The sequence below is a fragment of the Macaca thibetana genome, chromosome 13, assembly GCF_024542745.1.
Source record: "Macaca thibetana thibetana isolate TM-01 chromosome 13, ASM2454274v1, whole genome shotgun sequence".
In the NCBI taxonomy this organism is placed as follows: Eukaryota; Metazoa; Chordata; class Mammalia; order Primates; family Cercopithecidae; genus Macaca; species Macaca thibetana.
Genome location: NC_065590.1, coordinates 6,135,166 through 6,188,167, shown reverse-complemented (window position 1 = coordinate 6,188,167; position 53,002 = coordinate 6,135,166). Strand labels below are relative to the sequence as shown.

Here is a 53,002-nt window from a genome sequence, read left to right as displayed (position 1 = left end):
AGAGTCCACTAAAACATGATGAGAACTAATAAATTCAGTAGAGTTGCAGGACATGAAATCAACATACAAAAATCAGTAACATTTTTATACCCAAATAGCAAACTGTCTGATAAAGGAATCAAGAAAACAATCCCATTTACAACAGCTACAAAAGAAATAAAATTCTTAGCAATAATTTAGCCAAGCAGGTGAAAAATCTCCACACTTAAAACTATAAAACATTGATTTAAAAAATTGAAGACCACTAAAAATATTGGAAAGGTGTTCGATGTTCATGGATTAGAATTAATACTGGTAAAGTGGAGAAAATATCTGAATAGCTATGTCTCAAAAAAAGATATACAAATGGCCAACAGGTATATAAAAAAATGTTCAATATCACTAATTATTAGGAAAATGTAGGTCAAAACTACAAAGAGATATAAACTCACCTCAATTAAAATGGCAATTATCAAAGAGATAAAAAAATAAATGCTGGTACAAAAGTGGAGAAAGGGAAACTCTTATTTACTATTGGTAGGAATGTAAATTAGTACACCATTATGGAAAGCAGTATTAAGATTCCTCAAATAATTGAAAAATAGAACTACCGTATAATTCAGCAATCCCACTGCTGAGTATATATCCCCCCAGTGAAATGAAATCAGTGTGTTAAACAGATATCTGCACTCTCATGTTTATTGCAACAGTATTTGCAATGGCCAAGATATGGAATCAATCTAAGTGTCTATCAGTGAATGAATGCATAAAGAAAATGAAGTACGTATACACAATAAAATATTATTTATCCAATTAACAAAAAGAAATCCTGTCATTTGCCACATGTATAAACCTGGAGGACATTATGTTAAGTGAAATAAGCCAGGCACAGAAAGATGAATACCACATTATCTCAGTCATACATGGAATCTAAAGAAGTTGATCACATAGAAGTAGAGAGTTAGGATAGTGGTTACCACAGGCTGGGAAGCAGAGGGATAGGGAGAAATTGGTTAATAGATACAAAAGTACAGTTAGGAGGGGTAAATTTTGGGGTTCCATTGCACGTAGGATGACTATAGTTAATATGATGGTATTATATATTTTAAAATAGCTAGAACAGAGGGTTTTAAATGTCCTGATCACAAAGACATGATAAATGTATGACGTGATGGATATGCTAAATACCCTGATTTCAGTTTTAATAATGTATACATGTATCAAAATATCACAGTGTACCCCATAAATATGTACAATTATTATGTGTCAATTTAAAACACATTGACCAATGGAACGGAATAGATGGTCCAGAACTAGGTCTAATAGGATATGGAAATTGAATAGACATTAAATGGGTATCTTACATTAGTGGATAAAAAAATGACCATTTTAAGAGGTGATGTTGTGATAAGTACACAGACATATGAAAACAATGCAATGGATCAATTTCTCAGACTAAACACCATAATAAATTCCAAATGGATTGAAGATTTAAAGTGAAAACTGAGTCCATATCAGTATTGAAAGAATGGATTAATTCTTTTAAAATCTGGGAATGAATAAATACCGAAACCAAAAAAAAAAAAAAAACTGGAAAACAATTGCAATTTACATCATAAAGTCTTAATATGTCTAACATGTAAAAACCTTCCCACAATGGCAATGAAAGAGATCAAAATCTCTATAGAGAAATGGGCCAAAGCTAAGGGACAAGCACTCCTAGACATTGATGGTAAGAATACAAAATGTTACAACCCCTAAAAGATGAATTGGGCAATATGGAGCAAAAGTACATATGTATTACCCTTTGACCCAGCAATCCTATGTCTAATATCCCAAAAATATTCTAGGGAAAAAGCATGAAATATGCATGCATAAGACTTCTTTGTAACATAAATTGTAAGAGCAGAAGACTGGAAATATTTGGGACTGGTTGAATAAAGCATGGTACAGCCACACAATGGTATACCATGTATCTGTATAAAAAAGTATCTCTCAGAAATAGTTCCATGTACAACTATAGAGTGATCTGTAGAATATATTATCAAGTGGCAAAATCAAGGGGAGACATTGTATATAATATCTGCCATTTATCTGTGAGAGGTGACAAGAAAAAAATGCATGAATATTTACTTATATAAAAATGTAGAAGGATAAACCAATACCATTTTGAAAAACATTTTCGCCCTATTATAAAACAAAATAAAATTTTGAAAATCAATTCCTAAAAATCAAAACAAAACAAATAAATATGTTTAACTAACAAAAACACAATAAGAGGAATAATTTCAAATAACTTTAGAATACAATGATGACTCATTATTATAGTGAAATATTCTCAAGGGATAAAATGGTACAAAAATGTTTTCAGCTGTTTTTAGAAACAAAATATTAATGGATGTGTTGGTATAATAATTCTTTGAAATATATGCATATTGGATGTATGTACACTGTGGGATAAAGCAAATTAACAATTATGTTGATGCCATTGGGAATTGGAATTTTCTGCATGGCAGTGTTTCCAATGTAAAATTGATGAGGCTAAGTAAAACCTGTGGTCCTAAATTTAAATTGGACTTTTCAGTATTAACTTAGAATTCATTTAATGGATGTATATGTATTTCCTTGTTATATCTACTTAGAAAGCCTAGAAACATTGAGTTAAGAGTGTGCAACTGTTAGACCCAAATTGTGGTTTCTAAAAACAATTTCTCACTGAAAGGAACCATGGCTCCTTAGAGAAATGGCTTTGTCTGGGACTAAGAACAGAACAAGTGTGGAACACCATCCCATATCAGAAAATCACAACAACAAAATTAGGAAATGATCATACTACAGTAGAGTCAAAAGAACTTAGGAATCAACTTGAAGATGGCCAAAGACAGACAATTTTAGTGTTAGAAAATGATTGTTAATTTTGTTAAATGTTGGCAATTGTGATTTTGAAGATAAGCATCTATTTACTGGAGATGCACGCACAAGTATTCAAGAGTAATGTAATCACGATGCAAGAAACCTATAACAAAAACATCCAGTATGAAAAAAAGATAGGGATAAATTAAATATGGGAAAATGTTAACAGTCTTTGAGTGTGGATTGTAGATATATGAATATTTGTTGCATATTTCCTTCTACTTCGTATGTTTCAAATGTTTCATAATAAACATTTTAAAATGTAACGTTAAAGCAGCCAAGTGCTCTCTTTTTGCCTCTTCACTTAATATAAGCTTGAATTCTCTCTTGGCCATACTTTTTCTAAGTTTCACAATTTGAGCGTAATAATATGATAACACTGAAAATCAAGAGAAACAACTTGAAAAGTCAGTAACTGGTTTGCAACTCACTGCAGAAAACAAATGCAACTTTAACATCACACCTTGCTTTTGATTTTTAAAAAAATCAACTTGGTTATCACCATTACTCATCAGGCTTAGCTCAAGTGACTTTGGTAATTTCAAAAATACATGACTAAAGAATGAAAATGTAAGGGTATTGGCTATTTTCTACCTTGGTTTGTGAGTTTCTAAAGATGAATTTTTAAAAGTGGTTTGATTCAAAAATATCATTATAGAAAGTGTGTGATCTACTTACATGCTTACTTCCAAGAGGACAGCCCTCAAATAAATGCTTAATTTCATGTATATTTGTTAAAAAGTGCCAGTTATGGGTCATATCTTAGTAAAACCTTCATTCATCTTTTAACTTCATTCTGTACACAGTGCACATGATCATTGAATAGAAATAAACAAAGTAACAGAATCTTGAAAGTTTTAAAGTTAATTCTTGTGCTACACATATTTCTAAAGAGCCATTTGTCCATTCATTCATTTTCACAGGCTGTTTGAGATAATTATTCTAAAGTCAATTTCGTTATAGAGGGCATTGTTTCTAAGGCATGTTTTGGAGTTTATATTTGTCTATATTAAGTCTGGTTGCAAGTGGTAATAAAACCCAGTATAAGTGGCCTTAGTCTATTTCTTTCCAAGGTCACCCTATGACCAAGATGGCTTCTACTCAGGCCCATGTGCAAGTAACCACAGCCAAATGGTCTTCTAGAGAAAACTCTAAGTCTAAGGCACTGACTTACTGACCTCTGTGCTTTGCTATTGTCTCATCTCTCATCTTAATAGTGTTCACTTGGAGAATATCTAAAGCAAAAGGCTTGGATCAGAAGGTGGAACCCGCAGTGCCATTTCTGCTGATGTTTGAACGGCAGTGCCCAGCCTCACCTCCTGCTAAGACTACTACTCAAAGCTGTTGCTCCTGGCGTTTGCAGTTAGGTGCACAGAAGCAACTGGCCTTCTCAACCAACAATTCCACATTAGAGAGCTTTTAGTCAACTTAGACTTCAGCCTGTCCAGTTCTGGAGCCGGCAGCTGCAGCAGGAGCTTCCTGGTTGCACAGATTTCTTTCTGGTTGTGGCAAGATCAACAGCTCTATTTGGCAGCCCAGGTTTTTTGTATGACTTTGGAAGACATCCCTGGAAGAGGAGCCTAGAGTCCGTTTCTTCATCTCTCTAAATAATTCTGTAATGATTTCTGTTTAAACTGGCTAGAGAAAATTATATTCATTGTATCTAAACCATGACCTCCTGAGAAGTATTCTGTTTTGTTAAGTTAAATGTTAAGTAAGGCCTTAACATACAACATGGATAAAAGCAGTGTGGCTCTAGTTGTGGTATGTGGAGGGTGTGGGAGCAGTGAGGTGAAGGGGAAGATCCAGGAGCCCAGCTCCCATGTTCCCCAATTTTCCATTCCACCATCTAGGATGGTCCCTGGGTCACAACCCCGAGACTCCCAAGCCACTATTTGAAAGTCAGTTAACACGTTCACTATTAATGATCAAGCACACACATCAAGTTGTAGCAATCATGTAAATGAGGTATGGCATTCTCCGGGTGTGTCTGTGCACCCGCGAGTTATATGCTAGAAGGAGATAAAAATTTTCAAAAGCCTCACACAGAAATCTAGGTGTTGGTCTTAAGCTCCCAGCCTGGACTGTGATCACTATCAGCATGGCATGCAGGTGGGGCTGGAAGGCCCTGAGGCCTGCCCATGAGTTTCCTGTTAGGTCTGTGGCTCGGTCACTCTTTGAAGATTGTATTGCTTAAGGTCGCACTGCTCAGAGCAGCGTCTGCTCAGACAGATGGCTTCTGCTAGCCCTGGGTCCTCTCCCTCACAGCTGAACTTCAGACCAAGGTGACAGGTTAATTCCTCTGAGCATTTCCAGCTATGATTCACCTTGGTTTGAGGAACTGATTTTGCTAATGTCCTCTCTTTGGACAACTGCCTCCTTTCTGCGCCTCGCTGAGAGCCCCAGCAAACCCAACTGGCCTGTCATTTGCCTCAACACAGGCCGGGCTCCTAGTAGATGCCGGGGGTTCCAACTCTCTGTATCTCAGCAGAGGATGCAGTGGGCGGATGTCCTCCATCGTGTGTACTCTTTCACTCTGCACTGAACTTGAATGCCTATTTTTTAATGGCTTATAAGGAATCCTGAACATTCCTCTCACTCTCTTTTCCTCCTTGGAGCCAGTCCTAGGCAGCCTGCTTCTTCTCTGCAGGCCCCTGCCCTAGGCCCGCTTAGTTTAAATTTTTGGCCCCAGAAAAGTGCCTGCAGCCTCCAAGATGCTCATCTCCAAGAGGAGGCCGTACGCTGTCCTGTGCCAACCTGGTCAGGCCGCTCGTGTGCGACTGTGGCCAAGTCCCTGGAGTTACCATGCCTCAAGTTTCTGGGTTTGGAAAATGTGGGGCCTAAGGCTTCTCTCTGCTTTGAGAGGATACAGCTCTAATGAGTAAATCCTTTTAGGACATGACAGACATGTAGGAGGTGCTTCTTCGCATGCCCTAGAGAGGTAGTTGTGCTGTTTCTCTGAAATAGATTTCACAGTTTAAGGGCATCTGAACCATGGAAAAGAAAGCTGTTTTATTCCTGAAAAGTTATTTGTTGGTCCTGGTTGGGGATGTTTAAACTAGAATTTAAAAATATGCCCATTAATTACCTGACATGTGAAGACCCTGTGTTTAGTATTGAGTGGCTTGTGAGAAACAGAAGGGAATTATTTCGCTCCCGGATGGAAGGTGTGAAACAAGAATGTAGGTGCAAGGCAATTTGACATTTAAAAAGAGAGAGGTGCACGAGTACCTTTTGAATGGCCCATATTCTATTTAAACAGGTAGCAGTCCACATTGAGAACGAGGAATTGGAATCTTAAAGTAAGTGAAAAAGACGTCATGACATTTCAAAAATAAAGGCATTAGACTAATGGTTCATTAATGTATTTCAACGTATTTTATGCATTTTAAAGCACACATCTAATGTATACATTTAACACATTTAACTTGAAATGCATTTAATACAAAATCTATTTCAAGTATTTTAAAGCGAGTATAATAAAAGAGAAAAGCAAAATCATTCTATGTATCAGAGACTATGCAATAGCAATGAAATCTATTTTGATTACATATGTTCACTAATATGTTTTCACACATAAAATATGAGCTATTAATTAAATTATTTTACCCTTTCTAGCCATCCAGTTGGTGCACAAAATTGTAAGCACTACAAACATGAAATCACATCCTTACACAATCTCACTCTCCTTTGGTTTTCAGTAGTATCTGCTACATCTGTTTGAAACAGTCTCTGCTTTAAAGTTTTGTAGAACATTCATGTTGCTCCCATGTGTTCTCATCAGCCTTCCAAACTCCCGGTTTCAGTGACTTGGTGATTTTCTTGAATAGCTATTACTTTTGAGATCATCAAGAAGGCTCCCAGTGCTGGGGTCTGTTTAGGGAGTAAGACATGCGTCTTCCAACATCAAAAGAGGCAGATGTTCAATGGAGAGAGATCTTTTGCTCTGGATAAGCTTCCAATATGCTTCTCTATGTGTGCAAACCTCCTCAAATCAAAACTGCCTTCCTCCCTAGGTCTGCTTCCCTTCCCTGCTCTGTAGCTTCCATTAGTCCACCGCTAAATAATTGATCTAAGTAATCATTACTAATGATAATAAAAATAGTCATGGCAACACTGAGAGAGTGCTGAGTTTGTGCCAGGAACCACTGCAAGTTCTTTACTTATATTTATTCACTTAGTTACCCCTGGGAGGTAGGTACAATTATTATAAATTCTAATTTCACAGATGAGGAAACTGAGGCACTGAGAGGTTGGATGAGGTTCCAGAGGCCACAGAAGTAAGTAGCAAACTCAGAACTGGAGCTCAGGATGGGCTGCACAACCCATCTCTTAACTGCCACACCATGCTGCCTTCATGCTAAGGGCATTTTTAATATGTAATTTTTAAAAACCAAGCAAGTAACTATCAGTTTTTTTGCTATTCAATGGCTAATGCAACCTGGCAAACATTTTGATACAAACATTCACACAAAATCAACCAATGTTTCAGACCATCAAAAGTGAAAGGCCCAGATAATTAACTAAATTAGAATTTGTGTGTCTTGTGAAAGATAAAAATCTATTCTGGGGTCCTTTTAAGAAGTTCCCATAAATAGATCCACATGAGCTTTCGAGAACCGTTGGCTGCAACTGTGGCCAGGATACATTAAATATGTCCTGAGGCTGAGGCCCTGCAGACTCTGAAGGCAGCCCTGCCAGCCCCTCCTCCCACATCCCATGCACAACCTGATCCATGATGTTAGGGAGTGAAAGCAGCATTTCAGTTACTCCTCACCCACTGGTGCCTAGAAAATGCCTCTTCATGAACTTAAAATCCCCTCATTCAAATTAAACATTGGCATTAAAACTCTTCAAGATGCGCCCTTTTTGTAGGGCACAGGTTATTTTGCATCACGCCCGGCTTCACACTTGCTGAATATGGGATTGCGTAAGAGCAGCTGCATCCAGTTATGAAAGAGGGAGAAAAAGAAGAACTCCATTTCTTTTGAATTCCAGGTCTTCTGAGAGCACGTGACCACAGCCCACAGCGCAATCTTCAGTCTTATTCCCACCAACCTAATGACTAGTTCATCTTCAAATTGTGAACAGGATTTTTACAGAGTTAAATATTTTGAGTCACAGCCTTTGTTATGAACAGGTTCATACGCTCAGTCCCCAGAGTATCTTGAGTTCTATTTGCCATTCAGTGTTTCTGAAGATTAAGACTCTGAAAGAACAGGCAAGACTTCCGATTCGTCTCTACCTGGCTTGGCTGTTTTTGCAGGCATTAAGTAAAGAAGATTCTTCCAGAACCTTGAGTTATAAGAAAGAGACTTATCGGCCTTCCATTTCAGAACTCTGTGAGATTTCAAAAGCTTTAGTGATTGGGGCAAGAATGTGAAGTCAGTAACAGGTGTAAATTCAATTAAGATTATTTTAATTTTTCTTTCCACCAATGCTTCATGAAGTCCACTTTCAAGTTCATACCTGACCTCATTAGACATATAACTTTTACTTAGGACAATGATTAGTCTTCTGCTTTTCTCTATCAGTGAGTGGATTTCATCAACAACAGCTGAAAAATGCAAGATAACCCATATTAATTTAAGATAAGTGAAAGGGGAAACATGAGATAAAAGTCATTTTGCACAGTCCTATTTTATATGAACTCCTAACCTCACTAATAAGTTTGTCTTTAAGACAAACCATTTGTTCTCAATTTTATATGCTTATTAAAAACTCTCTAGGTAACAATAATAATGAATATCTACTTAGCACTTATTCTGTACCATACCTTATTTTAAATGATTTTTTATATTAACTAATTTAATCATCATAATAGCCTACAGAGAAGATATTGTTATCACCGCCATTTAACAGACAAGGAAGCCAGAGCACAGAGTGGTTGAGTAACCTGCCCAGAGTCACACAGCTAATAAGTGGCAGACTCAGAATCTGAACCCAAGTGGAATATATTTCATATTATACTATCCTGCTTCTCCTCAAGCATAAAAGAGCATGCTAAAATCAGAATTTAAAGATTAAAAGACAAAAAGGCACAACAAAACAAAACCATCCATTATTTTAGACCAGGGGTCGGCAAACTTTTTCTGCAAAGGGCCAGGTAGTAAACACGTTAGGCTTTGCAGGTCACACTGTCTTTGTCACAACTACTCAATTCTGTTGTCACTCAAACGCAGACTCAGGTAACAGGTAAACCAATGTGTGTGGCTGTGTTTCAATAAGCATTGCAGGTGTGATGGAACCTGTGGCTGGTAAATTGTCAACCCTTGTTCTAGATCTCTCACTGTTCTCAAATAGAGGTTTAACCAAACCTAATTACAACTGAATATTTGATCATTATTTTTATTTATGAATTAAGAATAAACCTATTTTCAAAAAAGACCTCTAGAAAATAACAAAAATATAGTAAAATAGATACATGGCCCAGAATAAATGCTTTCTAAGTAACAATATGCCGTCTTAGATGCAAAGAACTGTTACCCAAAAATACCACAATGTATGCATCTGATAATCTGGCATATTTTTTGACAAGTTGTTTATTACTAAACAGTAGTGTAAGTTGGCAATATTTTCCTTTATAAATTGGAATATGGTCGGGGGGGGAATGTAACTATTTCTTTCTCACTGCTACATCTTTGATGTCCAGTTCAGCACTTGGCACAGGAATAGTATCCAATAAATATTAGATTAATAAATTAATGATGGTAATAATAAAACATTTGTTGTTTTTTAAGCATCAGTATCCAGAATAATTTGACACCAGATTTTAAATGTTTGTTCTGGAAGACTTCAGAGAAAACCTAAAAATGTTACTCATTTAAAAAAAAATTTAACCGTAATTTGCTTCAATATATGCACTATGGCCATTTGTATTCCTATGTTAATAAAGAAAACATTGAATTTCATAGCTATGATCTGACGGGAATCACTGCTTTCCTTTTATTTTTTTTCCTTTACAGTTTTCACATTTTCTACTTAAATTTCGTCACCAATGTCAACACAATATAAATCGTGCATTTTCTAGTAATAATTAACCTGTGTTTATTTCTAGTAAGAGTTACTAGTGAGGATTAACTAGTCCACACATCACATGTGAAATTTGGAACTGCTGCTGTGGTACAGATAGTCTTACCGTGGGTCATTTCTAAATAAATGCTTCATGATAACGCCAGCTCTGGACCCGGTTCTGAAAAGGAAATGCCCTCTCCCTTTCCCCAACGTTTCAGAGAACCATGAAGCACAAAGAACACAACCCAAGAGAAGAGACTATTGGAAGCTCGGTAGTTTGTTTTCTCACTATCAATTGTTGACTCACCTGGTTATTTCTGGCTTAAAGGACCTTATTCATTTGTTTTTAAGGAAATGGGATAGCCATCTGGGAGCTAGCTCAATCCTTTTTAAAAAAGAAACTATCTCGAATATTTTTCTGTCTGGCATTCCGTCTTACCTCCTCCAGGCACTACATCCCTTTCAAATATGCATAACTTATACCCAAAATGTTTCTCCAACACCCTGGGCAAAATCTCCACAGCAAAGGTGTGCTCCTCTCCATTTTCAGGTCGGCATTCTTTTAAGTAAGACACAAAAGCGTCGTATGTTTTTCCATCTAGGAGGTAAGATTGACTCTTTTAATTCATGTGTAAATAAAATGTTGTTTAAGTACAAATTTAAGTGACTGTCATAAGTAATTAGTATAGATTCATTGAAAAAGAAAAATTACATATAAAGTTGTTTATATTTAAACCTCCCATGCTAACCAAGAAACCCATTAGCCAATGTGTTTTTAAGCATCTACTTTAAGATCCCACTGCTTAACACCATAGAAGAATAGAGAGACATATGAGCCATAGATGTGGGCATTAAAGGAACTTAAGTCTTTAAGTTCCTTAGAAGGCCAAGAGTCCAAAGGTGCCCTCATTCCAGGAGTGGAAAAAAAATCTCACCCTGGTTTACTCATATCACTTAATTCTACCACCATCACAATTTCTACGCTCAAAGAGACCCCCAAGAAGGTGAAGAGAGAAGCAGAGCAGTTTACACCAGAATGTGGGGAAAAACAATAGAGGAAAATAAAATAATATGCTATTGGAAAACATGCTATTATATTTTTAAATATTATAAAATATAGATGTCAAAAGGAAAACTTCTGATCTATTGATGATTTTCACTGATGATAACATCTGCTCCTATTTAATTTCTGACAATGGAGTAGTACTCAGATGGCTAACAGAACAAATTCAGGAGGAAATGTCTCCTAAATAACAAAGACCATGCTCCTAACTGGGTAATTAAAACATGATACCACTCTCTCTTCTAGCTTCATCCAATCTATTTTAAAAGCAAAGCAGATGCATGCAACAACTTGGAAAAAGTTACAAACAACAGATTAGCAGAAGAAAAATAGCATAACAACAACAACAACAACAACAAAAAACTAACAAAACTCACAGACAAAATAACCTGGTCAGAGAATAAAGAGTGATCCTGATGGACATGCTTTCTGAAAGGAGGAAATTTTGAGTCGGGTCCTAAAAAATGCAATGGATTCTAATTGAGATCTGTAGAGAAAAAAGGAAAACAGTGGGGGAATGGTCTACCTTTATCCCATGACAATTGTTTTGATGGCAGACAGGTAAGATTTATGCATGGTATATTATTGGGATTAATGAATTTGCTACTGAGTTAAATGCTACATATGATTGCATCCCTTATTAAAATCTAATAGGATAAAACCATTCTAGATCTACGTCTCTTATGGTGCCATCATTTATGCTCAACAGCCCAGCCTGACATCCTCCATAGCACTCATGGTCACCAATCAACACTTTCCGCTTCTGGCAAATCTTCTTCAGTTCTACCTACAGCATTCTGTTCAGCAGTTTGGGTTAGAACCTATTGTTCATTTAAAGCAATTGCTTTGCAGAGTTGCATGCATTGAAAGAGGAAAAATGTTGGTAAAAATTTCAGGCTTACATAAATATCAAAGGTATGAAATGTTGGTAAAAATAAAAACCAGTTATTAATCAGTAAGTAGGTCCCCCACATACTTTTCTTAAACTGCTATCAAATATAACTACCTACTAGTTAAGTAAGAGGTAGTGCTTCCACTAGGATTGTTACCGTGTCAGTGACAAAACAGACACCAATGTGTAAGACAATTAAATGAGCACACTTTTTTAAAAGGCATAATTTTCTTATGATGTAATGGATTGCAATAAACTGGGAAGACAATTTCATCAAATATGGGTTTATATTATATGCAATATAGCTTTGCTCTTACCTATGAAAAATTAGCTTTTCAAATGTTAATTGCTTTCAAATTCCTTATTTTAAGCAATTCTTTTAATATAAATCTGCTAATTTTATTAAAATTTATTTTAAATCCAGGTAGTAAAAGGTTTAGTGGATTTGAGAACTGACAAAGTAAAGTGTACAAAAAAAGGAATTTGAAAGCTAATGGTAATTTTTTTATTCTCTATGTTCAAACATAAATGAAAATTATAAAGGAAATTATAATTCAAATGGATATTTGGGACTTCAAGGAGTAAGTTAAACAAATGTTCCTCAAACTATGCTTGGTGAATGACCATGTTTTAATTTAAATTTGCCTTCTTCTGTCGTTGTTGATTGATTAGTTTCATTTCCAATCCTTCACAAACCAATACTGAACACTTTCTTAGATATTGCAGCAGTATTAAATTGTGAAAAAAGTTTTTATTTTCATAATTATATCTCCATTTCTGTCTTTTTCATGGACTGCATTTGTTCGTGGACTATAATTTAATGGAAGTTATTTAGAGCATGTCTCTAAATGTCTCTGTGCACTGCCATATTGACAGTTAAGAAGTGTGAATTAAACAAATTACCTGAAAATCATGTCAAACACAACTGGAGAAGAAGAAAAGAAATCTTAGCTCCAGAAAGTCAGAAAGAGAGGAGCTCGTCAATGTCTATTTGAAGACAAACACTGGTGTATGCAAACAGAGACCATTCAGAAAATATCAAATACAGATTTCCCCATTTGTTGTGGCACCATCTCTCCCCATAGCAAAATCATACGTGCACAGGCAGGCTCAAAGCTAAATTCACTAACCTTGCTAACTTTATATTGTTCAACTTAAAGTTCTAAATGTAAAAACTAAACCTATAAAAATCTCAGAGGAACTATATAATTTCTGTATAACTTGAGGTTAGGAAGGCTGTTTTACTTATGACCCCAAATCCAGAAAGCATAAAAGATATATTTGAGTATGTTTTCCAAAAAGTCTTTTATATAGCACACCACTATAAGCAAAGTCAAAAGACAAATTACAGCCTGGAAATACTTGCATTTCATATTATAGATAATAGGCTAAACTCCCTAAAATATAAATAGCTCCTAGAAATAAATATGCAAAATAAAGCCATCACCTCATGGAACAATAGTCAAAAGATATGAATGGGTATGTTGAAAAAGGAAATACAACTGAGCCTTATGCAAATGAAAAGTTGCTGATACTCTTGCATAGTAAGGGAAATGCAAATTAAAATGTCACTTAGATACAACTTTTCACCTATCAGATTGGCACAACTCCAAATGGTTGTGGGTAAGGTTATGGGAAAAAAGTTGCTGTCATCCTCTGAAGGCAGTAGGGAGGGTGAATTGACAGTATCTAGCAAAATAATGGCCGTGTCTCCATCTTGTATTCTAGAAACTCTATTTTGGAGAATTTTTCTTTCAGACATACTGCATACATATGAAACGATGAATGTATAAAGCTGTCCATTGCAGCATTTTTGTAATAACAAAAGATTGGAAACAAGCCAAATGTCCATCAAAAGGAGACTAAATAAACAGTTGTAGCTCTACACAAATAAAATACTGTGAGGCCCTAAAAAATGAGGGACTTCTGTATAAAGTTACATGCAGGTGTGTCTAAGGTATAAGAGAGCAAAGTTGAAAAGGGTGTGCATATCAAGCCAAGATTTGTTCTCTTTAAAAGGAGGAGTGTAATAAGAATCTATATTTATATTTGATCAGATGCGCCATCAATGAGGGTTGGGAATCATAGATCCAGGACTAGGCTGGAAGGGGGGCTTCTGAAGTATAATTTAATAGACATTTTGGGTTTTGAACTGTGTGAAGGTTTTTTTCCTGCAAACACGCATACGCAAAAACAAAATCAAGTGCAATGAATTAGACTGACTTCCTTTAAATTAGTAATTATCTGGAAACTTGAGGACTTCCAGTCACCTTTACATATAAGGAAACTGAGGGATGGAGCCAGCAGGTCGACATAGTCGCAGATAAAAACTGGCAGATCTAGGAGATCAGAACCCAGATCATTTGGCTTCTAGCTTGGGGTTCTTTTTATTTTTATTTTTATTTTTATTTTTTTTGAGACAGAGTCTTGCTTTGTCGACCACGCTGGAGTGCAGTGGCACCACCTTGGCTCACTCCAAACTCCACCTCCCAGGTTCACACCATTCTCCTGCCTCAGCCTCCCGAGTAGCTGGGACTACAGGTGCCTGCCACCACGTCTGGCTAATGTTTTTGTATTTTTAGTAGAGATGGGGTTTCACTGAGATAACCAGGATGGTCTCGATCTCCTGACCTTGTGATCAGCCCGCCTCGGCCTCTCAAAGTGCTGGGATTACAGGCTTGAGCCACTGCACCTGGCCAGCTCGGGGTTCTTACACATCCATTATGTAAGCCTCCTTTGCCAGGCTGAAATAATAAGCGATAGGACAATTCGATCCAACTTAAAGCAACTTTATTGAGTGTATGTACTACAAAGATACCTAGGTGATGCATGCACAAGGACACACAGATATACAGTTCCTGGGCCCGAGCATCTCCCAGGGCATTTAGGAGGCTATGACATACATACACAAGACAATCAGAACAATTTTGGGCAACACATAAGTAAGCACAAGAAAAGAAGACACAAACAACATTCATAATGGATGGTACAGGCAGAACAATATTTCCCATAGAAAACCTCTCCCACAGATTAATTCTACAGTATCATCACAATAATGAAGATTAACGTCTATTTATTTGATTTCTTAAAGAAGACATAAGGTAAGAAACCCCAGCATTATATGTGTTACCTGTTAATGTTTCATCTCTTCTCATTAAATGTCTATAAAATAGAACCAGGTCGACTCTATAAATGACGCACACAGTCACTAGGCACACTACTGCCACCAAGATCAAAACAGCTATGATCATTCCTCTTGTGAAGATGTGGCCTGGGATATCAGCCATGTCTGCTAGAAAAGAAAGAGAAAAAGGAAAAGGAAATAATCAAAAAATCTTACCAGTGTTGTGCATCATCACATGCTTGTCCATTTTTACTGTTAACACAAATGCAGTAGTTACCAACCCAAGTGCTGACACATTCACTGAGTGACTCCACATTCCTGCCTTTAGTCTGGCGTAGTGATATTTCTACTCAAATTTTTAAAGAATAAAAATGTGTACAAGGATATGTAGAGACCTGAAGTGAAAACATTACACAGTAATGTATCCTATCCATACCTGTGGAAATCAGATTTCTGGGGTGAAGAGATACTAGGCTGAAGTACATAGGGACTCACAGAAACCTTAGCAAGCGGGTGGAGGTGCATAGTTTTGAGAGAAGAGAGAGAGGGCTGGATTGACATTTGTCTGGGTTAGAAGCCGGGCTCCATCAATTATTTTGTTTTGTAGGAAAAATCAAGAATGCCCCTAAACCTTGGTACCTTAGTCTGAAAAAAGGAGAATCTAACAGTTTCTTCTTCACTTACAAGGCTTCTCCTTTGGGGAAGATTAAATGAAATATTACACACAAAGCAGTTAATACAGCACACAGCTCTTGGAATTTTAGCAAATTCTTTATCTAAAAGTGCCATTTGGAAAAAAATATATTTTCTAGATTGATTCCGTTTATGCTTATTATGGACAATCTAAGATAACAGAGGAATAAAAGAATAAAGTAATTTTTAACAACCAACCACAATGTGGTGAAGGCTGTGTTGACATGGTAGAATATTTCCTTCTGGGTTTTCTTTTTTGTCTCTTAAAGTTTTTACTTAACTGAGATCATATGGTAATCACTCGTTATTTCCAAATATTATATTATGAGCATTTCAGTAGGTCATTAAAATTATAATTCATAATAACCTAATGTTTAGATCGATTGCAATTTTTAGTAAGTAGACATAAAGTTGCAGTACATTTTGTATGTAGAATATAAATGTATACGTGTATATTTATATAAATGTATATGCATGTACATGTGTGCATATACATTTACATGTATGTGTATATATACATGCATATATGTATATACATATACACAAATGCATATACATTTATCCATATTTCTAATTCTTTTCTTAAAATACATTGTAATGGTGGGGGCATCTCTAGGTCAACAAGTATAAACAGACTTAAAACTTTTGCCATCTTGATGCAATTTTTAGAAATTATCTTTCCGTATCTTTCCACTATCTTTAGGATTCAGGTAAGCAGCTAATGTTGCTTAATAGTGAACTCTGAATGATCTGGGGCTCCTGTACCTTTGAAAGAACTGCATAGTTATAACAGTTCCACACATTTTCACAGACACGCACACACTGGCACACAATTCCTCTTGGGATAATGGGGGGTTGTGAGCCCCACTTCCTAAGCCTACATTTGTGAGAGCAGCAGCAGGAGAATTGGCTGGGCAGAAGCGTCTAGGGCAGGGATAGGACAGTCCTGCCCTGTTCTAAGAAGGGAGAGGCGACTGGTGGTGAGCAGGCCTCAGGAAAGCCTGGCCAGGCAACGGTCCAACAAAAACAAGATTTGAGCCCCGCTCCCACGCAAGTGCGTGGACCACAGCGCAGGCAATCACACAGGGGCGGAAAACCACAGGCGACAAGCCCTACAGAAGGTAAGAACACAGATTTCAGATTTAATCAGGTCTGAGTTTCAATACCTTCACCTGCCGTGTGACCCTGGGCACGTTTCTTCACCTCTATAAAGCTTGTCGTTAAGACTGGATGAGATCATGGGAGGAGCTTCACCCAGATCCTGTCATGTAATTAACATGTATGGAATGTGAGCTGTTGTTATGAGTGCACATGGTAGAGGCAGCTCTAAAACATGTGTGCTGGGGGAGCTGCCCCTGGGCACCAGGATAGCCCAGCTGGAGGGGGTTTCCGGACTTTGTGCTCTTCCTGTCCCACTCCTTCCGTTTCTCACAAAGCCAAGGCCCAGTCTGTGTGTGTGGCTCTCTCTGCATGTTTGTGTGTGTCTGTGGGTATCTCTCCCTTACTCTGTCTTTTGTCTCTTTCTGTTTTGCTCTCATTTCTCTGTCTTTGCATCCCTTCGTGTCTCTGCCTCTCTATCTCCCTTTTCTCTGTTCCTCTGTCTCTGTGTCTCTCCCTGTCTCTCTCATTTCTCTGTCTCTCTGAGTCTCTGTCTCTCTTTCTCTCTCTATTTCTGTCTTCATCTCTCTAGAGTTGTCTGTCTCTGTCCCTCCATCTCATGTATCTCTCTTTCTCTTCTCTTGGTGTCCGTCTCTCCCTCTCTCTGTCTGTCTCTGGGTGTGTTAGTCTCCGTCTCTCTCCCTTTCTCTCTCTCTTGCAGATCTTGACCTTTCCCTACATAACCAGGGAGTTGATGGTGGAGCCTGGGAATGAACAGTGAATGAGTAGTGACAACTGGAAATCACAGCTTTCTGGCTTCAGTCACAGCCATTTCTGAGCAGCTACTGGGCTGAAGGCCCTGGGCTGTGCTACTTTGGTGGAGGAGAGGGATGGCGACCCTGGGGCCCTCCATCAGGTGAGCACTGAATAACTCTAAGAGCCGGCGGATCAGGGCTGTCAATGGCCTGCTTGCCAAGTCCACGGGGCAACGAATGAATGAGCACACACAAGGCCCCTGAGCCTGGTGCCCTACTGAGGCAGGCTGGAGCAGCAGTCACACCAAGTATGCACCGGCCTCACCCCACACGGATCTGCAAACTCCCCTCTGGCTGCTCTGGGTGCATGCTGGGTGCAGGGCTTGTCCTGATGGCCTCCCCATGAGCCTTGCTCTCAGCATCTGTATCTCCAAGCCTCAGGCCCCCCGATTTCCACTGGGGTGGAATATGACTGTGAGAGCAAGTGAAAGAGTTCTGTTTTCATTCTCTGCTTGGCACCATGAGACAGAGGGGCCCGGCACAGCTGAACACCAGCTCCGCCACTGAATGCCTGTGACATGAGCCGGGTTCTGGTGTGGAAAATGAGAAAGTGGCCATCTTTCAGATGTCTCTCAGTAGCAGTGGGCTAAGTTTCAAAACTTCCAAAAAGAAATCTTTCTCACCTTTTCTCACCAAGATGAAGCTTTTGGTGTCTGTGCCTCCCGTGCTGGCCACAGTGCAATTATATAAAACGTTTAGATTGTTTTCACCAATATTTTCAATTCTCAATACTTTTGAAGCATGCCATTTGCCTTCTGAAGTCCTGTAAGAGGGGAAAATAGCTTAGCAGTAGGCTTTGTTCATTACCCATAAGAGGAGAATGTATGTGTTTAAAATGCTTGAAGGCAGCTGTGATGTTGCCTGCATTATTTCTTCCCTTTCTGGTCAGTACTTTTAAAGCATGGACTACAGTAAACTTCCCCTCCTCTGTGGGGCATCAGAATGGACAGAAACAGCCCTCCTAAGGCTATTTGGGAATGGTGCTGTCAACTACCTAGAGTTTAAATGGCTGCAAGATCATGATGCTAAGTTGAAAATATGAGAAAATATTCTGTCTCTCAATTATTTTTCTCTGCTTCTCTCTTCCTAACAACTTGAGTTCTTTGCACAGAGTGGTTCCCACTAATTATGACAAGGCTGTAAGTTGTTTAGCATAGATACAGATTTGTATTACATTTGTCCGTGGAATCTAATAAACTGATTTAATTTGTTCAGCATTAAAAAACATAACACTGTTCTCAGGCACCCCCAGGCACATGAGAAGTGCCAGTTAAGCTGTTCCATGAGTGTCAGAAAATGACTTGAGACAGCCACTGGCAGCACGCTCTCTTTCTCTTCCTTAAAGGATTCAAGTTGTCCTGTGGTCGACGCCAGGTAAACACTCATGACATCCACTTCCCTCACCAATGACAGGCTGTGATAGCTACACCAGTCAACACAGCCAGACATGGGCCCCACGTACCCACATTCCTAGCAACAGGTATCTCTAGGACCTGAGACACAGAGCCCCACTGTACCCTCCAACTGCCTCAAGTACATTTTGGAAGGTAATTCTGTTCCTAAGTCACCCATCCAGAAATAACAACCATCTAAAACCAATGACATCCAGAAGTAAAACACAGGAGGCCACTGAGAGGACAAAACAGATGACATCAAAGGTGTGTGCAGCCAACTACAAAGGAAGACCTCCCTGCTTTTGTAGCTTAAGCTGCATTTCTAAGAAATTCATTGTGGTTTTCTATCCCTCTAAAAATTAGGAAGAGAGCATCCAAAGGGAGAAATACAAAACTCAAGTGGAGGTCAGTGGCTGAGGATGAGATATGATGGCAGGAGATCCACAAAGTTCAACTGAATTCAACATGTAGCGGGCATGAATCACATGCCTGCTCCTGGGCAAGAATTCAGGCTTTATGGTATAAAGAGCTTGTAGACAAGTGTCAGCAAGAATGTAGAGCTGCCAACATGGTAACAAAGAATATACCAAAAAAATGTGTAAAAAGCAGAAGAAAAAACTCAACAAGTGCTGCTAAGGTGCTAGACAACTCAGGCTCAGCACTCACTAGACCCTGAGTAGTGTATCAGTATAATAGTGAATAATTATAGTATGACTCAAAGTCATTCAGAAAAGCTTAACTGACTATATGTTCAGTCTTTTTCTTTTTATAAGTCTGACCATTCCTTAATGGAAGAATATAGGCTTATTTAAGCATCAATACGCATGCCATTTGGAACCTTTTTGGCACATTAGAAAAATAAACAACTTAACAAATTTTTCAAAATAAAAAAAGCTTGGCCTAGGCAACTGCCCTTTTCTAAGAAGCTAGGTAAAATCCCCATCCGCATCAGATCCTGACTGACCAAGTGCTGCTTTATAAGGTAATGCTAAATACCCTCAATGTCCTTCTCATGGACCTTGTTTTCCAGCTTAGATCTTGGCAATACATTTCTGCATAATCCATCCACCTAGGGTATGGCCATTATAATTATAAAATATGCCCATTATAATTATAATTATTTTTATAATTATATTTATAATTTATAATTTATAATTATAATTTAAACTAGCCCAAAATACACATCAGCCACCCAGTGTTTTTAATATACAGTTATATATAATATATATGATTGTTATATGGTATATATACATACATACATAATTCTTATTTCTTTCTCTTCATGTATATTAGGATCCGATCCATTTTCTTCCCCGAACATCCAATAAACTACATCCTCTTCATTCAGCAAAGCAGAGCAGTTGAGCCTTACATCTTTTCCTGGTAAAAGTTGGCAACTAAAGTTCTGATTTTTGAAACTCAGTTTCTCAAAAGTTTCAAAACAATATAATGAACGTATGTTAACCTAAAGCAAAACATGGTGCTCCATCCCAGAAACAGAATAAATATGCCTTGTTTTAAATTTAAAAAATATAAAGCTGAAGAAATAGGTAGCAATTACAAGTCATCACCAAAACATGATTTGGCTTCTTTTTAAACATTTATTTTTTAATCAACTATTAAAACTTAGGGTGATCAGTGTACTTTCTTTTCAGTACACAATTTAGTAGGTAGCATCAGGACGATACTCTCACTGAGACTTCTAGATAAACCAAATGGATAAACCACAAGAAATTAAATTAAGCAAACATTAAAGACATCAAAGTGCAGAGAAAATAAAGAGAGATTTTTGAACTAAAAGTGTACTTAGGAAGGATCCTTTTTGCTTTGGTTTGGAATAAACAGAAAGTGTCTCATAGAGACAAGAAAATTCAGTGAAGCTCTCAGCAGCTGCACAGGCTTGCAGAATTACTGCTAAGTGCTCGGACAGCATAAGAGGATGTAAAGGCTGCATGATATCACTTGCAGTCTCATGGTAATCAGGACAGCAAGTCTCATTAGAGAAAAGGCCTGCAACAAACACATGACTGCAGCACCCCCTCCCTAACCAGCTATCAGAGATGAAGACAGATAGGATCTAACATACCTACATCTCAGTTACCCCAGCTCAATTCTGAGTCAACTGAGATACTCATCTCTCAGGCTACCTACTTGTAAGAAAAAAATTACACAAATTGCGTTCACTTTAATTGATACACAAAGATCAACAACAATAAAAAGTTAAGAGACATACAAAGACACAGAAAATGTGCACGATAATCAATAGAAAAGAGAGATAATAGAAGCAGACCTACCGATGCTGAATTTAGCAGATAAAAACTCTAAATAACTGTTTGAAAGAAAACAGAGGAAAAGATAAGCAAGTAGATGGAAATTTGGTCATTTTCAACAAAGTGTAATTTATTTTAAAAAGAATAAATTGAATATTTTTATATCATGCATATATGATATACCAACTGTAACAGTAATTTTAAATATACAAATGGACTAAACACCATATTGACCAGATTTCAAAAAAGATCCAAATACGTGCAGTTTATGAGAGACACTTATGTATACAGCAAAAAAAAAAAAAAAAATGTTAGTAGTAAAAGGATGTAAAAAAAAGACAAATATGCCAATTCCAAGCAAAAGAAAACTGGTGTGACTATTTCATATGGCAGAGCTACACATTGAGAGAGGAAGTGTTATGATAGATAAAGAGAGATATTTCATAATGGTAAATGTGTTAATTCAACAGGCATAAATCTGTGTATGCATATAAGATAGCTCCAAACTATATAAAACAAAAATTGACAGAACTAAAGGAGATAGAGACATATTGACCATAATAGTTGGAGATATTCACGTCTCTTGCAGCAACACATAGAACAAGCAGATAAAAGACTAGTAAGGATATAAATGTTTTGAACAGCACCATTAACGAACTCAACCAAATTGACACTTCAAGAATAGTAAAACCAAAACCTATAGAATATACCTTTGTTTCAAATGCATTTGGAACATTCAGCAAGATATACCATACTGTGGGCCTTAAGTAAGTCACTACAAATTCCAAAAGGTTGAAATGACACTGTGTCAGATTAAAAGTGGCAAGATTCAAAAAATGGCACCCTTTTTTTAGTTTTGTAATGTTAGTCAGCAAATATGAAATGTGTATCTGGTGTCATTCAATAATGTATTGTATTTACCCTTGGAAGACTCTATTATGTCCCCCACTTATAAATGCAGAATATACATATATTGAAATATACCTAATTCCACTGCAACATGGTTAAGCTTTGGTCCAAGAAGAACTGGCACTATATTACTGTGATCTAGAAGTGACAAAAGAAAAGACAAATGTATTAGTGTTGCCTTGAGCTTCTCTAAGAGAAGCATCTATGATAATATGCTCATTTCATGTAACAAAGATTCCAATAGTTACTGGTTTACATTCACTTGACTCCTATTTGCATTAACTAAAGGTCACAGATCATATTGTTTATTGTTTCATTCTCCATCAACTCCATGGTGACGGAGATGTTGAAAGCACCTTGCATCTGGTTTTCTCTCACTCAAATCTGCAGCTTCTGCTCACTTTAACTAAAAGGCAGAGGAAGATGCCCATCCACTGCTGCCTGACTCCCAGACAATCAAACATGCAAGAGTTGGACCATGCAATATCACCGGGAAGAGCCTTTCTGCCCTGTCTCCATTCCCTCCATCTGTCTTCCTCAGCTGGCCAGTGATGGATTTACAGGGTGCAGAGACAAGACAGGTTGAGAAAAGCAAATTCCTCATTCTAGGTGCCCACCGTTCCCTGGCAAGATGCTAAGAGCAGTGTCCCTTCAATATTGTGCCTGGGAGCCTCACCTGGGCCCTGGCCCTGCTGGTAAGTTCACGCCTATAGCCCAAGGTCTGCTTCTGCTCCTGAGTGGCTTCTGACCCTGACTGGAAGTACCACACATAAATTCTGCTCCCTCAGTCCCCATCTGGTGATGCTTGGGAAGTAAGTCATCACCCAGCAGGCTCTTGCCTAAGGCAGCTGGCAACTGCAAACCCTAAGAGCAGCTGTGGTCACAGATTTAAACTGGTGCATAGTTAAGTTATCGTTAGCCCTGATATCCGCATTGGTAACCTTCCTCATGACCAGGACTGTTCTCTGCTAGTAGCCCCGCTGCTTTGGGGCATTCCCAAGCAAGGTCCAGAACATCCCTCTGGGACTTGCAGGTGCTCAGCAAGCAGAATGCCTGGTTGAGTGGAGTACAGTGAGACTCAGGAGCCCTCCTGCAGCTCCCACACCTCCCTGAGCCCTCTCAGAAAGTACAGTGCCAGAGTGAGCAGTGGAGAATGCAGTGGGCAGATACGTGAGCAAGAATAGGAGAATGAAACCAGCACAGTGGACCCCGGGGTTGAGAGTCAGGACTGGGTTCTCCTGGGATTCGGAGTCTCTGGGCAAGCCTGGAATGCTGGTAGACAGGCAGGAGGAGCTGAGATGTATCCAGGGAAAGAACCAACTCTCGGGTCTGACAATAAGAAGCAACATGGGCTTGAATTCAAAGACAAAGGGGCAGGAGGCAACTTCTTTTTTTTTTTTTTGAGACGGAGTCTCGCTCTGCCGCCCAGGCTGGAGTGCAGTGGCCAGATCTCAGCTCACTGCAAGCTCCGCCTCCCGGGTTCTCGCCATTCTCCTGCCTCAGCCTCCCGAGTAGCTGGGACTACAGGCGCCGCCACCTCGCCCGGCTAGTTTTTTGTATTTTTTTTTTAGTAGAAACGGGGTTTCACCGTGTCAGCCAGGATGGTCTCGATCTCCTGACCTCGTGATCCGCCCGTCTCGGCCTCCCAAAGTGCTGGGATTACAGGCTTGAGCCACCGCGCCCGGCCGCAGGAGGCAACTTCTGTGTGAGGGGGAAAACTGCTACTGACTACCTTTCTCTGGATCCATTTTTTCCCCCAGAAACTTACATGGGAGACTTGAGAAGGGGCAGCGTGAAGGACATCTTTAGCAAAGGATGCTGTCTACTAACACTCAAATTATATCATTGGAAACCTAGATCAGCCCTGAGTTTGCACAACTGGTGTAAAGTGAAGGGTGCAGTCCCATGTAGGTCACAGAAGGAAACAACATCGTAGTTCATGCCCTTGACATGACCAGTCTACCTAGGAGGCTATCAGAGTCAACATGGCATAGAGGTCATCAGCAGTAGGAGGAGACACCACCTGATCAGCCAGCGCATGAGACCAGGAAAGTGGCAGATGCCCGGTGGGAATTCAGGTGGCTGTGATTCACGAGCACGAGCTGAAGGCAGTGGTACTCCTGGGCTCCAAAAACAGTGCCCAAAGTACGGCGTTTTGGCAGGCTGAGTACTTTAAACTAAAGCACATTTGAAGACCTCAAAGCAGCCTCAAAACCAAGATCTCTCTGACCTTCTCCTGCCCTCCTGCTTCATGCCCCCATTCTCCCCAAAGCGAGTCCTAGAAACCAGACTCCCTCTTCCCAAAGGCAGATCATAAAAACTAGAATCCTTTTCCCCAAAGTAAGCCGTAGAACCTAGGAGCATGACTCTAACCTTCTCCTGCCTTTCTGTCTAGGAGCTGGCTATAAATTCTTTGGCCTTCTTTGGTCTGACAGTAAGTATTAAGACCCTCTGCTCTCTACCCAGGAAAAAGAAATATCACAGAGAGGTCAAGAAGAATCTGGACAGGTCTTGCCGAGTTTCCCCACGCAGTCTATTAGCATTAGGTCATACCCTCTCGTCCAATCACATTTCTACATGACTGTCCATGTTTCTAGAACCTAAGCATTTAAAAAGAAAAAAATGGTTTTCCTGAGTCTTGGGGTATTCATTTCTTTCCTTTTTTTTTTCTTTTGCGACCGAGTCTCGCTCTGTCACCCAGGCTGGAGTGCATCTGGCACAATGTCGGCTCACTGCAACCTCCACCTCCTGGGTTCAAGCAATTCTCCCTGCCTCAGCCTCCCAAGTAGCTGGGATTACAGGTGCCCGCCACCAAACCCAGCTAATTTTTGTATTTTTAGTAGAGATGGGGTTTCGCCATGTTGGCCAGGCCTGTCTTGAACTCCTGGCCTCAGGTGATCCGCCCCCCTCGGCCTCCAAAAGTTCTAGGATTACAGGCGTGAGCCACCACGCCCGGTCCTGGGGTCTTCCTTTCTGAAGACTCCCATGTCACATAAAACTTTGATTAAATAAATCTGTTTTGCTTGCCCCTTGTTAATCTGTTTTTTGTTATGGGAGCATTGTCATGGGACTTAAGATGGGGAGGAGAGGTGTCACACCTTTCCATCACTACGGCAGTCACTACGTAGCAGCTGAGAGGTCTCCATCTGCGAAGGCAAGGGGACTGTAATAAAGACACAACATGGAGAAGGTGGGAGCTCAGAGCCCCCCCGTCCTCAACACAGGTCAGAACACCTCCTGGCTGTCCTCTCCAACTCCAAGCTCTAATTTCTGTAGACTCGTGGCAAACTTCGCCAAATCCAAATAAAAATAGCCAGGATGGTGAAGTGTCTAGACTTCTTGCTGCATGTGGCATCAAAGGAGTTGTTGCCGTCTCAATGATGCACACAACAGGCATGTAATGAGCACCTTTATGTGCCAAGTGTCAATCGTAGGTATTCAAGATGCAAAGATGAGGAACAGAACTCAGGGCAAACCTTCCCAGAAACTTTTCAAGTTATTGACAGAGGCACATATGTAATACAATTCTGACAGCAATCAGAAAAGCAAACAAGAGACCATGGGGGCATGGAGGAGGAGGGACATTTGAGTGGAGTCCTGAGAGACTCAGTTGACATTCTCCAAGAAGACAAGGAAAATAAGATGGACAATTATGGGAGAAGAACAGCTTGTGCTGCAGGTGAGGTTTGGGAACCCAGCAATGGGAGATGGTCATTACAGCGGAACTCTTGCTGTCCCTGGAGCCATCCTAGAGCTGAACACACACTCACTCAGTCATCTTCAGCCAACCCTATGAGGGATGAACCATTACTGTCCCATTTCACAGTGAGGAGTCTGAGGCAGAGAGGAACTAAGAAATGAACTCACCCAAGGCCACAGCCTCACAGAGCTGTTGTGAGGATTATATGACATGATTCAACTCCAGTACTTGGCACAATCCCTGGCCCATAGCAAGTACCCTTTTAATAATGGATATTCCTACAGCTTCATCAAAGAAGGAAGGAAAGAGCTGCTGATGGGCGGAAAGCAAAGATGGTGGGAGAGAGGGTGCAGGTTCTGAAAGTATCAAAGGAAAAGAGATTTATACGATATTAAAAATACAGGAAAGAAAATTTGGAGAGTTTAGGGTAGATGATTATACATAGAATTTAAGTTTTTGAGTTTAAAAATTCAGTTATGGGTTTCCCCGGTTCTGGACTGTGGCAGGCAGAATAATAGACCCCAAAGTTTCCCACATCCTACTCCCGAGTTCCTGTGAATATGATATGTTACATGGCAAAAGGAACCTCTAGATGTGATTAAATTAAGGATCTTGAGATAGGGGGATCACCCTGGATTATCTAGGTGGGCACAATGTCGTCTCAAGGTCCTCGTCAGAGGGAGACAGAAAGGTCAGAGTCAAAAAGGAGATGGGGTGAGGGAAGCGAATGTGTTTGGCTCTGAAATGAAGTGGCACAAGCCAAGAAATGCAGGTGGCTTCTAGAAGTTGGAGAAAGCAAAGGCAAAGAAATGCATTTTCCAGCTGGGCGTGGTGGCTCACCCCTATAATCTCAGCACTTTGGGAGGCTGAGGCAGGCAGATCATGAGGTCAGGAGATTGAGACCATCCTGGCTAACACGGTGAAACCTCGCCTCTACTAAAAAAACACAAAAATTAGCTGGGCATGGTGGCAGGTGCCTGTAGTCCCAGCTACTCAGGAGGCTGAGGCAGGAGAATGGCGTGAACCCAGGAGGCGGAGCTTGCAGTGAGCAGAAATTGCACCACTGCACTCCAGCCTGGGCGACAGAGCTAGACTCCGCCTCAAAAAAAAAAAAAAAAAAAAAAAAAAGAAGAAGAAAAAGAAACACGTTTTCCCCTACAGCCTCTGGAAGTAAAGTGATTCATTCTGCCAAAATCTTGATTTTACTGAAGACCCTAAACTTGGGGTAATTTGTTACTGTGGCAATACATGGGTGTGTATAGCTATATGCTTGTAGTGAAAAGGAAAGACGTTGCTAAAGCGAAGGCTGCAGCAAATGTGAGCCCACAGATTTTGTTGAGCCACCCACACAAGTGTTACAGTTTCCAGTTTCTCAGGATGATGGGGGGAAAAAAGTCTAGACTGGATAAGTCACCTGTCTTCAAATCAGGAAAGGAGCTGTCATTTTAAGAAGGCGCCAGATTTAATCTGTGAAATTCTTGAAGGCAAATCAAAAGCAGTGGTTGGAAGCTACGAGAAGGGATATTTGGACTCAATGGAAAAAAGAGACTTCAACAATCAGATATTAAAATCTGGACTATACTGCTGTGTGATTTGGTCATTTCCTTGGTAGCTCCCAAGAAGGGACTGGATGATCAATTAACAGCTGTGCCTTATGACAAATATCTTCACTGGGTGAGGTTTAATTAAATACCTTTAATGTCCCATGATACTGTTCTTCCATCACACACAGCCTGGGTCCAGCATCCCTCCCCTCCCACCAACACATCAATGTTCCTTAACTTTCCCAGTCAAGATCCCTTTCCCCAGAGGCCACTGCTTCATGAGGCTCCCCCTCCAAGACGCAGGTCAAAGGGAGCCTCCTGCATCTGTCCTTCCTCCAACTTCCCCCTGCACTCTTGCAGCCTCACAGATAATGCTGTTTCATACGGTGGCATTAGGTTATTACTTCTCCTGATTATAATCAAATCCCTTGAGAATAGCACAGTGCTCACTTCATCTCATATTTCCTTGCTTCCCAGCCTCCCTGTGCTAAGTACAGTTTATTGAGTATAGATATCGTCAATAAATACTTGTGGAGTGAAAATGTAAATTCAACAACAAAAGATTCCACAATTTACTCAAATTCCATATATAAGAGACAGCTGACTCATGTGAGGTTTATTCATATAGATTTTCATTTCCTGCCAAAAAGAAAGGTTTATTTAGCCAAGTAGAGGAGCATCAAAAGGAAGATTTTGACCCTTATATTTGAACTAGTGGTGTGGTCACAACCCCAACTACGTGGACTCTCAATTCCTACACAGTTTTGAAGAATGGAAAAATTCCATTTTACTAAAATACATCTGTTTCTTCCCAATTCTAAGATTTCCCTTACCTTCCACTATTGTTATATTGAAGGTTTTGGTGATGTTAAATAGTTTTCCATTATGATGAAGGAAATGCACGCAGGAGTAATACCCCTGGTCTTCCAACTCGGCATTCTTCTTTATCGTTGGGTTTTTATTGTTCTCCAGCAGCTTTTTACAGTTCTGTTTTTAAGAAAGCAAGTTAAAATACTTTAAGTAAAAACCGAATTGAATTACAATGATCCAAATTTTTGAGTTAAATAACTTTAGAGCAAAAGGAAAACAGAATGGAAAGTAGCAATTCCTGGATACATGTCCCAATGACTTGGTACTGCTTTTACTGAAACAATTAAATGCAGTCCCATTGCTGTTGGTATGATTATCATTATTAATACATGCTGGGAAGCAGCGCATGGGGCAGCATGAGCACTGTAGCTGCTTTCATCAATATTCTTTCATCTCTCTTTCACACACCTGCAGAGAGAGAGAAACAGGGAGAGAGAGACAGAGAGAGAGAGAACACTACAACACAAATCCTTGTTTGAGTCACAACTCTTTCATACATGTTCAGTCCAGTTTTGTGTATTCTGGACTATGCATCCCAGCGATGGGTAGTGGGGTGGGTGGAGAATTACTCAGAGAACCAAGTAGCTAGCAGACCACCCACACCTTTGACACTCTCCACCAGAAGCCAGCGAGCTGATTAGAAATGCATCAACAATATTCAAATCCATAGGTATACTCAAACATTTCTCTCTCACACACACATTTCCATACATGTCACAGGAATTAATACTAACTGTAATAAAGCCACTTTCTTCAATCCAGCACATCTGACACCCAGAGGTAGGTCCCAGAGCCATGCAGGGACCACATGGGAAGGCTGGGGGCTGAATGGCCATCCTTGATGATTGGACACTGTTTCTGCAAACACCAAGCAAGAAGAACCTACTGCCCGCAGACTTCTCCCTCAGAGCTGGCAGCCACTGGGGTTAGACCCATTTTGCACAGAATGTGCCCGTGAAGCACCCACATGTGTACCTCACATCAGTAAATTATTTATGTATAAGTCAAAATTTTATAAAGCCAAACTAATTTTTTCAAGCTACAGAAAAGATCAGAGACTCTTCATTTTTCCTTTCCAATCAATTGTCTACTAAATTGTCTACTCAATTGTCTACTGATTTAGACTCCTTGCTCTCGGGTGAAGTCATGATCAGTCAACAGGCTTAGCATACTCAGCCCTGCGGTCAATTGTTTAGCTAAACATCCTTGGTGCATCAATGCTCTTAATTTAAATATCTGCATTTTGGAATTTTTTTTTTTTTTTTTTTTTTTTTGAGACGGAGTCTCACTCTGTCTCCAAGGCTGGAGTGCAGTGGCTTGATCTCGGTTCACTGCAACCTCTGCCTTCTGGGTTAAAATGATTCTCCTTCCTCAGCCTCCTGAGTAGCTGGGACTACAGGCACCCACCACCACGCCCGGCTATTTTTTTCTATTTTTAGTAGAGACAGGGTTTCACCATATTAGCCAGGATGGTCTCGATCTCCTGACCTCGTGATCTGCCTGCCTCGGCCTCCCAAAGTGCTAGGATTACAGGCGTGAGCCACCACGCCCGGTCAGAATATCTTAAAACTCAGCACACCATGCCTCACTAATTTACATGTACTGTAACACATTTGTACATTGATGGGAAATAGAGTGAAGTCAACTCAGGACTGACTCAAATGTTTAGAAAACATTTCAGATAAGAGCTGTCTTTGGAAATCACAAGTAAACAGTGTTCAAGCATAAGGCACAAACAAAAGTTTCAAGGATGTCATCATCACTTGCTTTAGCTTTCCCAAGTTCTGTTCAGACCACTCTCTCTTATAGGTCTTTAAAGTTTCCATGGGCCGGGCGCGGTGGCTCAAGCCTGTAATCCCAGCACTTTGGGAGGCTGAGACGGGCGGATCACGAGGTCAGGAGATCGAGACCATCCTGGCTAACACGGTGAAACCCCGTCTCTACTAAAAATACAAGAAAATTAGCCGGGCGAGGTGGCGGGCGCCTGTAGTCCCAGCTACTCGGGAGGCTGAGGCAGGAGAATGGCGTGAACCCGGGAGGCGGAGCTTGCAGTGAGCCGAGATCGCGCCACTGCACTCTAGCCTGGGGCACAGAGCAAGACTCCGTCTCAAAAAAAAAAAAAAAAAAAAAAAAAGTTTCCATGACAGAGTCACATTATTCAGATTTGTTATTCCATATAAACTGCATCAGCTGTCCCCAACCGTTTTGACACAGAGACTGATTTCATGAATGACAATTTTTCCATGGACCATGGTGGGTAGGGGTTGAGTGGGGAATGGTTTGTTTGGGGATGATTCAAGTGCATTATATTTATTGTGCACTTTATTTCTATTATTATTACACTGTAATATATAATGAAATAATTATACAACTCACCATAATGTAGAATCAGTGGAGCCCTGAGCTTGTTTTCCTGCAACTAGGTGGTCCTATCTGGGGGTGATGGGAGACAGTGACAGATCATCAGGCATTAGATTCTCATAAGGAGCGTGCAACTTAGATTCCTCGCATGCGCCGTTCACAATAGGGTTCTTGCTCCTGTGAGAGTCTGATGCCGCTGCTGATCTCACAGGAGGTGGTAATGTGAGTGAGGGGGAGTGGCCCGGGGATTGGGGACCCGTGAACTACACAATTTGTGTTTGTGTGTGGATGGGAGTGTGTACGTTTTTTATGCATACACATACTCTATACTCACACACACTATGTATGTGTATACTTAATTCCTATAGTGTGGTCTAAAAGAGTTTTTTTTTTTTTTTAATTATCCTTTAAGTTCTGGGTTATGTGTGCAGAATGTGCAGGTTTGTTACGTAGGTATACATGTGCCATGGTGGTTTGCTGAACCCATCAATCTGTCATCTACCTTAGGTATTTCTCCTAATGCTATCCATCCCCTACCTGCCACCCTGCAACAGGACCTGGTGTGTGATGTTCGCCTCCCACTTATGAGTGAGAACATGCAGTGTTTGGTTTTCTATTCCTGTGTTAGTTTTCTGAGAATGATGGTTTCCAGCTTCATCCATGCCCCTACAAAGGACATGAACTCATCCTTTTTTATGGCAGCATAGTATTCCATGGTGTATAAGAGCTTTTAAAATTCAACAAGTAAAAGGTATGCCAACTGAAGAAGACAGAGAAAATAAACAGGCAACCCACAAAATTGCCTGATTGCAGTAAGATGCAATAAATAGACACAAAAGATTAATTTATTACTAAGAAAAGTGAAAAAACCACTAGGAGTTTTAGAAATTATTCACATCCAATTTGAACCATTCTAGGAGCATTATTTCCCAGTGTTGTGGAGGTGACAGAAAATTGGGATTCTTTTTTCAAGTGTGGGGTAAAATTGGCAGAGCTCCCTGGAGACGAGTTTGATAGTGTGAAGAAAAAGACATAAACATGCTCACAGCCTTCGATTCGGTAATTCTACATTTAGGGATTTGGTTGAAGGACAAATTATATAAACACCCAAGGATCTGTGGAAGTGGTATTCATTTCAACCTTTAAATAATAGTGAAAAATAGGCAATTCACAAATGTCCAATAACAATGGGATTAGTTAGATGAAATCAGGCACATAAAAACGGAAAGCCCATGTTTAGAAGATCATTTAAAGATGTGAAGGGATAGTCACAACATAATTCTTAGAGGAAAAAACACAATAAAATAAAATATACCACTTTTAAAAAGCAAATGCTTCACAGAAAAAAAAAAGGCACGAAGTCTCTAATTGATGGATTTATGAGTGCTTTTTGCTTTCTTCATTTTTCAGTTTCAAAGTTAAAATATTATAAAAGCATTACCATTTTCAATATTATAAAATGAACTAATGTATTCAGAAAAACATATACAATTGAGTTTTACATGTTAAGTACATGTGACGGGAGAAAAGGGAAATCCTTGAACTAGCATTCCTAAAAAGTAACTTATTGAAAGAGAAGGAAAATGAAGGAAGAGTGTGAGAGAGGCAGCTGTGATCATTTATTGAACACCAAATCCAGGGAAACTACTGTGGAACATATTTTAATACTATGTATCAGCTGTTGACAACAAGCCAGTGAGGATACTCGGCTCAAACAGGGCAAGTGAGTCATGTGGGATCAGGCAGCTTGCTATGAGACCAAATGGTAGCCCTCAGTCCCTCTTTTGGGAATTTTATCTTTTCCATTAAGTCTTAAAGTTAAAATAACATAAAAGCATTACCTTATACAATGATGTGCTGTTGACCAGTGTTTGATAGTAACTGTTTTCACAGGTTATCTGCAAAAATTTCTTAACTTCCACAGTTTTACTAGTTACTTGTCTTTCAGTGAAACAGCTGTGTTTATTTCTTCTGATGACATTTAATTTCCATTTCTGAGTATAATTTCTATGGAACAAAAGTGTAAAGGTATTTTATAATGCTACCGAAACTTTGCAAATATCACCCATCTTCTCTTTAGTAACCAATGTTATGATATTTTTCCTTTATTTTTATTAAAGAGATTGATTCATTGATGTGCAAATCCTGCTCTGCCTCCTCTTGATTCAAAGGAGCAAGAACTTTATCAACTGTCATGGGAGCAGGGGGTAAAAAATGAAAATCTGAGCAGTCTACACACACACAGACACACACATGCACACACACATGCACATATCCTACTGCAGACAATATATTATGGATGTCAGAAAAGCAGATCTTTACAACGTCAGTGATCTTCGCTGATGGATAAGTTCAGAGAGTCTTGGTCCAGGATGGGAGAGTGGCTTTGGTTTCAAAAGGTCTATAAATTCCTGATGTTGTTTTCTAAATGTGTGTGTATATGCATTAGGTTTTATGTTTCTCAAGGCAATTTGTTCCCGTCCCATTCTCTTAGTGTTGAATAAAGCAAAGTCTGGAGTTGTTGCCCTCAGTGTAATTGAATTAGCTCTTTAAATGCCTTACTGACCAAAGGTGAGTATGAATAGATTTTATAGTAGTTGTTACTCCTCATCAGAAATTAATGATCAGGAGTATCACTAGACCAGGTGCAGTGGCTCACACCTGTAATCCCAGCACTTTGGGAGGCCAAGGCAGGTGGATCACCTGAGTCAGGAGTTTGAGACCAGCCTGGCCAACGTGTAGCCCGTCTCTACTAAAAATACAAAAATTAGCTGGGTGTGGTGGCGGGTGCCTGTAATCCCAGCTACTTGGGAGGCTGAGGCAGGAGGTGGAGGTTGCAGTGAGTGGAGATCACGCCATTGCACTCCAGCCGGAGTAACAAGAGTGAAATTCCATCTCAAAAAAAAAAAAAAATTGGTGATTTAGAATTGGAAAAAAATACAGTATTTTTTAAATGAAGTTTTTAAAGAGAAAATGTTTCAAATTTGATGTTTCTTCCACTGCACCTGTGATGTATAGATTCATTTGCTAAATACAGCAGACACGTGTTGTTAAGTTATCTTCTATGCCTGACACATTTGTGCCCACCTTAGGCTCTTCCAGTTCCCCTTTAGGTCTACAATAGGATAGAAGGAAGAAAAGACTAGCACTTACTGAGTTCCAGGTATCAGACTATGTATGTGCAAGGGAGAATGACTGTTTTCCTTAGGCTCAGATGAGAATGCTAAATCTCAGACAGGTTAAACAACTCACTCAGGTCACACACTTGCTACAAGACGGGGCCAGGATGCAAATGCATATCTATTTGACCCCAAAGGCCAGAAGTGCTTTGCACAATTCTATGCTTTCACAATCCAATGAATCTGGCCCCTTCACTTTGGGCATGAATTTATAAAAGATTGGCCATGACTAGAGAATGTGGTAGGCTGTTGTCATGGTTACAGGCAGTGCGTCCGTGGCCATGGGACATGATAGAGCTACCTGGCCCTTGAAATGGATTCAGAATCCCATTGGCAGCACCTTTTCTCAAGTGTGTTTTTGTAACGTCTCCCCAGCTTCGGCCTCAATGAACTGGAGAGATAGAGATTTCTAGATCTCTCTGACTTGTTGCTTAAAAGGAATATCCCCATTTGTTCAGAATACATTGTTCTCTACCTCTGTAATCCTCAATTCCTAACACTCAACAAATGTGAGAGGACTGATGACACTCCATGTGCAGGACGCTGCGCTGCGAACACAATCACCAACACATTGCACCTGCCATCCAGGAGCTCCAAGGCTGGTGTTAACACGGAGGCCCACTGACCCAAAGCTGTGACCACACTTTCCTGCTACAGGCCCAGCCCATCCTGGTTATGAAAACCACTCATTTTTGTCCACACACACCAGGGGATAAGCACCAGTCCCCACTTCTGAGGCTGCTCACCAAGCTGAACTCACTGTCAGTCAGTCTAGGATTGGTTTATTAGATTTCCATGTGTACATTTCTCTCTACCTTCATTTCTTCATCTCTATCACTGAAAAACGCTCCCTTTTGTATCCCCTTCCTTCTTAGTTGATTTCTTTCTTAAAATTTGGTGGGATAAAGTGATTTTCAGTGCAGGATTAAATGATCAGTCCTCAGTGGCATTTGATTATTAGCAATGGACTCCTAAAAACTAAAGAATTACTGTTCTAATGGTAAAATTTCAGGTGTAAAGTCTGTTCACTGATAGATCCCACATCAAACTACAAAGGCTTACACACCTAAGTTACAACACATATGTGTGTGCAGACACACACAATCTGCAGTAAATACTGCTTACTAATTATGCTATATTTGAAGATGTCTATATCTTTCATGCTCCTGGGTGTCTAAAACAACTTGCTTCCATGTAGAATCCCATTTATTTTCAAGGCCATTGTCAAAGCTGCTTCTCTCCTCATCACTTTACTCTCATAGTGATCAGTCTCCAATATCCACTCTGGGACACTTCGTTTTTCTTTTTTTTTTTTTTTTTTTTTTTTTTTTTTGAGATGGAGTCTCGCTCTGTCGCCCAGGCTGGAGTGCAGTGGCCGGATCTCAGCTCACTGCAAGCTCCGCCTCCCGGGTTCACGCCATTCTCCTGCCTCAGCCTCCCGAGTAGCTGGGACTACAGGCGCCCGCTACCTCGCCCGGCTAGTTTTTTGTATTTTTAGTAGAGACGGGGTTTCACCATGTTAGCCAGGATGGTCTCGATTTCCTGACCTTGTGATCCGCCCGTCTCAGCCTCCCAAAGTGCTGGGATTACAGGCTTGAGCCACCGCGCCCGGCCGACACTTCGTTTTTCTTAGCATCTCCTGTCTGCTACCCTGTCTCTCCACATGTCTCTGATGTCCTGCCTCGATCTTTTGCTTCCATTGTTGCTTCCTAAGCCAGGCTGTATTCTCTACTCCCCATATCAGAAAGATGGCCAATGCCATTTGCTTCTGTTATCTCCAACTGATGATCATGGATGCCTGGCTGTTCCTCTCAACATGTTCTCTCAGCCCTGTCCAGAATACTTTATTCCTTTAAATCATGCCTTCATTCAATCAGGAGTCAGAAGTTTGTGGGGGGCAGTGTTTGTTCATCTGTTTCCTTTACCCCATTTGTGAGTATTCATTCTTTCTTAGCTTGTTATGAAAAATCTCAGTTGTGACCCATTTCTGTAATTATCCCTCTTTAAAGGTCACCTAAAGATGTATTGGTTTTTATCAAAAGAGTTACTTAATTTTTTTCTGATGCCTGGGAGTTCCTATGTATAAAAACAAACAAAAGTGACCTAATTTGGTGCAAAACCACAGGAGCACTACCACAGTTTCACAGTGATAGCTCACTCTGCTCTCAACAGCACGGTTGATAATGATCAGGACTCACTCTAGAAGTGCCTCCAAAAGAAATCTGCTACATATGAAATCTGCACACCATCACCTTCAGCTGGCCCTGAGCTATTTCCTACAGGTCAGTCTCAAGTCTCTATAAAAATACCTACACATGTAGGTAGGTAAGTAAGTACATCTAAAAAGAAACATGTTCAGTAAGTGTGGGTGATGCTTCCAGTTGGCTATGCTCATTTAATGGAAGTTATCCAACATAATTATGAGTATCCTGGCACAATCTAGGGCCACCGCATGAGTAAAATGCAAAGCCCTTCTGTGTTGCCCTTTCTCACTGCCCCCAGCTGTGGGTTGCAATTGGCTGCTGGAAACACACATCCTCCACTAGCACTGCCACCTGGTTCCCCATGAGCCCCTGCAGACTGGACTAGTGTGTGTCTGCATCAACCCCATCCCTGCTCCCCACCAAGGATGCCACCCAGGAAGCTGACACTGCCCCCTTCACAACACATTAATATTATCGTGAAGTCCGAACCGCTGATTTCATTTGATTGGGGGCATGTAGACAACAGGAGCGGCTGAATTTTAAAACTGACTTTCATGCAATCATTACTTACCATTGGTAAGAATCCCCTAAAAGGAAACCCTATTAAGGTAATCTCCTTTCTTTAAGGTCACTAAGAAAATAAGCAGAGAGAAATAAATGTATTTTGTTCTGTAATGAACAACGTATTTCATGTTGTAGGAAGAGTAGAAAAGAAAAAGATGTGCTGATTATCTGACCTTTAAGATGAGTGCATATTTGAGTTGCTGAACAAAGGACAAGAGGGCTATAAAATACATTTTAAAAAGAAAGGGTTACTCACTCCATTTGGAAAGAGTAAGATCCTGTGTCATTCAACTCAACTGGCCAAAACTCCAAAACACAACCATGCAAAGCAATTCTCGATGAACTCCTTGGATTCAGCTCCACACGTTCCTGTGATCCACTGCTTTTGTACCAGCTTTTGGTGATTGTTTCAATCTCATGTGCAGGTGAACACGAACAATATTTCAGATAGAAAGGTTCCCCTTCAACCACAGTAATGTGGGGACGTGAAGTACAAGATTCTTCAAAAGATTAGTAAAGTAAAAGAAATAAAAACAAAAACCAAAATGACAAAGGTAACTTTTTTGTCTTCTCATGCATTAGGTGAAAAAGCAAGATTAGTAAGAAAGTCCTGAGAAATCTCAGTGTCACTTTCCTGTGGGTTCCTTTATTTTTGCATCAATCTTTTCAACACTAGAAAGGATGAGGCACTTTCAGAATATAGATGAAAACACAACTTCTGACAGTTTCTCCCCAACAGGAAGGTATCAGAACTTAGCCAACCGTAGCTAGAAGACTGATAATTGTGTCATCTCTTAGAAGAAAATATTACACATTACAACTTCTTCAAAGGAAAGCCACAGAAGTCACAGTGCTGCCATACCTACCCCAAAACATACCCAGCTGAGGAGTCTCAGTGGAAAAGAAACAAAAACTTAGCAACCTTGGCATTCTTCCTCTGCACCATCAGAAATCTCACTCACTGTGCATTCACCCTGCCTATCTAACATTCCCTGGCAAGTGTGGAGATGGTTAAAGATGTGCCTATGTAACTTACAGTGTGTGTACATTTATTATTGCTGTAGGTCACCATGTGGATAATCAAGAATTCATTAATATAATATCAATCCAAATTTGCATATCTGTCACATTCCCTCCTTCTCAATTGACCCAGATTCTCTGGCTTTGGAAATATATCTGACCCTCATCTACACAGGATAGGTGTTCCTTTCCCTCTTTCTGCACTTCTCGTACTTCAAGGTCAGCATTAATCGGTCTTTCTCATAATCTATCCTCCCGTGACTCTTGGATGCACTTTTATCACATTTTGAGGATGAGAATATTTAAATTGAATGAAACATTTCCCTTAGGACATGGACAGAATGCCCTCTCTATATGCCCTGACTATAGGGTTTGTTTCTCAAAGCAGCAGTCTGGTTTTAACTCAAAATTGTTAACTACAACATAAAGAGGAAGTGATGTGATAGAAGTGTTCTGATATGGTTTGGCTGTGTCCCCACCCAAACCTCATCTTGAATTTAATCATGGGGGCAGTCTCCTGCATGCCGTGCTCATGATAGTGAGGGAGTTCTCATGAGATCTGATGGCTTTACAAGGGGCTTTTCCCCCTTTTGTAAGTCTTCTGAGGCCTCCCCAGACCTACAAAACTGAGTCCATTAAAGCTCTCTCCTTTATAAATCACCCGGTCTCAGGTATGCCTTTATTAGCAGTGTGAGAATGGACTCATACAGTAAATTGGTACCAGGAGTGGGGTGCTGCTGTAAAGATACCCAAAATGTGGAAGTGACTTTGGAACTGCATACAGACAGAGGTTGGAACAGTTTCAAGGGTTCAGAAGAAGATGAAAATATGGAAAAGTTTGGAACTTCCTAGAGACTTGTTAAATGGCTTTGACCAAAATGTTGATAATGTTATGGACAATAAAATCCAGGCTGAGGTGGTCTCAGATGGAGATGAGGAACTTTTTGGGAGCTGGAGCAAAGGTGACTCTTGTTATGTTTTAGCAAAGAGATTAGTTGCATTTTGCCCTTGTCCTGGAGATATGTGGAACCTTGAACTTGAGAGATGATGACCTGGGAGAAGAAATTTCTAAAGAGCATAGCATTCACGACGTGACAGAGCATAAGAGTTTGGAAAATTCACAGCCTGAGGATGTAGTAGGAGAGAAAAACCCATGTTCTGGGGAGCAATTAAAGCCGGTTGCAGAAATTTGCATAAGAAGTTAGGACCCAAATGTTAATTGCCAAGACAATGGGGAAAATGCCTCTAGGGCATGTCAGAGATCTTCACGGCAGCCCCTCCCATCACAGGCCCAGAGGCCTAATAGGAAAAAATGGTTTCCTGGGATGGGCCCAGGGCCCTCTTCTGTGTGCAGACTATGTACTTGGTGCCCTGCATCCTAGCCTTCCAGCCATTGCTAAAACAGGCCAAGGTACCAGGTCAGGCTGTGGCTCCAGTGGATGCAAACCCCAAACCTTGGCAGCTTCCACATGGTGTTGAGCCTGCAGGTGCACAGAAGTCAAGAATTGAGGTTTGAGAACCTACACCTAGATATCAGAGGACGTATGGAAGCGCTGGATGTCCAGGCAAAAGTTTGCTGCAGGGGTGGAACCTTGATGGAGAACCTTTGCCATGGTAGTGTGGAAGGGAAATGTGGTGTTGGGGCTCCCATACAGAGTCCCCATTGGGGTGCTCTACAGCTAGTAGAGTTAAGAGAAGAGGGCCACCATCCTCCAGGTCCCAGGATGATAGATTCACTGACAGCTTGCACCATGCACTTGAAAAAGCCCAGAAACTCAACACCAGCCCATGAAAGAAGCCAGGAGGGGAGATGTACCCTGCAAAGTCACAGGAGCAAAGCTGCCAAAAGCCATGGGATCCTACCTCTTGCAGCAGAATGACCTGGATGTGAGACATGGAGTTGAAGGAGATTATTTTGGAACTTTAAGATTTAATGACTGCCCTATTAAATTTAGAACTTTCATGGGGCTAGTAGCCCCTTTGTTTTAGTCAATTTCTCCCATTTGGAAGGGGTGTATTTACTCAATGCCTGTACTACCATTGTATCTAGGAAGCAACTAAATTGCTCTTGATTTTACTGACTCATAGGAGGAAGGGACTTGCCTTGACTCAGATGAGACTTTGGACTTGGATTTTTGAGTTAATGCTGGAATGAGTGAAGACTTTGGGGGACTGCTGGAAGGGCATTATTTTGTTTTGAAATGTGAGGACATAAGATTTGGGAGAGGCCAGGGGTAGAATGATGTGATTTGGCTGTATTCCCATCCAGATCATCCTGAGTTGTAGTTCCCATAAGCTCCATGTGTCATAGGAGGGACCTGGTGGAAGGTAATTTAATCATGGGGGTGATTACCCTCATGTTGTTCTCCCGGGAGTGAGTTCTCATAAGATCTGATGTTATTATAAGGGGCTTTTCCCCTTTTTGCTCAGCCTTCTCCTTGATGCCACTAAGTGAAGAAGGACATGCTTTCTTTCCCTTCCACTATGATTGTAAGTTTCCTGAGGCCTCCCCAGCCATACAGAACGGTGAATCAATAAAACCTCTTTCCTTTATAAATTACCCAGTCTCAGGTATGCCTTTATCAGCAGCATGAGAATGGACTAATACACATTCTTTGAAAACATGGATGTAAAATCTACCTCAAAACACAAGAGTTAAGGAGCCCCAACTTCATGTTTTCCGGTTGTAATACAATCTCTATTTTATACTAATACTTCAACATAGAAGGTGTGATACATGTGTACATATGGGTGTCAGCTTCAATTTACATGTAAAACCCTGGTGAGTCATTAACAGTTCATTTATTTTCCTGTTTTAGAGTTAATATAATAAAGTGCATAGACCATATAATATGTGCTCCTTTATGCCTGGGTTATTTTGACATGATTATGTTACAAATGCATTCATGCTATAACAGTGATGTGTTCTTTTCTCATTGTAATATAGTACCTAATTGTGTTACCATTTGGCAATTTATCCATTTTATAAAGGGATACATGTTGGGGATTTGGTTTATTAAACAAATGTCTGTTGGATATTGGGTTATTTCCAGGTTTCCAGGTTTTCGCTTGTCTTAAAAAGCTTCTATAAACACATCATATGACTGTGTTTGGATGGACATGTGCTCTCTGGAAGTATTATCATTTGAAGAAACTTAATGTGAACTACACACTCTCCAGAGGTGGGAAGTTGACAGTTGAAAGTCCACACCATCCCCCTCCTCAGGCAGCTAGAAGCTTTGGATATCTAATCATGGTTTACCATTAGAGGCTTTGTTGATTACCATAATACTTGTTGGAAATGGTCCTTGATGGGATAAATAAGTGGAGTTCAAGGTGTGTAGAGTTCCAAGTGCCAAAACAGGCACTCCTATTGTTCCATAAACACAGTATAAGAACCCAGCAGGGCCAACAACCAATGCCATTTGGAATAAAGTCTGTGTTTGAAACTGTCTTGGTTTTGGACAATTGTAGGATTTTGTCACTTAAACTCAACTAGGTTCAGTGAATCCTCTATGTAGAACATTGTCATGTCTCCCTAGAGTAAAACATTCATGAGAAGCGCTCTCCAGGGCAGGCAGCTGGGAGCTTGGCAACTTTGCACAACTGGCTGCATGACCGTTTCTGTGCCTGAAACATGCTCTCGTTATAATGAGGAGCAAGGCTATTAGTGTGTGTCCACAGGACATGGGCCTCATGACACATTTTCCTGCACCTTGTTTTTCCTCTGACTTGTTTCTGACACATCATTACATAAAAAAAAAAAAAACCACACAAAGATCTACCTCATTCTTTTACCATCTGGGTAGGGTTGTATTGCAGGGATCTCAATAATAAATGGATCCACATAAGTAAATATACCCTGAGATTGGACCTGTGTTATTTGAAAGTACCAAAAGCTTAATTCTGCTCTCTCTTCAGCAGAAATTATCAAAGCAGAGAATATGGGCCCATGTGTTTCCCTCTCCTAGGTAATAGATCAAGGCAAATTAATATTTGTGCTCCCACTTTCTTCCCCAAAGTCTAAGGAATGCCTTGCTAATCAATCATGGATTGAGTCTCAGAACCCTTCTCAATTAAAACAAAACAAAACAAAAAAACTCTAGGCAATCACTGCTAATAAATTGGAGTCTCAGAACCCTTCTCAATTTAAAAAAAAAAAACTCTAGGCAATCACTGCTAACAAATTAAAATTGGTATTTGACATCTACTATGAAGCCTACTCGAGCTCCCTGGTCTAGCCAGTCTCTTTTTGTATATTTCGTCTCACTCTAATTTTTGAAACCTGTCTAATGTATTTGTCATTTATTTTTCTCATTATTACCTAAATAATGAGATGAATCTTTGCCTCCCTCTCACGAAGGAGACAGTGTGTTTCAAACTTCCTAAAACCCAATAATAAAGATGGCTGCCACCTCCTCAGTTTCAAACAACATGAAATAAATTTCCACCTCAGACAAACGTAATTTATTTCAAGATGTAAGTTGTTCACTCTGCTCTCACTACATAGACTCAGACTGCAGAATATTTTCTTTTCTGAATAAATTCAGCATCTTCAGTAGCCACCATATAAAAAAAAAACTTTTACATTCTTCCTCGATTACTAATGAAATACGTTTGTGAATATGTATAATCACTTACCTGCAGTGCTTACAAATATAAGCACCCAAAGAGTCAAGGGTAATTCTCTACAATTCATGGTTTGGATTCTGCTTCAAACGGCTTCTCTGGAAAACAGAATAAAACAGATCCAGTCAAAGCTTTCAAACAAAAGCATACCTATCTTATGAAGGTTTAAAAATCTTCTGGCACACAGATTTTCTAAAAACCAACCTAGAAGATTTTTATATTCCTTAATCTAGTAACCAATTCTCAGAACTTTCAGCCATATAAAATTAATAAAATTAGGCTAGGCATGGGGGCCCACGCCTGTAATCCCAGCACTTTGGGAGGCCGAGGCAGGCGGATCACGAGGTCAGGAGATCGAGACCATCCTGGCTAACATGGTGAAACCCCATCTCCAGTGAAAAATACAAAAAATTAGCCGGGCGTGGTGGCGGGTGCCTGTAGTCTCAACTACTCAGGAGGCTGAGGCAGGAGAATGGCGTGAACCTGGGAGGCGGAGCTTGCAGTGAGCCGAGATGGCACCACTGCACTCCAACCTGAGAGACAGAGCAAGACTCCATCTCGAAAATAATAATAATAAAATTTCAAGGCAATGAAGTTTTGCTTCTGGAAAAAGGCCTGGTCTACTAAATCCTGCTTCCAAGGTCAAAGTTGAAAACAATAGTACTGCTACAAATATTACCATTCTGTGAATAAACAATCTGTGATATGCTGAGCTATGTATGACAGTTCTGCCCATGTAAGAGAGTGTGTGTGTGTCAGGCCTCTGAGCCCAAGCCAAGCCATCGCATCCCGTGTGACTTGCAGGTATATGCCCAGATGGCCTGAAGTAACTGAAGAATCACAAAAGAAGTGAAAATGCCCTGCCCTGCCTAACCAATGACATTGCACCACAAAAGAAGTGAAAATGGCCGGTCCTTGCCTTAAGTGATGACATTACTTTGTGAAAGTCCTTTTCCGGGCTCATCCTGGCTCAAAAAGTTCCCCCACTGAGCACCTTGTGACTCCCACTCCTGCCCGCCAGAGAACAACCCCCCTTTGACTGGAATTTTCCTTTATCTACCCGAATCCTATAAAACGGCCCCGCCCTTATCTCCCTTCGTTGACTCTCTTTTCGGACTCAGCCCGCCTGCACCCAGGTGATTAAAAAGCTTTATTGCTCACACAAAGCCTGTTTGGTGGTCTCTTCACACGGACACACATGACAGTGTGTGTTTTCACATCAGAATGCTCCTGAATTGTAATGAGATCTTCATTTAGGGGTTGAACTTTTAAAAATCCATCTTCCTCCTTCAGAACGTAGGTTTCATAGTTCTAGGCACTAAGTCTGTTTTGCTCTTTTGCTCTTCACTGTATCACTAAAACCCAGCACGAAGCCTAGCACATGGCCAGCACTCACTAACATGTGTCACTGAGGCATAGGTGTGTGTATGTGTTTGCGTGTGTCTGTGGCTGCCCATATGAGTTTACTTTAGGGAAATGGAGAGATGAAGTGACAGTCTCCTAACTCCAGACCCCTCCTTTACATTGACTGTGACCCAGTGGAACTAAGATCTGCGTTGAACTTTGATCCTACTACAACCTAGCATTCACACTTCTGATTACAACTTTAAGTGCCCAGTGGAGGAAGAATCCCCCCACAGTGGAGACCATTCAGAGTCTAAATACTGCATAAATAATACCATGTCCCTTGTTTACCATCCTGAGTGCAGGAAGGACAGGCTAATGGCAGAGTCTGGTTTCAGAAACACACCAACCTGGGTTGCCACTCCAGTTTGAATACTGACAAGCTGTGCAAAACTTGAGCAAGTCTTAGAGCCTGTTTTCTCATTACCAAATGGAAATGGTAAGAAGGCCTGCCTCTGGAATTATTGAGTGATTAAACCTTCTAAGGCTTAGTAGCAGCTTCTCAGCCCAGAATAATTCCCCTCTCACCAACAACTACTCATCCTCCATCCTAAAAATAGGGTTGTCAATGCCTGAATCCAAGATAAAGCTTAATGACTAAGCTGCCAAACCATTCACATCCATCCTTATGGAAAAATCACCAAATATTTGGTGGAATTTCCAAGAGATAATAATCAATAACGTAAAGGCCAAAGAAACAAGTATGAATGGAAAGTACCAACTATGCATAATCAAATTAGACCAGTTCTATGGTTAGAAACCTCCCCCGATACCTCCACACACATTTCGTCATTAACTCTGCCTATTCTTTCATCTTAGAAAGAATAAAAAATGTTATTTCCTTTATGTCACTACTCTGATTAAGGCTGACATAACCTTATAAAAAGCATCACTTTTGTAAAAAATATTCAATATCTACCAAGAGACAAAGTTATTAGGAGATGATTCAGCAAACTGACAAGTTAACTCTGAGTTTCAATATGAAATATATTAAGATCTTAGTATACAAAAATTAGTTGGTATTTGCACAGCATTCTGCAAATCTGGATGTGTGTATGTAAAATTTTTAACGTACTTTAGTTTTATGTGTGAATTTAAGAGATTAAGGTTATATTAAATAATGAATTCATTTCCAGAAAAAGAGCTATTCTGATAAATGTAACAGATACTCTAGCAAGTGTTAATAAAATAGGTGAAGAATATAAATATTAAGTCTTACATGTAAGAATTTTAAGATTTTTTAATTGTAATGTTTAATACCAATATTTTTGCTTTTCTATCACTCTTAAGTTTCTTTCTTTTTAAAAAGTTTTTCTGATTTCTAAAGCAATTTACATTCAATGTAGGACATTTACAAAAGGAAGACTGAAAGAAGAAAATAATCTCAACAAGTATAATTTTTAGCATGTTTTCCTGTACTTTTTATAAATGTTGTCACATAATTAAGATGTTTGGCCAGGCATGGTGGCTCATGCCTGTAATCCCAGCCCTTTGGGAGGCCAAGACAGGAGGACCATGAGGTCAGGAGATCGAGACCATCCTGGCTAACATGGTGAAACCCCGTCTCTACTAAAAATACAAAAAATTAGCCAGGTGTGTTGGCGAGCACCTGTAGTCCCAGCTGCTCAGGAGGCTGAGGCAGGAGAATGGCGTGAACCCGGGAGGCGGAGCTTGTAGTGAGCCAAGATCGTGCCACTGCACTCCAGCCTGGGTGACAGAGGGAGACTCCGTCTCAAAAAAAAAAAAAAAAAAAGATGTTTAAATGATTGCATATCCTGCATTTCCACTTAATATTACATAATGAGCATTTTTCCTGTGTCACAAAACTCTTTGTTAAAACCATTCTAATTGCTACCTAATATTACTTCATGTGGATATATTATCATTTACCAGATGTATTATGTGATAATCACATGACCATCTTCATGGGTAAGGCAGGACGGCTCCGTTTTTTTGCAGCATGGGCTCAGGTGCCAGCCTGGGTAGATTTGAATCTCCATTCTACCCTCTACCAGCTAACCGACTGTGGGCAATTGACTTACCTGTTCTATGCCTCAATTTTCTTATCCATAGAAGGGGATCATCATACCATCTCCCAGAGCTAATGTGAAGGTTAAATGAGTTACTATTCCAAGTGTCTGGTGAATGGTAATACCACTTAAATGTTAGTTATTATTATTTGTCTACATTTCTTGTTATTTCCTAGATGTTACTCCATGGCAGTACAGTGATTGAGTTGAAGACTACATTTAAACCTGACAGATGCATGCTGCCAAACTGCATTCCAGAAATGTTGCAATAATTCATATTCTCTCACTCAATAGCACAAGACAGTATCTATGGACCACACCCAGGAGAGCACTGAGCAGCTTTACTTTTAAAATGTAATTAGACAGCCAAAATGGAAAAATTATATCTCATTGTTTTCTGAATTTGCATTTCTTTGGGTATAAATGAGGCAAATATTAATCACATATTATCAGCCATTTTATTTTCATGTTTATGAACCATCTCTTTACGGCTTTTGTCCAGTTCTCAGATATTTGTCTAACTTGTTGTTTACTTTCTGTCTTTTGTTATGCTAATATATGACAAATTTTAGATTGATGTAGTCACACTGATCACTCTTTTGCTTTGTGATGTTTTCATTACTTTTGAGTGTAGGATATCCTTTCCTGTCAGGGGTCACATAGATGCTTACGTAGTGTCTTCATTTTTATGACTCGGTATTGTGTTGTTTTGTTTTTATGTTTAGCTTTTTTCATCCACCAACAATTAACTTTCTTGTTTGACATGAAGATAGGGAGTAACTAAACCTACTTGCCTCAAATAGCTACTAATTACTTCTCTACTGTTAATTAAATAATTCCGTATTTCCCCTACGGTTTGCCAACACTACGTTGTCATGTATAAGTCCTCCCTGAGCACTCTACTGAAAGTCTAACACAGCATGCTTGCCCAAGTGCAAACACACACATGCACACACACACACACACACGCTCACACACACCAATGTGCCTCTACCCTCCCACCTTTAGTTTTTCTATTCATAGCACTCATCACTGTCATATTTTCACTTTATGTCTGCTTGTTTGTTATTTGCTGAATTATTGAATGACTTAAATCCATAAACTATATATAATTTTGAATCTAGGTGATCATCTGATCCACTGGCACATCTGCATCATCTACTTTTAAAATGCTTTTTAAAGCATGATATCTTGGAAAGTATGTTTTAGCAACTAATGTGAAGTCTAGGCCACCAACTCTCACTCAAGTTTGGAAAAAAATCATGATGGCTGGGCTCCACCCAGCGGTCTGGAGGCCAGACTGGGCATCCTGATTCCTCAGAACTCCGCAGGTGACTCTGATGTACAGTCAGGTGGAGAGCTGCCGACCTAGGGCATTTATTTGTATTCTTAGGAAAGTAAATTTAATACACCTTAAATGCATATATTTGATGTGTCTAAGACATATTAAATATTTGTACACGTACATATGTACGTACGTGTACACACACATAACGAATAGTCACAAACTTATCTAAATCACCCAAAGGCGTGAAGTTTTCTCTAAACGAAGAAAAGAAACAGTTTCCTTCCAAAAATGGGGTGACCTAGGCTTAAGGTCAGATCCAAGCTGACCACTCTGTCTCCCAAGGCAGCACAGTAAAAAGCCCTTCCAGAGGGTCCAAACAGTCACCTGAACCCCTGGCTCTGCCCAGTTGCCCTTGTTTATGGGCCCCACCCTGAGAAACTGACCTTTCTCTAAATGTAATTCACAGAAACACATAATGCACAGGGAAAGAGCCACTTCAAACTCTTTCTAATGAGGAACCTGAGATTTGAGGAAGTGAATTGGTGAGCCTCAGATTACAGCTTTTCACAAGGACACACATGAATCAATGTAGATGCTGTAATATAAATCACTCATTAGCAACACATACAATCGAGCACCTCCTGACACAAAGTGCCTGGATGAAAATCTTAACACCAGTTTTCTAAAAATGTAATTTTTCTTCTACAGTGTTCCATGCATAGTCGTTTTACTCAGCCTGCAAGATGATAAAACAACCAAACGCAAAGAGGAGAAAACGACCTTGGGGCATAACATACACACGCTTAAACTCTAACAAACAAAATAATTTGTGTGGAATTTGGCTTCTCATCTGTAAGGCCAAGAAAATCAAGGCCACCTCATAGTCCTTGTCACACAAGTGTCTGTTGTTAGCCTTATCCTTCCCCCAACCTAGTGTCGGCAAATCGTGGGCAAATCTGCCTATGCCTGTGCCACCTGGGCTACCCTCCCCACTTCTCCCAGCTGCCAGGTCCCTAGAGTCCTTGCAACTTGGCTCAATATTTGCCTTCTCAAGGAAGCTCTCCAACTGCAACAGCCCCAAATGGTGCATGCCTTTGTCCAAGCCCGTCTCCATCATTCCGCAGGTGTCTCCATCACTCCTGGACTAGCTCCCACTCTCTGGTGAGGTCCATGAGGGCAGAGACCCTGCGTTTTCTTTTCTTTTTTTTTTTTTTTTTTTTGAGATAGGGTCTCGCTCTGTCGCCCAGGCTGGAGTGCAGGGGCACAATCTCTGCTCACTGCAACCTCTGCCTCCCAGGTTCAAGCTATTTTCCTGCCTCAGCCTCCCGAGTAGCTGGGATTACAGATGCCCGCCACCGCGCCTGGCTAATTTTCTGTATTTTTAGTAGAGACGGGCTTTCACCTTGTTAGCCAGGATGGTCTCAATCTCCTGACCTCATGATCCGCCCACCTCAGCCTCCCAAAGTGCTGGGATTATAGACCCTGACTTTTCAATCCACATTCCTAGACTTTAGCCTTAGTTCTTAGCCTTTGGATGTGTATTTGTGCAGGGAGAGGGAACACACTGTCCCCAAACCCGATTCCCCAAATTTACCCCTCCTAGCCCATCCAAGGCCCTGAGGTTGAGAGGTGTGCTCCCAATAGCAGCACTGTGTATGACACAAAATCGGTACTTGCAAAGGGTCTTGAGAATGAAGCAAGGGAAGTCAGTGAAATAAACACAATAATCTTGGATCTCAATATCTGGCTGCAATTGACACCTCATTAATTTGTCTGATAACTGCAATGCAACCTGCTGGGCTTTTTAACTTCCCAAGGCTGGGCAGAAAAAAGACAAAGGCTCTGGAATCAGAAAAACAGTAGGTGTGAGTCTGGGATCTACTACTTAGTAGCTGGGTACTCTTGGATAAATGATGGAATTCCTCCTCCCTTTTTAAAAGCATAATGATAGTTCCTATTTCATGTGGCCCTTAGGAGGATTAAGTGAAAATAAGATATCTAAAAATTTTCTACAGTGTCAGGCATGCAGTAAGCACTTAAAAAATGACAACTATTGTTATCATTTATTTCAGTTGTTCTCACCTCTCCAGAAAACAATTGGGAACGTCTTAATGTCTAAAACTGTACTTTCAGAGAAAGACGGCATGCTGTCTCATCAATTATTCACACATATTCACACACACACAATCTCTCTCTCTCTCTCTTAATTGACCTTGTTTTGAGAATCCCTCCCCGGATGGTGGTCTTCCCTTCCCCTGGGGGAGTGGGGAGGGGGTGTAGGTGGCAACAGGGCCCACCCTTACCTTCAGAGGGGCGTCCCCGAGGCTGGGGCGGGGGCGGCAGCTCCTCCTTCACACCAGGTCGTGACTGCGGAGGCCAAGTTCGGAAAGTAGGTGAGAAGCAGCGATCCCCGCCTCCTGACTACCGTGGAAAGTGAAAGAGAGGTGTGATTAAAAAGATAAGGCACCCAGAGAGGGTTACAAAAACAAAAACCAAAAAAGAAGAAGAAGGAAAGAAGTAGGAACAGAAAGAAGAATGTCAGGGGTTTGGCAGCTCCTGGTTGCTAAACCCGGCCAGTGGAGGCTGCAGGTGGGCGATGCCCGCGGTCGGGCAAAGCTCCGGGTCCCGGCGTGTCGCAGTCTGGGGCGCTCTCAGTCTGGTGCGCTCCCGGGCGTAGAGTCCTCCCTGACTTGGGGGTCCCGGTCTGGGGGCCCTCCGGTCGGGGTGCTCCTCGCAGCGATGCTCCAGGACCGCCTCCTCCACCCAGGCGCCCCGCGTGGAGTTACCGGAGCTACTGGATCGCGGGGTCCAAAGGGCGCAGCTGGAAAACCCAGCGCCTCGCCCTTTCCCCTCGGACGGCGTGGGCCCCAGACGTCTGGCTCTTCCTCCCCAGCCGCGCGGCGCGGGTCCCGGGAAAATCAGGGCGGCAGCCGGGTGACCTGCAGGGTCGGAAGGTGGCGCGCCCGGGCCGCTCGCACGCACCCTGCAGGCCGGCGTTCACAGCAGAGGATCCGAGGAGGGAGGCCAAAGGGGAATGTGTGTTTCTAGATTTTTACTTTGTGGCAGAGCTGTTATTAAACAAAAGGAAAAGGAAAACCCATAGCCGACAGGCAAAAGGTTTAATGAGACAATGATTTTAATTCTTTTTACCCAATCAAGATAATTCACCAAAGAATAAACAAAAATATGTAGTTATCTCAATAAATGCAAATAAAAGCATCTGACAAAATTCAACACCCTTTTTGAATTAATAACGATTAGAAAACCGAGAGTAGAAATGACCTTTCTTAATCTGATAAAGAACATCTATAAGAAACCTACAGGTAACTTCACATAATAGTGAAACATTTTGCGTTTTCCTAAGATTAGTGATGAGATAATGATTTTGGCTCCCACCTGGGACAACTGCTTTGCAACAAGTGGAGAAATAAAGATAAAATTAGAAGGCATAAAGACTGAGAAGAAAGAATTAAAACTACTGGTTTTAACAGAGAGCATAATTATATGTAGACCAACCTTTGAAATTTACAAAAGAAACTACTGGAAATACTGAGTTTATCAAGATCATGGAATATAAAAAAAAATCATAGTAATTCTATATATTAGAGATGGAAACTTGAAAAGTGAAGTTTGTTAAAAATGCCATTTACCATAACATTTAAAAATCAAAATACCAAAGTATAAATTCATTGGATAACGTATGAGATATCTTCTGTGAAAACTACAAAATATTGCTAACAGAGATGAAACATCTAAGTAATAGAGGGATATGCCACGTTTATGGATTGGAAGACTTAAGACATCTATTCTCCACACCGTATATTTTTAGACTCTCTATATTACAGAGTCCATATACTTAATGCAATCCAATCCAAATCCCTGGAAAATTTTTCAAAGAAACTAAGAAGCTCTTTCTAAAATTTATATGAAAATGCAAATAATCTAGGATTGTCTGGACAGAGACAGAGTTTCACTCTTGTTGCCCAGGCTGGAGTAAGTGCAATGACACAATCTTGGCTCACTGCAACCTCCACCTCCCGGGTTCAAGTGATTCTCCTGCCTCAGCCTCCCAAGGAGCTGGGATTACAGGCATGCACCGCCACGTCCGCTTACTTTTGTATTTTTAGTAGAGACGGGGTTTCTCCATGTTGGTCAGGCTGGTCTTGAACTCCCTACCTCAGGTGATCTGCCCGTCTCGGCCTCCTAAAGTGTTGAAATTACAGGCGTGAGTCACGCGCCCGGCCTGTCCGGATAATCTTGACAAAAACAAATCGAGAGACTTATACTGACTTGAGGGTTTATAATTAGGCAATAGTAATTATGACAATGTGATATTCGCAGAAACATACAATGCAAAATAGAAAGTAGACTAATAGACCCACACATACCTAGTCAATTGATTTTTTAACAATGCGCCATGTCAATTCAATGGGAAAAAACAGTCTTTCACAAATGTTGCTGGAACAGCTGGGTACCTCTACAGAAGAAGCAGCAGCAGAAAAAAGAACCTCATCCTTACCTTGTTCTATATACAAGTATTAATTCACCATAGACCATGGACCTAAACATAAAAGCTAAAACCGTAAATATTTCATAAAAATACAGAGAAGACCCTTGGACAGGCAAAAAAAAAAAATTCTTAGCTAGGACACAAAAAAACAATAGCCATTTGGGACAAATTGATTAATTGGATATCACCAAAATTAAAAATGTCTACTAAGCAATGACATCACTTAAAAATGAATACATAACCCTGGAAATATTCTCACTTTACATCTATCTGGCAAAGAACAATACATAAATAATTCCTACACATCAACAATATAAAAAGAAATACAATTTAAATAAGGCAAAAGATTTTGCCTTCATTAAAAAAGATATACGAATAGCCAATGAAAACATGGAAAGGGCTCATCATCATTAGTCGGGGAACTTCAAGTTAAGACCATGGTGATATTCATCTAACACCTGTGAAAATTATTAAAATATAAAGAAACTTGACAACACCAGTTATTGATGAGACAATGAAGCAACAGAGCTCTCATACACAACTGGTGGGAATGTAAAGTAGTACAATTAGTTTGCAAAACAATGTATAAGTTTCCCTGAAACTTAAATATGCACCTACCAAATGACCACCCTTAAGGGTCAACCAAAAAGAAATAGAAACATAAGTCCACAAGTATATTCATAGGAGCCATATTCATAATAGCAATAAACAGGAAACAGTTCACATATTCATCAACAGGAAATACAAAGGAACAAACTACCGAATCATGCAAAACATGGATGACTCTTAAAAGTATTGTTGAGTAGAAGTAGCCAGACCCAAAGAAATATGACTTTACTGATACGAATATAAAGATACGACAAAACGAATCCGTGGAGTTAGAAATCAAAACAGTGCTTGCCTGGTAGCACGGTGGAACTTTCTGGGGTGATGGAAATATATCTGGGGTGATAATTACACAGGTATGTTCAACAGTCAGAAATCATCAAACTGAACACTTAGGATCAACGTTTTATTGTATGCTATGCAAACTTGATTCAATTCAAAATAACTGATTTTTTTTCTTACAATCACAGTCATTTTCACCATGATTGTGTGGCAGATTGTAAGATTTTTTTTCTTACAATCACAGTCATTTTCACCATGATTGTGTGGCAGACATTGAACAAGTTTTGGCTACATTTGTTTTATTCACACTAGCTTGTATGGCAGAAGTATGTATTACCGTCACGGTACAGAGGAGGAAATAAGAGAGGTCAGTGGTGGTGCTGGTGTGAGAATCCAGGTCTTCTGGCAGTTTCCTGACCTCATTATGAGTGCACACCCTGAATCATGAGCCACCGCCGCTGAGAAAACCCTTGGGGTTCACCTTCTCCATCCTCCTATTTTTCAGTTGCAGAAACTGAGCCCCAGGGAGCTCAGGTGACTTGGGAAGTGGTGTGTAAGTTCAGGAAAAGGACAGTGGAGAAAAGAACTCAGCAACTTCAGAGTTTTCCCCAGGCCAGCCCTATCTGAGGTCTCTGGAGTGCTTCTCT

General features: G+C 40.4%; 1 protein-coding gene across 2 annotated transcripts; it reads right to left on the bottom strand.

The window, feature by feature from the left end:
- Nucleotides 1–6,248: 6,248 nt before the first annotated feature.
- Nucleotides 6,249–49,868, bottom strand: IL18R1 (interleukin 18 receptor 1). 2 transcript variants are annotated; one of them, XM_050753272.1, is made up of 11 exons: nt 49,261–49,868; nt 42,248–42,333; nt 36,843–37,086; nt 32,481–32,646; nt 28,242–28,395; nt 22,240–22,302; nt 20,245–20,365; nt 18,215–18,354; nt 14,992–15,153; nt 10,346–10,504; nt 6,249–8,449 (listed from the first exon to the last, which is right to left on the bottom strand). In XM_050753272.1, exons 2-11 carry the CDS (start codon nt 42,303–42,305, stop codon nt 8,094–8,096), a joined length of 1,623 nt encoding a protein of 540 aa, XP_050609229.1. In that variant the 5' UTR covers nt 42,306–42,333; nt 49,261–49,868; the 3' UTR covers nt 6,249–8,093. The 2 variants fall into 2 exon arrangements, with proteins under 2 accessions (XP_050609229.1, XP_050609230.1); XM_050753273.1 differs by having other exon boundaries at nt 14,992–15,150.
- Between the last annotated feature and the right edge of the window lie 3,134 nt (nt 49,869–53,002).

Bases quoted from the DNA above. Each gene is read 5' to 3' on its own strand.
- IL18R1 (XM_050753272.1), bottom strand. From the start codon at position 42,305: ATGAATTGTAGAGAATTACCCTTGACTCTTTGGGTGCTTATATTTGTA. The intron at 32,647-36,842 runs GTGAGTAACCCT...TTTGTTCCATAG, and splicing joins TCTTACTCTTTCCAAATGGA to AAATTATACTCAGAAATGGA. The intron at 20,366-22,239 runs GTATATTTCAAT...AACTTTTACCAG, and splicing joins CCATGTTGCAGTGGAATTAG to GAAAAGATGTAAGGCTCAAC.